Source organism: Babylonia areolata, chromosome 4 (genome assembly GCF_041734735.1).
Source record: "Babylonia areolata isolate BAREFJ2019XMU chromosome 4, ASM4173473v1, whole genome shotgun sequence".
NCBI lineage: Eukaryota > Metazoa > Mollusca > Gastropoda > Neogastropoda > Buccinidae > Babylonia > Babylonia areolata.
In genome coordinates this window covers 38,452,998-38,525,086 of record NC_134879.1, presented here as the reverse complement: position 1 = coordinate 38,525,086, position 72,089 = coordinate 38,452,998, and the positions used below count along the sequence as shown (strand labels likewise).

The 72,089-nt window shown below is 44.5% G+C and overlaps 4 protein-coding genes across 6 annotated transcripts in view; 1 reads left to right on the top strand and 3 right to left on the bottom strand.

Moving 5' to 3' along the window:
* The window catches only part of LOC143281160 (echinoderm microtubule-associated protein-like 2), a 128,086-nt gene extending 114,443 nt beyond the window's left edge, over positions 1-13,643 (bottom strand). The window contains exon 1 of one of the 3 annotated variants that reach the window (XM_076586180.1): positions 13,595-13,643. In XM_076586180.1, coding sequence (XP_076442295.1) covers positions 13,595-13,631 — 37 coding nt within the window. In that variant the 5' untranslated portion in view covers positions 13,632-13,643. Of the gene's footprint in view, positions 1-330; positions 982-5,003; positions 5,853-13,594 lie in introns of those variants that run through there. The other 2 variants (XM_076586179.1, XM_076586173.1) reach the window with 2 other exon arrangements.
* Positions 13,644-23,242: 9,599 nt separating this feature from the next.
* Positions 23,243-48,973, bottom strand: LOC143281159 (uncharacterized). The gene is made up of 4 exons (XM_076586166.1): positions 48,132-48,973; positions 46,138-47,234; positions 25,271-25,948; positions 23,243-23,645 (listed from the first exon to the last, which is right to left on the bottom strand). Exons 2-4 carry the CDS (start codon positions 46,981-46,983, stop codon positions 23,250-23,252), a joined length of 1,920 nt encoding a protein of 639 aa, XP_076442281.1. The 5' UTR covers positions 46,984-47,234; positions 48,132-48,973; the 3' UTR covers positions 23,243-23,249.
* Positions 48,974-54,895: 5,922 nt separating this feature from the next.
* Positions 54,896-60,670, bottom strand: LOC143281158 (tetratricopeptide repeat protein 9C-like). The gene is made up of 3 exons (XM_076586165.1): positions 60,217-60,670; positions 56,483-56,662; positions 54,896-55,337 (listed from the first exon to the last, which is right to left on the bottom strand). Exons 1-3 carry the CDS (start codon positions 60,482-60,484, stop codon positions 55,072-55,074), a joined length of 714 nt encoding a protein of 237 aa, XP_076442280.1. The 5' UTR covers positions 60,485-60,670; the 3' UTR covers positions 54,896-55,071.
* Positions 60,671-62,557: 1,887 nt separating this feature from the next.
* LOC143281679 (eukaryotic translation initiation factor 3 subunit K-like) lies at positions 62,558-69,117 on the top strand. The gene is made up of 8 exons (XM_076586925.1): positions 62,558-62,650; positions 63,614-63,712; positions 64,984-65,104; positions 65,610-65,684; positions 66,095-66,161; positions 66,589-66,666; positions 67,193-67,318; positions 68,929-69,117. The coding sequence occupies exons 1-8, from the start codon at positions 62,598-62,600 to the stop codon at positions 68,958-68,960; spliced, it is 651 nt and encodes a 216-aa protein (XP_076443040.1). The 5' UTR covers positions 62,558-62,597; the 3' UTR covers positions 68,961-69,117.
* Positions 69,118-72,089: the final 2,972 nt, after the last annotated feature.

Sequence of the window (72,089 nt, the reverse complement as noted above, 5' to 3'; positions counted from 1 at the left end):
GATAACTAAAAGCATAAGTTTGGGATTACTGACAACATAACTTTAGCAATGACTTGTTTCAAATATTACCCCAGTTTCTTTTCATACTCTGGCCCTGGGGCACTGAACTTGCCACTGCACTCCGGACCATCATCAGCCGTTTTCATTGTGTGTACACAGTCAAGTACATGAGTATGAATCAGAGAAGACACCAACAAGAGAACAGCGACACTGCCGGCGGAAATAAACACTCCAGCAGTAACCACACCAACTCTATACACGCTCTCTGACTACTATACATGTACTTTCAGCCATACCATGCAAACCAAGGTGTAAGAGGGAGGCACTCACTGGGCCACAGGGAAGCCCCAAGGGCGGTGTGTGTGAAGAGGGGCGGGATTGTCTCTTTCGGTGCTTCCTGCACCACCACTCTCCGTCCGACTCTCACCCGAGAAGTGGTTGCCATCACTATCTGTCGCCCGCCGGCTGCTGTTGAGAGAGGTTGCTGTTTTTGCTTTTGTTGTTGTTGTTGTTGTTTTCACATTAGTCTCTTACTCGTATTGACTGTGCACAGCCCACTATACAGAGCTCCTCGATGTTTATAATTCGGCGTGTTCTTAATAGCGAGAGCCTGCTCCCGCCTCTGAAGAGTTGACTGATTCAGACCGTAAAGCGTTCTTTGGGTGAGTTCAAACTGACGATCTACTCTCGATCCCTCTCAATTTATGAATGTTGCACACAACGTGGATTTGGGCTGAATGGATTCTTTTTTCTTTCCTGGTATGCCCATTCATCGGTTCTGCCTTCCTGTGTGGCAGTTCATTTCCTGTGCAGAATGGTATTAATCAGCGCTGAAATCATTGCGGCACGATTCACCGGTGGATACTTCAGACCTGACCAACACAAGACACCACACCAGATTCCCTTTTGTCTACAATCATCAGCATGAGTGACACGACAGAAAACAGAATTCCTCCAATACTCCATTCAGAGAATCACACCAGTTGCCGGTACTCATTGTCGTCTGCAAGTGCATCCAGTCAAGGGAGTCGACTCTTGTTAACAGCCGGTGACACGTCGCAGTTACCGACACTTCCCATGCTCAGGAAATGAGCTCCGCTTATTTTTAGCACACAGTATATATACACTTATAACTGTATGTCTGTGACTAATTTAATGACAGCTCGGCTCACTGGGGAGATGGTTCCCATTCTGTAGCTCCCAGAGGAAATGTAAAACTGGCTGATCATTAAACGTGCATGTGTAGCAATGTATTCTGACTTGAAGAGACTCCGATGCAATGATTCATAGCCACACAGCTTGATCCATCCTTTATAAAGCAGTGTACACTGGTCAGAACCTACGAGCCAAGCACACACACACACACACACACACACACACACACACACACACACAGAGGATGAAGAATAAAACAAGGTGGGTAAGAAGACCAACCCAAACGGCTGTGATTGATTTCAAACAGTGACCCAATCAGGCAGAAATTCACTAACCACTTAATAATCAACTAATACCTAAACAAGATGGTGGGTACTGGCTCAAACTCAGCAGAAAAAAACCCAACTCAATGTGATGGGTACTGGCTCAATTCATCAAACACAACTTTAAACCCTCCAACTTACTCAATGTGATGGGTACTGGCTCAAACACAGCGACAACAACAACAAAAAACAAAAACGACAAAAAATGAAGATGACGGCTAACTGGTTTGCTCACACAGGCCTGCCAAGAACGGACATCAGCTTTTTCCACTTGCTGCGTGCGTTTGTTGGTGAAGCAGGACACTGTGTGTGTGTATGTGTGTGTGTGTGTGTGTGTTTGTGACTGTGTGTGTGTGTGTGTGTGCGCGCGCGCGCGCGCGTGCGTGCGTGCTTGTTTCTGTCGATATGAAAGTGAAAAGACAGAGACAGACAGACAGACAGAAATGCATGTATACATACATGCATACATGCATATATATATGCATGCATGCATCCATCAATCCATCCCTCCATCCATACATGCAAACAAACAGAGTGAAGTACAGATACTGAGAGAGAAACACACATTGGGCGAGTGGAGTGCGAGTGCGAGCGACTGTGTAAGTTGACGTATTGCACGTGCCGGCGTGAAGGAGGTGGGGAGAGAAACAAGAAAGGCAGCCAACACACCGACAGAGAGAGAGAGAGAGAGAGAGAGAGAGAGAGAGGCGGGCAGAGAGACTTCAGACCTCCACAACAACAACAACTTGACAAAAAACAAAACACTCCACCGTCTTGCTTGAGTAGCCGGTGGAACAGCTGTGACGCCTGGCATTTTAATGGGTAAAATAAACATCTCATCCCTCAACTGCTGTGCTGCTTTGCAGTAATTACACGCTGTTTCTATGTTAACAGTATGCCGCGAAACACAGCCGGAGAGAGACACAGAGACAGAGAGAGAAAGAGAGAGAGAGTCTGAGAGGGGAAGAGGTTTAAGCAAGAGATAGAGGGAGACTGAAAGAGACAGACAAGTAGAGCATGAGAGAGAGAATGAGAGAGACAGAGAGACAGAGCATGAGAGAGAGAATGTGAGAGACTGGGAGACAGAGAGACAGATATACACAGAGAGAGAGAGACAAACAGACAGCCAGAAACAAGCAGATGCCTTCAGTCCGGAACACGGTCCAATGAAGAACAGTCCAGGGACAGATGTGAGCAACGTCTGTGACCATGAAGCACAGCACAGCACAGCACAGCTAGAGTTATTGGGGTAAGATATGATCTCTACCCCCTCCCCCTCCCTCCACATCATATGAGTCATAGTCACCACGTGTGACCACTCATAACCACTCAGCCCACAAACTGTGCGACACACATCACTGAACACCCAGCTCGCCGGTAAATTGCACGTGCGGCACCTGTTCAAACCAACACTCATAGTCATAAGTATGTGCATGGCACAATCTTCTTCTGCGTTCGTGGGCTGCAACTCCGAAGTTCACTCAAATGAAAGAGGTTTTTTTTACATGCATACCCTGCCATGTTGGCAGCCAAAACTCCGTTTTCGAGGGGGGGGGGGGGGTGCATGTTCTTGCTTCCATAACCCACCGAAAGCTGACGCGGATTACGGGATCTTTAACGTGCGCATTAACTTTGAAACTCTGCTTGAGTACGAACACGAAGGAGGTTCAGGCATGAGCAAGTCTGCACATCTTTTGACCTGGGAGATCGGAAAGATCTCCACTCTTTATCCACCAGGAGCCGTATCGGGGATTCAAACCTTCAGACAGCAGACCCAACGTTTTAACCACTCCGCTACTGAGCCTGTCGTGTAAGGAAGTAAGCTTACACATACACATGCGTATACTACGGCCTTAAACATCCATGTTTTCAACACAGAACGTTACAAAACAGCAATGTTTGGCAAGGATGAAAAGCCAACTCTCCTCACACACACACACACACACACACAAATTCTTTCATACACATTGACGTGTCATTTCTATGAGTCATATTTCCCACGCGTAAATACTTGGCGGTGTTTATAAATAGCTGCACACACTGAACTCAATACACTCCATTCTGTGTCACACAAAATACATCACGCCACTTCCATCAAACAGCATGGGCTCTCTCTCTGACGAAATATAGCACGCGCATACTAGAAGTCGCTTCGAGTGTGCGCGCGTGTGTGCGTGTTCTGTCTGTGTATGTGTGTTTGAGAGAACGAGAGAGAGAGAGAGAGTGTGTGTGTGTGTGCGTGTGTGTGTGCGTGTGTTTGTGCAAGTGCTTGAGTGTGTGTTTTTGTTTTGTTTGTTTTGTTGTTGTTTTTTCGTGTGTCTTATGTGTGTGTGCGAGTGTGTGTGCAGTGTGTGTGTGTGTGCATCGTGTGTGACAGAGATCGAGAGAGAAAGAGCTACTCGCGCACCTGACGAGACTGGCGCACGCCACCCCAAGTTCCTGATCCGATCTTTGCTGAGGCCAGTGTGGTGTTTGAGAGAGAATGGGGTGAAATCAATCAATAGCAAATCATACAGAGCCAGCAACACCCACCCCCCACCGCCCCCAGCCCCATGCATGTTCAAGTCAATTAAGTCAAGGGACTGCTGTTCATGGCAGGTCCCTTCAAACTAAGGCCGGGTCGCATAATAGACCTGTTCCTCTATTTGGAGAACTTCCCGAGACAGAAATTAGCACTTTGAGAAAAGGGAGGTACAAGGACGAGGGAAAGGGGGGATGGGGTGAAAGATATAATGTGGGATCTGAAAGAGCACAAAATGGGGGATCTGAAAGAGCACAGAGCTAATTATGGTTGGAGGGAGAAATGTTCTAACACGCTTCCGCATTCAGAGAGAGAGAGAGCTCAAGATTTTTTTTTTTTTTTTTTTTTTTACGTCTGCCATTCATAAGCCGTTGCAACTGATCACGTGGACAACTTTAAACTAACCAGTGAACTAAGAGACAGACACACAGAGACAGAGAGGCGGTGAAGACGTGGCAGTAAGGGGCAGACACCAGTCAGTGATTCACACAGACATCAAGAGACAGACGCACTTGCACACACAACGTGTGGTGGGTGTGCGTTTTGTGATAGGTGTGCGCAATGTGCAATTACTCGAGTGTGTGTGTGTGTGCGTGTGTGTTTGTGCTTTTCCAACCCGCTAAAATTAGCTCTCACATTGACCAAGACAACAAAGACAGGTGACACCACTTTCACAAAGATTGTTTACCTGTCTCTGTGTGCTCTGCACAAACACACAGAGAGAGAGAGAGAGAGAGAGAGAGAGAGAGAGAGTACACTTGTGAAAGCAGAGACAGAAACAGACAAAAACATTACGCAGATTGAGACATAACAACAATCGTATCTCTCGTCATTCACACACACACTCACACACACACACAGACCCCCCCAAAAAAAAAACGCGTGCGCGTTAATGTCTACGCACACATTCCTCCTCCACATACCACAGATCTCACTCCCCCACCCCCCACACTCCCCCTCCACACACATACACCCGTCTCCACTCCCCGTGACGTCATACTGACCCAGAACATCCATGCTGTGCGCCAGTTTCTCATCACAGTGACCCAGAAAGGAGTTCATGCTGACGGAGAGGCACCGCTACACCCACACACACTGAGACTGGAACTCCGGGGCCCTCAACACACACACTCCCACACACACACAGGTAGTGTGTCACCACCAGCACGCAGCGTTGCAACCACCTGTAGCCACCCACGTCAGCTTTTTGGTCATAGTATCGCCGACACCATCCACGAACACACACACTGTTTCCATCTTCAGTTTCGTTTCATGTTGTTTAAAGCCTCACCCTACACACACCACCGACTGCCCGCACCTCTGTGTTCCCCTCAGTTTCTGGGAAAGACTGGGGGGTCTCCCAGGAGTCTATTCTAGATCTGTCACAGCACGGCGTGTCGCTAACTCCGTGTCATCATCGTCATCGTTATCAGCACGCCGCTATCTTCATTTGCTCCTGTCTTAATCTTTTGACACAGTCGTCTTCCTCAGACGACGTTTGATACGCACGTCACAAGCCACATGGGCCCCACAGCTACGCCGCACTGTGCCAAACAGGTCTATTATTGGCAGCTTGAAGTGAACAACTGTACCCACAATGAGCGGTGTGTGTGTGTTGCTGTTCAGGGTACCCTCACAGCCCACATCGTGCTCAACGTGTTGAGCGGAGGATGTGATGCCGGCTGTGGGTGTTGGGAGCTACAAAGCTTTGAGCGGTCAGTCTCTGGAGGGGTAATCCAGGATCAAACCGTGTGGCCACAGCTGTCCCCTGGTCCTCCACACACCAACACACCGGCTCCCCGACACACACACACACATGGACACAAACCACCGACAAGGGACACACGTCAGGAGAGCATGGCAGAAGCCAGGTTGTTTCGGGGAGATGATTGTATTGAGCGTTACAGTGCACAGCGTGTGCTGTCGCGCGCTCTTGATCGATACAAGCCTCGTTATGTTAGCTGTTGCCTCTCTCTCCGCTCCCGGCTGCCTCCCCACTTCTTCCCTCCCCGCCCCCCCCCCCTCTCTCTCTCTCTCTCTCTGTATGTGTGTGTGCTGCGCCAGCCACTGTTCACGTTACATTTGGGTTGCCTGGCGAAGGGACGACACTCCCGTCAGTGAGACTGGAAATTGTCCAGCAACGTTCACTTCCCTTTACTGTAGCCGCGTGGACCCAGGAGTGGGTCAGTATTCGTCCTTTCACGTGCTTGCGCGCGAGTGCGCGTTTTTTAAATGCGCGCATGTGTGCAATGTGTTATGTGCGTGTGTGTGTGGGGGGGGGGGGGGGGGGGGCGTGGGGGGACGATGGATAAAGAGAGAGAGAGTGTGTGTGTATGTCTGTGTCTGTGTGTGTGTGTGTGTGTGTGTGTGTGTGTGTGTGTGTGCAGTGTGTATGCTCATACATTTTGTGTGTGCATTATTCTCTTGTCACAACAGATTTCCATTTGCAAAATTTGAGCTGTTAACACTGAGAACGCACATCACCACGACACAGTGCCAGCCTTTCATTTCCTTTGATTTGTCTATAAGTGCAAGTATATTTGACTCACTATCAAAGTAAATTTCTGGATATTTTTTTCAGGGACAACTTTCTTGTTCCATGGGTTCCTTTACATATATATGCTAATGCATTTTGCACACAGGACCTGTGCTTCTCATTTCTTTCAAAAGACTAGTACCCAAACCACTAGTGCAAGCAGGAATCCTAGTTGGGTGCCATAGCATTATGCCTCCACTGTGTGTGTGTGTGTGTGTGTGTCTGTCTGTCTTTGTCTGTCAAAAGCATGAGTGGATGAGAGACAGAGACACAGAGAAACAGGGAGAGACAGAAAGGAAAGAGAGGTGGGGAAAGAACATGCCAATTTCAAGCGAAGCAATTTTAAATTCCTCATCCACCCACAGCATGTGCACAGACACACATGGCACATATACACAAACACATTTACCATCACACACACACACACACACATACACACACACACAAATTGCTTCCTATATTGGTGTAATTTTCAAAGTCACAATCACACTGCCTGGTTGAGTCACACAACAAAACTAAGTTATGACTGATGACACTTTAATGACACAGCAGGGTGAGTGGTGGGCCACAACTTAATTAGTCCACAATAAGGTCACTGGGTCACTACAATAATGTCAGAAATCGGTCATATCATACACATAACTTCCAACCCAAAACACAAATAAGCAGACACACCACCAACCCCAATACAGTGCCTTTAAACTGACACTATGAAACAGACCACGTTTCCACCAAAAGAGATTGTTTCCTGATGCTACAAACATCAACACACATCAACAACAGTCTTCTCCATGCTGGTAATTTCACAGGATACAACATGAAGTCAGCACATGCTGAGTACCTATCCTTCTGACCCTGACCTTGACACAGAAAGATAAAAGCAAATTTATTTCTTGACATGTATACTGATAAGTTATATAATCACAGCACCTATCCTCGATCAGATACCAAGCTGTAAGCATAGACAAATATACTGATGTGTATTACAACATCAAGCATTATCACAATTCACTTATTATCATGTGTTGATGAGAAAGGTGGAAACTTGGAAAACCCAAATACCTTCTGTGATCAAACCTGTTGAGACCAGACTGTATATATATAAGCAGCTTTGAGGTGGACATGTTTTCAATGCTGTTCAACCTCCTTGCTCCATCACTGAATGAACCGGTATTACTGACAGAGAAATGTTGCAGTCTCTCTACTTGTCTTTCTTCATCTCTGTTCCCTGCTGATTTTCAGTCCTTTTGTGCCATTTGTTTAAACAAAACAAAAAAATTCAATGGTCAAAAGTCTATCATTTATATCATTGCAAAATTCTCCACTGCAAATTATTGCACATCTAAAATCATGTCAAATATGCAATGAACACAAGATGACCAAACATACTTTAAATCTGAATGTGTAAATTAACTCTTTGACAGCCGTGCACATAGATTTCTGGGTCACTGATGACATCAAAAGAAGGGAAATAAGTGTGGGAGGCTGAAATTTCACACAACTGATTTGGAGCGGTTCATCTTCAGTCCATGTACTCACTTTCTAGTTGATTGTTCTCGATGTTGATTTATGACTTGAAGCATTACTTTCTGCTTTTTTGTGCATGGCAGTCAAAGGGTTAAGTCTCTTTACTTCCTGAAACTGTCTAAAATGTGTTGCTAGTTCAAAATGTTGTATCATTTTCGAAACTATCCAAATTATCCATGAATTGCACAAGGAATATAAATATATCTTTCCCTTTTGTTCTTTCCCTATTTTGTTACCGTTAGTGTAAATAAACAAAAAAGTGAATTATCTTACTGATTCATTTCATGTTTTTGTGTGTGTGTGTGTACATGAAAAGAGTCCATTCAATTTCATACAATCAGTGAGTCACACACAAGGCAACATCCACATGGTGAGCTGTGATGTGTCCACCTCAGTCAGTCCATTCAAACAATGGGTCAATCACCAACATCCACATGGTGAGCTGTGATGTGTCCACCTCAGTCAGTCCATTCATACAATGGGTCAATCACCAACATCCACATGGTGAGCTGTGATGTGTCCACCTCAGTCAGTCCATTCATACAATGGGTCAATCACCAACATCCACATGGTGAGCTGTGATGTGTCCACCTCAGTCAGTCCATTCATACAATGGGTCAATCACCAACATCCACATGGTGAGCTGTGATGTGTCCACCTCAGTCAGTCCATTCACACAATGGGTCAATCGCCAACATCCACATGGTGAGCTGTGATGAGTCCACCTCAGTCAGTCCATTCATACAATGGGTCAATCACCAACATCCACATGGTGAGCTGTGATGTGTCCACCTCAGTCAGTCCATTCATACAATGGGTCAATCACCAACATCCACATGGTGAGCTGTGATGTGTCCACCTCAGTCAGTCCATTCAAACAATGGGTCAATCACCAACATCCACATGGTGAGCTGTGATGTGTCCACCTCAGTCAGTCCATTCATACAATGGGTCAATCACCAACATCCACATGGTGAGCTGTGATGTGTCCACCTCAGTCAGTCCATTCATACAATGGGTCAATCGCCAACATCCACATGGTGAGCTGTGATGTGTCCACCTCAGTCAGTCCATTCATACAATGGGTCAATCGCCAACATCCACATGGTGAGCTGTGATGTGTCCACTTCAGTCAGTCCATTCACACAATGGGTCAATCACCAACATCCACATGGTGAGCTGTGATGTGTCCACCTCAGTCAGTCCATTCATACAATGGGTCAATCACCAACATCCACATGGCGAGCTGTGATGTGTCCACCTCAGTCAGTCCAATTGGCACTCATCTCACTTCAGCACTTTGTCAAAAACACATTTACTGATGTCAAGGAATATATTATATGCATAAACACATGCATGCACACAGGTACACATACAAACACAATACACATGCGCACACATCCACAACACACTCATTCGCACACAGACTCACAAACACATATCCACACTTGGACACACACAAACATACACACAGAGGCACATACAGGCACATACAATGGTACACACACCATACATACACATAAGGCACATGTATACACACACCAAACTCATATATATATATATATATATATATATATATATATATATACATACACATATACCCACACACAGACATGGACAACGTATACACACACACACACACACACACACACAGTTGTGTGTACACAAACACAGACACATTTACTACTGATTTAACAGGAGAAAAAAAAAGAAAAAAAAAACACATTATATTCCTAAAGAATCATTGAAAAACAAATTACCGCACAGAGCAAATTGTGTCTTTGATCTGAAGATGGAAGTTTTTAAAGTGTTTTAAAATGAAATATCATTTAATATGTCAGAACTGTTACTTGTGTGTGTCACTGTGTGGCAATGATATAACAGCTGACCGCATTTTAAGTTTAACCTGAACATTGGTAAGTGCCACAATCCTGTCTTCAGATCCTGTATTCACTATTCAACACATTGTTTTTCATATACTGCAATCAATTTTTCAAGACAAGTCTTTGCTGATAACTGATAAGTCTAGTGGCTTCACTGTTACATTTTTTTTTTTCTAATTTCAAGAGTATTGTATAATAAATCACTGTGTCCACATTAAGAACATTTGTTATATTGGTCATTTAGTTAATCATGCACAGTTCATTTTTTGTTGGTGCTTTTTTCTGTCTTATATATTTTCTGATTAGACATTCAATTTAAATGAACACACAAACATAAATATTATGATACATACAAACGCAAACAAATATGTCACACACACACACACACACACACACACAAAGAAAATTTCAAAAACCCATGTCTCACGTCTTCCTTCTCTGAAACAGATTTTGTGCCCTAAACAATCACCAACACCAAACACAAACATCACACACACAGTGTGCGTGTGTGTGTGTGTGTGTATGAGAGAGAGAGAGAGAGAGAGAGAGAGAGAGAGAGAGAGAGAAAAGGAGAGAGATTACGTGAGAGAGTAAGGGATCTGTAAGCATGTGTATATATATATATATATATATATATATATATATATATATATATATATATATATATATATATACATTAATTGCCGAAAAGAGAATGTATTGTTTGTGTCCAGCGAATGTCCATGTAGCAAAGAGTGTACTGTTATACAAATAAAACTGATTTTTCTTACAGTGCATCTAACATAAATTTATAACATTTTGTGTGACCTGTGTGTTTGATTGTGAGTGTGGAGGTGGGTAGGTGTGCATGCACGTATGCATGCGTGCATGCGTGTATGTGTGTGTATGCTCGTGTGTGTGTGCATGTGTGCGTGTGTGCATGTTCATGTGCATGTGTATGCTTGTGTGAGTATGCTTGTGTGTGTGTGCATGTGTGTGTGTGTGCATGTGTGCTTGTGTGTGTGTGTGTGTGTGTGTGTGTGTGTGTGTGTGTGTGTGTGTGAGCATCATCATGTGCATGTCAGATGAATAACATAATAGTAAGTCTATAGATCATATATATTCAACTTTCAAGTTTTCATGTTTGTGTAACTGTTTCTACATTCTTACGCATAATCCCACAACCAAACAACCCATGGTCACACAGCATGCAGAAAGAAGAACAGATCGGTATACAATGCTGCCCAGCCTTCAGGTTAGGAACACGCAAATCCCACAAGTCAAAGGGAGTTTGCCATAATACAAAGGCATTCACAAGTATGATAATACATACTGCAAAGAATGAGACACCACCCAGCAGATAGCTGCCCCAGGCTCAATCACATACCTGCCCTGCCTCACAGGTAAACAGCACAGCAGTTCATACAATGTACACACGTGCGCCGCTCAAGCCACACATTGACCACTGACATGAACCCACAGCTGTATGAAAAAAGGAAGAAAGAAAAGAAAGAGGGGAACAATCCACCGTGTGTAACAGATGAAGGAAAGATCAGACAGGTAGAAAGGGCCCAGAAAACCTGTTCCTTTTTTTTTCTCTCTTTTTTCTCTTTTTTTTAACAACAAACAGCAAGTAACAGAGTGTGCTATATATAGGAATGAGAAAAAAAAAGCCGAAAGAGCAGAGCTAGGTTAATCTGTAGTATCATTAAATGTGGTCACAGTCAGCACTGGAGATACAGTATGTACATGATATTACATTGTCTTTGTACACTGTTAGTTTTGACAGCAAAGGAGTTGGTTGAAAGTGTTGTTTGTCTCCGTGTGTCTGTTTGCATGCATGTGTGTGTGTAGGTGTGTGTGTGTGTGAGTGTGTGTGTAGTGTGTGTGTGTGTGTGTGTGTGTGTGTGTGTGTGTGTGTGTGTGTGTGTGTGCGCACATGCACACGTGTGCTTGTGTATGCATGTGTCCAAACATGCATGCATGTATACATGTGTGTGTGTGTGTGTGTGTGTGTGTGTGTGTGTGTGTGTGTGTGTGTGTACATGTGTGTGTGTGTGTATTCAATCATGCATGCATATGCATACCTGTTTGTATGTGCGTGTGTTTTATGGTCTAAATAAGAAATGTCAAAATTGATTAAAAAGTGATTATAACTCATAACTGTTATGAAACTTAAACATACATATTTTGTTAATCAGTTAACCATACTGCATATATATATGTATATACATTATGTAATAAATCAAGATGTAAAGGGGTAATGTATGGAATACAGTGCATTTGTAAATACAATGATTACAGAAAAAAGGTTATACTTATAGTGTCCACTGGGGACAGCAGAAACGATTAAGAAAGATTTTTTTAAGACCACAGCTTCTCTCTCTCACTGATTTAAGACACAAGAGACATGAACACACACACACACACACACACACACACACACACACACTTACTAAATTTATCAGGTCTTGAAAGTCCTGCTGGTTAAGAAAAGTCAGAACCCATTACCACATAGATTTCATCAAAATATGGAAGTGTAGCAATACACTGGTCTGCTGGACAAAACGTTTCACTAGAAAAAAAAAAAAACAACTTGATCATCCCTCATACATAATTACAACCTCACATGAGGAGCAACATATTGTTACACTATGAGTATGACAATATGATGCTCCTCATACTATTTTTTATAGTCAAACACAGTCATAGAAAAAAAAGCACACCCTTTCAGACACATGTATACAATCTCTGTAGAAGGGAAAAAAATCTAGAATGCAGTGATTTGCATCACTGTATGTGAATGAAGGTGTGTGTGTGCATGACTTGTATGAGTATACCTTGTTTGTGTGTGTGTGAGCATGTCACTGTGTGTGCACGCGCATGTGTGTGTGTGTGTGTGTTTGTGTGTGTGTGAATGTGGTTGTGTGAGCACATGTTTAGGTGTTATGCTGCTTGCACATGTGTGTGTTCATTTGCTTGCTTTCCTTTTCGTGGTGTCTGTTGTGAAACTGGGAATTTTTTTGTGGGTCTCACTCTCTGTTGCATGCATTCACTACATTAGTGAATATGGTACTTTCACTGACAGCAGTTCTGACCTAGATCGGGGGCTGGGGAAGGGGGGGGGTGGCAGGGGAGGGGGGGGTGGCAGGGGAGGGGGGGGGGGTCACAAAACCTGACAAGTGGACTGTCAACTGAAAGTCAGGAATTCATTGTAATACAAACAACTTAAGTTTGAACACTGTGTCTGCCAACATCTCCTTCTAGTCCTCACCACCCCACCACCCCTCCCCGACCCCCCAACCTTCCACTAGTCACCCTCTTTCCCCTTCTCCATCACCCCATACCCTCCTACCATCTCTCTCTCTCTCTCTCTCTCTCTCTACCAATCTATATCTCTATCTGATCCATCAGTTTCACACGTCACTAACACTCCAAAATTACTCATATCCGCTCCAAGTTCAACTGTTGATACCCAACGATCAAGACGTTTAAAGAACCTCACATAACTGCTGATCAAGCTGAAGATGAGCAAATTACACGGCTGAAACTTGTGAAAGAATAATAAAATTTCAGCAACGCATGCAAAAAACAGACCAAAGGAGAGTACGGCGGCAAATCAACAGGCATGCAAAGAGGGCAGCAGAAGAAAGCGGAGAGCTCTACATACCAACACCGTTAGAAAGCGTAGGCCCTTCACCCTCCATTTTACAGCACCACTGTGTAAAACGTCATCAGGTTATGCGTAAATCAAAAACAACCCACGCAAAAGAAGGGAGACAAGTCTTTCAACTTTTCCTTTCGTTTTTTTTCTGAAGGGCATTCTCTCTCTCTCTCTCTCACTCTTTCTCTCTCTCTGTGTATCTCCCTGTGTGTGTGTGTGTGTGTGTGTGAATAAAAAGAAAACTGAAGACAGACTAATCAGAAAAAGGTATCATAACATATAAACACATATACAGTGCGCCGGCGCACACGCTACACACGCACAAACAAACACACACGCGCGCACGCACACACGCGCACGCACACACATGAACGTGCATGCTGACGCGCACACACACATACACACAGAAAGCCTGCATAACAAACGTGTCAGATCAAATCTGATTTTTTATTGATCAACTTGTGCGTTCCCAGCATTCTAGTCAACAAATGATCAAGTAAAATCAATCAATAAATAAATGGACAAACATTCCAATCAACAAAATTTCACAAGTAAATAAAGAAATGGATCCAATAAATCAGTAATTCAAAGATGGATCAAACTGACGTACACAGCAAAGAACAAACCCAAAACTGTTACCACGCAGGTCAAAGGTCAAAGATGAGATCAGTCCATACATTGTGCAGTGCAGTGTTGTCTTGGGATCACCCTCTCCACTGTTCATTACCAATGCCTCAGCCACCAACAACACCAACACAGTCATTTGTCAGCTTGAACAGTCTACAACTGACTGAATGACAAAGTGAATACTAACACTTTTCCTTTGAATGTGGAAACGTACTGATCTTTGAATGAGTGTGGTGTGTGTGTGTGTGTGTGTGTGTGTGTGTGTGTGTGTGTGTATGACTGGGAGTTGCACACCCAGGGATAGAGAAGAAAGTACTATAGGCTGAGCCCTGAAGCCTCGCTAAACGCTGCTGACAATACCACAGAAAACAGCAACAATATTTTTTTTTTTAATTCACTAATGTGATGACAAAACTACACCTGGCTTTACTGTCCTTGTCTTCTGTCTGCATTCTGACCGCTTCCTGCTTCCCATCTACCTCAGGGATCAGCGCTTATGGATACACCTGAGCTCAAATCATATCACATATGGCTCAAATCACATCACATATACTACATCTGACCAGTCATATTGGATTTGCATTTCTGACTTCTACCAATTTGCCAGAATTTCCAAAACAAACATTGGAGGGGGGTGAGGACATGGAGGTACACCATATTCAGATCATTCCTTCAATCAATCAGTCAACCAAGCAATCAGTCAATCAACACTTCACTCACTCCAGCATGCACTGATTAAATCATCTTTTTTTTTTCTTCTTTTTCTTTTTTCTATCTGTTTATTATTCCGAATATAAATGTTATTTTCATTTTCAATCATCTGTTCACATCACAAAATATAACAAATCAAAATATGTGGTTCACACATGTAGATAATGATAAGATCATTGTCACAGATCAAATACAGCGGGGGAGGTAAGAAACAGTTACAGACAATGTGTCCATAAAATGTGGTGACATGTCAAAGAAAAAGCTTCATGATCTTACGCCAGCAGAAACATGTGAAAAAATAACTCTGGCCACCATGCCTTAATACATGTACCCAGCAACTGCTCAGTATCAGACTTTTCTCAGATTCACCATTCACAATCTTATTTGCCAATAATTGTCTTCAGTTAAACACATCATGCTGAAACTAACCAATCACATTTCTCAAATTCCCTACTCACAATCTTATTTGCCAATATGTCTTCAGTTAAACAGATCATCCAGCCACTAACCAATCATCTTATTGTATCTTGTATAGGTCTTTGCCATTGGACGCACAAACACAATTAAAACATATCAAAGAAAATTCTTATTTCATTTCTGCTGGTTGACACAAGATGCACAAATACAGCTATGGAAAACAGTTACTCAAACCAGAACCCAGATGATCGGTACATAGGGGACTGTCCCACAGACCATAGCCATCAATGTTCAGTCCTCACAGGGGCCCTGTATCAGTGCATGTCACGGGTCATTTGGGACTGGTGTCACTGTGAACACTTGGAACAGCCACGTCAACGACATCATCTGCTGTCTTCGGCTACCCCGCCCCCCGCCTCAAACCCCTTCCACACACACACACACACACACACACACACACACACACAAAGATCGTTATAAAAAAATATATATATATTTATTGTTGTAAAGGGTCTTTGATCAAAGAAACCAAACGACAATCTGACCTTGAAGGTACAACTCAGTTATTTCCCTTGAACGAACAACAGTTACTTACTTGCTTCAGTTTTAGTGTGGACTAATCAATATACGCTACGTCTGCTTTAATAAATAAAATAATATGATATGAAACTGAAGCAGGCAGCTGATGCCTGACCAAAGCATGGAACCAAAGTGCTGGTCAGGCCGACACGCTTGCATGTGTGCTTTCTCCTTACAATGCAAAATTTTGACACTTCGAATGCCACAGCCAGACGTTCAATTTCTTCACGTCATGCAATTTCTGTTTCACATGAAGACAGACAGTTCCTTTGTTGTTCAAATGCAGGTTCGCTCCCATGATATTAGTGAATCACAACTGATTTACATAATGTGTTTAATTGCGCATGCTTCAGCAATGTGTATGCTCACTCGTAATCACACACATTGCATACCTAACAATTTTTTTTCAGAAACCGAAAGTGAACATTATCATACATAATGATGATAATGAGAGTAATGAACTATGAATGGTCGTCATCATCATCTTGGTCATCGTCGTCTTCGTCGTCTCTAACAGTGGTTATTTAAATTATTATTATTATGTACGTACAAATACTTCCAGCAGGACACACACACACACACACACACACACACACACACACACACACACACACACACACAGAGAGAGAGAAAGAGAGAGAGAGAGAGTAATAGGAAACTAAAGTGGAACAATCGCTCCAGTGCACACCGGTGTAGATCGATGAGCACACAGCCATTATCAGAACGTTCAGCCCGTGGCTGTGACACTGCACGTCAATAACATCACCTTCCACTGTCAGATGACTATATTACACTGTGCACGTCAATAATATCACCTTCCTCTAACAGCTGACTCTATCACACTGTGCATGTCAATAACATCACCTTCTTCCGTCAGCTGACTCTATCACAAGGTGCACGTCAATAACTTCACCTTCCTCTGTCAGCTTACTCTATCACACTGTGCACGTCAATAACATCACCTTCTTCCGTCAGCTTACTCTATCACACTGTGCACGTCAATAACATCACCTTCCTCTGTCAGCTTACTCTATCACACTGTGCACGTCAATAACATCACCTTCACTGTGCACGTCAATAACATCACCTTTGTGAGCTTACTCTATCACACTGTGCACGTCAATAACTTCACCTTCCTCAGTCAGCTGACTCTATGACACTGTGCACGTCAATAACATCATCTTGCTCTGTCAGCTTACTCTATCACACTGTGCACGTCAATAACATCACCTTCTTCTGTCAGCTGACTCTATCACACTGTGCACGTCAATAACATCACCTTTCTCTGTCAGCTGACTATCACACTGTGCAAGTCAATAATATCACCTTCACTGTGCACGTCAATAACATCACCTTCACTGTGCACGTCAATAACATCACCTTCCTCTGTCAGCTGACTCTATCACACTGTACACACACATACACACATCAACACACTCCTGAAAGACACTGATTGATTGATTGCCGACAGTGAGCAACATGGCGTGGACAACGACGGGGGCTACTCTGTGTGTGTGTGTGTGTGTGTGTGTGTGTGTGTGTGTGTGTGTGTGTGTGTGTGTGTGTGTGTGTGTGCGCGCGCGCGCGCGCGCGCGCGCACGCGCATGTATGTGCGGGTGTGTGCGTTCGCGCGCAGTACTATAACTTTACAAGCCCCACAGGGACACAGCGGCACACACATTGTATTGTTTGAAGTGAAGCCACACAAACAGCAGCGTCAGTTGCACAACAGCCGGACCAGCATCACAACACCGCTGACTGGATACACACAGTCACACAACTGAAACGCCAGCTTCCAGGAAACTACTGTCAGCGTTAACTACCCCCCGCCCCCCTCCCCACCGCCTTCAACACCCTGAGTGCATCAAACACTACCAGTGTACAGCAGGCCAGTGAAGAAGAAAAAAAAGATGCAAAAGATACAATATGTCACTGACACTGATGATACAAACATATCATCGCACAGAACGACAACACTGAGCACACCCTTGAGTAGATACCATATGTCACAGACACTGACGGTACAAGCATACCATCGCATACAGTGACAACACTGAGCACACACTTGAGTAGATAACTCAGCCCTGAAGTGGCCCCTGTGGTCATCTGGGCTGTAAACCCCAATGACTGAATAAATGACTGAGGAGGGAGGTGGTGGTCATAAAATTATGTACCGATGCTAATAAACAAAATACCATACCAGAAAGTTAAAACAAACTCGACTAGACTGCAAATATTGCAGAATTAAGGAGGGAGAGAAAGAAGAAAAAAAAAGATGCATGGCACTTTCACAACACATTTTCTTACAGAAATGCATGCAAAAAAGTTGGAAACAACACCAATTCTTACATTCATGTCAAAGCTTTTTTTTTCCAACCCCCCTCACAATGAACACTTGACGTGTATGGCCACTCACTCAGACAGCACATACTGTCGCACAAGGATTGTCACCACTCCCTGTCTTGTGCTCAGTGTAAGAGGTGACACTTTTCAATAACAGGTCATCAAACAACAGCATAATCATTGAAACAGCTTCAACTTCTTCTTTTTTTGTAAGTGCGCGCACGCTCTCTCTCTCTCTCTCTCTCTCTCTCTCTCACACACACACACACACACACACACACACACACACACTTTCGTTGATGAGAGACGACGCAGGAGATCTATCAACAACATAAAAGAGGACTCGAACCCGTGTCTGCAGATCTCTACGAAACGGACCATGTTGTGACCACCTCCGTGGTGAAGAAAAGATGATCGAGATCCTTGTCAAAGACTCCTCCGCACACCATGGAAAGACTTGAGGTCCACGGTAGACAGCGGCCTTTGAAAGACTGAGACCCAGCCGCGAAAATGATTCTGGTGAGATCTGCGACAATGGCACGTGGAACCGGTAAACACGAACTGTATGGCTTTCCTGAGCTCATGTGAGGACACCGGAAATGATTAACCCCCCCACACCCCCCACCCCTCCCCTTCCACACCCCTCCACTGCTGATCCCTGACACGACCTGTGGGCATGACGTCATCAGGATCTGAAAGCAGCACGTGACTTCTCTCTCACTGATTGGTTACCGGTGAGCAATGTCTCTCATATCGTGCACTTCGTCACACAATGAGGAGGAGGGGGGGCGACACACAAAACTGGGGGATGAGGGGGTCGGGGGGAGACACACAAAGAAGCGGGGGAAGTGAGAGAGAGAGAGAGAGAGAGAGAGAGCGTCACCCGTGCTGATAGTCTGACCACCCGATACATGAAAGGCCTGGACAAAATCTGCATGTTTCCACAGACCAACAGCAGCGAAAGCAGCAGAGTGAGTGGTGTTGCAGCAGTGAGCAGCATCAGTCACACTGCCATGTCCACCCTGCACCAGGTTGATGGAGGGGTGTGGGGAGCGGGGGGGAAAGGGGGGGGGGGGGTTGCACACATGTCGTCACCCTGACAAAACACACAGCACTGTTCCCACTGGCCGGCACTGGGGGTGGGGGTGGGGGGATCACCAGTAATGACAGTGGTTTCTCATTTCTACCTGACGAAACTGCCACCTCGCGTCTCACCTCGAAAAGAGCAATTCCCACTGTCCACAGTAACATGGCTTCTCACGGGGATAGCGCCGTGAGACGTGTGTGTGGACGAAACATGACGTCAACGTCTTGCTGTGTGGACGAGACATGACGTCTAGCTGTGTGGACGAGACATGACGTCTAGCTGTGGGTACGAGACATGACGTCTGTGTGGACGAGACATGACGTCTAGCTGTGGGTACGAGACATGATGTAGCTATAGGTACGAGACATGACGTCTGTGTGGACGAGACATGACGTCTAGCTGTGGGTACGAGACATGACGTTTAACCGTGTGGACGAGACATGACGTCTAACTGTGTGGACAAGACATGACGTCTAGCTGCGTGGACAAGTCATGACGTGTGGCTGTGGGGACGAGTTATGACGTGTGGCTATGGGGACGAGACATGACGTCTAGCTGCGTGGACGAGTCATGACGTCAGGCTGTGTGGACGAGTTATGACGTGTGGCTGTGGGGACGAGACATGACGTCAGGCCGTGAGGACGAGACATGACGTCTAGCTGCGTGGACAAGACATGACGTCTGGCTGTGTGGACGAGTCATGACGTCAGGCTATGGGGACGAGTCATGACGTGTGGTTGTGTGGACGAGTCATGACGTGTGGCTGTGGGGACGAGTCATGACGTGTGGCTGTGGGGACAAAACACCCGAGGGACAAGAAGACCAGGAGTACACCTTGCTTTCTCTGAAGTCATCTACAAAGTCAGCTATAACTGGCTGGTCCTCAGGCAACGTCGGCACGGCATGGGAGGACTGAGAACTTTCTCCAGGACAGACCTCCAGCTGGTGTGGTAGAGAGCAGGAACTCTGACCTGATCCCCGTTGAATCAGTAGCACTGTAGGCCTCCAGAGTCTTGGACTAAAACCTCTTCTCCACAGTGAGGCCTTCCCGCTGGATCAAGTCCGAGGCCGGGTTTTTGTAGACAACATCATGTGCAGCAAAACCAGTAGCGAACACAGAGATCAGGAAGTGCGGCAATTCGAAGACCTCAGCTGCCTTACCAGCTGGGAGACGTGGTTTATGGACATCTACCCACGGAATGCTCCTCACTAAGTACTGCTCACAAAGGGAACAAGGTAACTCCCGTGTGGGTAACTCCCACGGACACACCCACTGGAACATGTCGACACCACCAGTAACTGGGGGTCATCATCCATGTATGACATCACCAATGACTGCGGGTCATCATCCAGGATGACATCACCAGTAACTGGGGGTCATCATCCAGGATGACGTCACCAATAACTGGGGTGGTCATCATCCAGGATGACGTCACCAATAACTGGGTGGTCATCATCCAGAATGGCATGAAGCATGACTCACACACTGCCTCCCTCACAAACGAAGCCAGCAATACCTTTGTCCTTCTGCGGCGAAATCACAAGACAGGAAAAAAGAAGACCAAAGAAGCTGCCTTCAAAAGCTGTATGTCGCTCAGTTCAGGAGCATTCATGTCAGCCAGTCTGGTACCCATACACCACAGCCCAGATCCAGTCCACCCAGAAAGTTCAGCACAGAACAGCGAGATGGGTATAAAAAAAAAAATCTTCCGTTAAACATCCTGCGTCCCCGGACTCTCTGGGCTCGCTCACAGCACAATGAAAACGAAAGAGAGCCCGCCTGGAGAAACTCTACAGATCCCCCCCCCCCCCCCCATCATCTCCTCTCCTCTCTGTAGAACAAAGTACAGACACCAGGCACCATCCCGGATTTGAAGGGACTGTCCCAGGAACGCGAGGTCCCGTGCGCAGCACGTGTTTAAAACACGTGCACGTGACTCACGATAATTACACACTGCCCCCCTGCCCTCTCTTCTGGAGAACAGTCCGCTCTGACAGGTTTCTACACACGGGAAGGGAAAGGTGGCTGAGATAATATTAAAATATGCACCCTTCGTTTCACACGGTGATGTGACAAACAATACACTGCACCACACCGTTGCGGAAACACGGACTGGACACAGTAACTCAAGAGAAAGTCCACGAACCTTCACGCTGCACACACACACACACACACACACACACACACACACACACACACACACAAAGAAGCATTCAATCATCACCAGAGATCAAGGATAAATACCATACCTGACTAATGTTGCCACAATCACAGGATTATCAGTCAGTCATGTGGCATGAAGTACAATACTTCTGTTGCCCACACAGTGAAGGAGATAAAGTTGATTCCCTTATTGCTGATCAGAATACCCTTCGTGAAGGAACATCTAAACACACGAAAACATCTGAATTTCACATGACACACTCATCACCAAAGACCGATAAATATGTGCTAAATTACACTACAGAAAAGGTAGCAGAAAGGCGGTTCAGGAGATCGGAAGGAAAGAAGGGATGGAGGGGGGAAGGAATGCGAAGAGAGGAAGGAAAGAAAGAAAGAAAAAAAAGGAAGGAATGAAGGAAGGAATGGGGGAAGGAGGAAGCAAGGGAGGAAGGAAGGTAGGATGGAAGGAAGGCAGAACAGAAAGACGAACCCCCGACACACAGTTGCCAACACAGACAGAAGAGTCAGTGTCATCTCTCTAAACAGTCAACCACTACTGCTGTATACGTCCTGGATGTGAGAAATGGTTCACTGCGTCACTGTGGGTTCCATGGATCACCGCCCTATTAGTGCCAAACACTGCACGCCTCGGCACCTCTCCCACTTAGGGACAGCGTTTCTGTGAGTCAGTTAGGGACCGTTGTCATGGTGAATGTCATTTCTGGGTCATCCGTCACCCATGTTAGCACCAGCTTCACACAACACCCACGTGACTTGAAACAACCAATACGGCTTCACGGTACGTTTCCGGTATGTGTGTTGTTTAGTTTCACGGTGTTCAAGGAGAACTGTATGACTGTGAGGAGTAACCATGTAACACCAGTTGCTGAAGTCATCTGTCATTCCGTAGTTGGAAGTGGTCTGTGTTTACCTGTACACTCTCTCTCTCTCTCTCTCTCTCTCTCCTCTCTCTCTCTGGATCACGTTGTGAAGACAAAGGTCAGAGACAGGAGAAGTGACTGTGTTGTCCAGACCTGCACACAGGATGTGTAGTGCTGACTGAAGATGCTGTGATGACTGACAGGCCCCATGACCTGTGCCCAACACACTGTCCACAGACACCCCCCCTCTTCAAGTCACCATGGAAACGAACCTGTAACGACGCTTCCAGAGTTTTCACACACCCTCCGCTGTTACCAACGCTGCACACACAGCATGCTGTCAGTGATGAGTCTTGGGTTCAATCCGTAGGACCGCAGTCTGCTGACGACAGAGCCAAGCTGTATGAAGCGTGCAGTAACTTCACGGGCAGGACTCTCTCAGGCTGAAGAAGAGCTCCACGAGATAAACGAGATGGCTCCCTGGGGAGATCAGAAAAGGTGAAGGCCTGCACACCCGTGTTGTACCGTCTGCACCTTGCTGTCAACAGCAGAAAACGGACAGTGACGGATCCTGCGATACCATCCACGCATCACTGCTCATTGTTCACTCTCTTCAGCTCTGGAGGGACATTCCACGTTCCCGAGGGAGGAAACATGGATGAGGCCCAAGTTCCACCACAGCTCGTAATTCAGTCTCTTCAGATCTGGGACATGACACGTGTCCTGGGGAAGCAGCACGGATGAGCTCAATCCGCAGCTCAGTCTCTTCAGCTCTGGGGCGACATTCCACATGTCCAAGGGAACCAGCACGGACGAGGCCCAAGTTCCACGAACCCTGGAGACGAACGGCCATCAGCTGCAGACGTAGAGCTGCGGGGGGAAGTCGTGGGACCAGCGGATGGAGTCCCCGGGCAGCACGATCTGCATGCCGCGCCGACACAGGTCCAGCAGGTCCTGCTCCACGCCGCCCACGAAGAGCCGGACATCGGGGCACTGCCCAAGGTTGATGGCTAGCAGCTCTGGGCAGTCCAGCTCTACGCGCGCCACGTCCCGGCAGCCGAAGAGGTTGAGGAACTTAAGGGGCAGCGCCTCTACGCCCACCTGGGTTATGTTGCGGCACTTCTCCAGGTTGAGGTGCGCGATGTTGGGGCAGCCGTGCAGGGCCATCTGCAGCACGTAGTCCGTCATGTGACAGCGGTACAGCACCACCGTGCGGGCCAGGGGGGTGGACACTGACATCAGGTTCACCTGTCACACACACATACACATCAGCTTTGCCTGTCACACACATCAGCTTACCTGTCACACTCATCAGCTTTACCTGTCACACACACACACAGTACATCAGGTTCACTGGAAGACAAACCTGCAGGAATGTTTGGAAATTTTGTCAAAAACTGCTGCCAAAACCACCACAGCATTTGCAGAAGTAATCCAATCTCTTGTATATTTTATCTTATTATTTTATCATTAATTAGTTTTTGTGTGTGGTATATGTGAGTGAGCATGCATGCCTTATAAACCTTGTTAAGGTTCAATTGTTGATTCTGATTCTGATTCTGATCCACACACACACACACACACACACACACACACACACACACCAGGTTCACCTGTCACATAAAACACAACAGGTCAAATTGTCATGCACATCTGTTACAGATGCCAATTGACATCAAGTTCACCTGTCACACACACCACATCAAGTTCACCTGTCACACACATCACATCAAGTTCATCTGTCAAAAACACCACATCACCTGTCAAACACATCACATCAAGTTCATCTGTCACACACACCACATCAAGTTCATCTGTCACACACACCACATCAAGTTCATCTGTCACACACATCACATCAAGTTCATCTGTCATAAACACCACATCAAGTTCACCTGTCACCCACATCACATCAAGTTCACCTGTCATACACACCACATCATCTGTCACCCACATCACATCAAGTTCACCTGTCACCCACATCACATCAGGTTCACCTGTCATACACACATCATCTGTCACCCACATCACATCACGTTCACCTGTCATACACACCACATCAAGTTCACCTGTCATACACACCACATCGCCTGTCACCCACATCACATCAAGTTCACCTGTCATACACACCACATCAAGTTCACCTGTCATACATACATCAGGTTCACCTGTCATACACACCATATCATCTGTCACCCACATCACATCAAGTTCATCTGTCACCCACATCACATCATCTGTCACACACATCACATCAAGTTCACCTGCCATACACATCACATCAAGTTCATGTGTCACACACATCACATCAATTTCACCTGTCATACACATCACATCAAGTTCATTTGTCACTTAATCTTAGGAGAGGTCCAGCTTTCAGGGCGGGGAACATCAAGTTCATCGGTCACCCACATCATTTGGAGAACAGAAAAACTATCTGTTTAAGACTCTGTGTTTCAATTATCAGCCGTTGGGGGACAGGACAACAATAACAAAATAGTTCCAAAATAACTATCCCCAGATGGTCCACACCAGAGACTGAATCATGTGTTGATTCTAGTCAACTGTTGTTAGGTTAACGGTTCTTCACACTTGATACTCCTACTTGCCAAGTGTAGACAGAAATCAGTATACTGTACAGTACAAAGAAATATTCTCGATGTCCTTGCAGCCTCACTGATACTTTGGGGGAAATCTTGAACAAAACAATAATCTGCGGAGGCACTGACCCAAACAGCTCACTCACTACCTGACTTCAATTACCCGAACGGCACACTCACCTTGACTTCGCTAATTTAAACAGCCCATCCACCCCTCACTTCACTGACCCAAACAGCCCACTCGCCCCTGATCCAAACAGCCCCCTGACCCACCTTGCAGTCGAAGAGCCTGAGGAAGCCGATGGAGCCCAGGGCCTGAATGACGCACGAGTCCAGCACGAGCTGGTCGTCGCTGCACAGGTTGAGCTCCATGCTGTCTATGCTGACGCACTGCACCGTCAGCGTCTTGAGGGCCGGCATGCCCACCAGGGCCACCTTGCACAGGTGGTTGGCCGTGATGTAGATGTGGTTCAGCGTGATCAGGTCGTTGTCAGCCTCCGTGTGGAACAGCCGCAGGCTGGGCGACCGCACGTGCACGGCCTCGCAGGAGAAGTCGCCCAGGAGGCAGACCTCCTGCAGGCACGGCACGAGGTCCTCATCCAGAAGCAGGGAGTCCACGGAGAGGCAGCCCAGCCTCAGCACCACCATGCGCGGGTTCCGGGACAGCGTGTCCCTCAGGGTCCGCATGTCCACCTCTTCGCAGTTGCTCAGCTCCAGGAAGCTCAGCCTCCCGCCCTTCAGGTTCAGGGTGCGCAGGACGTTGCTTCCGTTAACGCACGCGCGGCGCAGCCTCGGGGAGTAGACCTGCACGTGCTCCAGGGACTCCAGGCCCTGGTCGATGGTCACGTGACGCAGGTCCTCCGCCTCCACGCTGACGAAGAGCACGTTCCACAGGTTGAAGAGGTAAAATTTCTGCAGGGACTCCGACACCAGGCGGATGCCGTGAAGGTGCTGGTGGCACAATGGAAAGACTCACGTGTCAGTTCTGGTGGTGGGCATCGTCTGCGACTCTTTATGTCTTTTTTTTTCTTCTTTTTTTTATACATTTTTTATTCATCTACAGATACAAATATTGTAACTAAAAAAACCAACAACAACAGATAACACAAAAAATAGGAGGAAAAACGACATCTGTCATACACACCACAAAAGGAAAGGGAAATGAAAGGCACTTGAAAATAAAAACCAGACCAACACGCTAAAAAAATCAATTTACAATGATTGCACATGAAATGCAGGAGGAATATCATTTCTCAAATCCCCACTCTTCACTATATATCCTGTTTCTGTCTCCCTTTCTCTGTGTGTGTGTGTGTGTGTGTGTGTGTGTGTGTGTGTGTGTGTGTACGTGCGCACGCGCGCGTGTATGTGTGTGTGTGTGAACAGAAACATATCAGGACATATCTGTCATAAGCAAACATCAGAAACAGAAGTAAAAAAAAAAAAAAAAAAAAAAATATATATATATATATATATATATATATATATATATATATATATATATATATACGAGGGTCATTCAATAAATAAGGTGAATTTTTCGGAATAAGGACTTCTAATACAGATAGAAGCTTACTTTTTTTCTTTCTTTTTTAACGTAGTCTCCCAGCACTGTCACACACTTTTCCCATCTGTGCACAAGCTTCCGTATTCCCTCAGCGTAAAAATCTTTGGACTGATGTCTCAGCCAGTCGCTCACAACACATTTGACTTCATCGTCACTTTCAAACTTCGTGCCTCTCGTGAACGCTTTCAAGGGACCAAACAGGTGAAAGTCTGAAGGGGCAAGGTCTGGGTTGTAAGGGGGATGAGGGAGCAGTTCCCAGCCCAGCTCGTTGATGGTCTGCACCGTTCGGGCTGCTGTGTGAGGCCTTGCATCTTTGGCACCCACCGGCAGCTGACCTTCGAGTAGCCAAGGTCATCATGGACAATTCTGTGTGCTGTCCCAACAGATAAGCTCAAAGTCCTTGCAATGTCATCCACTGTCACCCTTCTGTCAGACTGAATGAGGTCATTGACTGATTCGATCACCTCAGGAGACCTCACTTCTGTAGGCCTTCCAGGCCTGTCTTCATCCTCAACACTGCTCCGTCCTTCTTTAAACAATTTAGCCCACTTGTAGACATTTTTTCGGCTGAAACATGTGGCACCATACACAGTTGACATTCTCCTATGAATTTCAACTGGTTTGCACCCTTCAGCAACCAAAAACTTGATAACTGACCGCTGTTCAATCCTGGAGCATGCTTCTTGGTCGGCCATCTTTGTTAATCGCCAAAACTCTCAAAGTTTTTTTTAATCTGCAAAACAAATTAAATCCATGTGAAAAAGAAGTAAAACAAAAAAAAAAGAAAAAAAAGTAAGCTTCTATCTGTATTAGAAGTCCTTATACCGAAAAATTCACCTTATTTATTGAATGACCCTCGTGTATATATATATATATATATATATATATATATATATATATATATATATATATATATATATATATAAATGAACCAAGCAGACAAACGTCAAACACAAACATCAAGGGAGAATAATATACCACAGTAACTTCAGGCAAAATACAAAATGAACGCAAAACAAAGCAGTATAACTATAAAGCGATGCAAGCAAATATAAAACAATGTTGGCAAATCAATACAATGTGGTGACATAACAACGGCAAACAATGCCCCCAGCTGGCCAGACTGATGAAAACAACAGGCAAAGCCTTCATGGCTCACGAGTGATCCCTGCGGCAAAACAACTAGGAATAAAAACCAAGGGTGGAAGGGAGTGGGAGGAGATAGGGGGTGGGGGGAGGTGGAGGGGGTAGCAGTACATCACGATCCTTCTTCTTCTTCTTCTGCATTCTGCAACTCCCACGTTCACTCATATGTACACACAAGTGGGCTTTTACGTGCATGACCGTTTTTACCCCGCAATGTAGGCAGCCATACTCCGCTTTTGGGGGGTGTGCATGCTGGGTATGTTCTTGTTTCCGTAACCCAACAATCGCTGACATGGATTACAGGATCTTTAACGTGCGTATTTGATCTTCTGATTGCGTATACACACGAAGGGGGTTCAGGCACTAGCAGGTCTGCACATTGGTTGACATGGGAGATCGGAAAAATCTCTACCCTTTACCCACCAGGCGCCGTTACCGAGATTCGAACCAGGGACCCTCAGATTGAAAGTCCAACGCTGTAACCACTCGGCTATTGCGCCCGTCACATCACGATCCACATCATTTTTGCTCACCAACAGAAACGAGTGTTTCTCGAAATCAAACTTGTGTGTGCTGGATACAGAGCTTTTTTCTTTTTTTTCTTTTTTTTTAATCAACTTGGTCAAGGTGGACACATTTTCATCATGTTTAACAGTGCAGTTTTATAACATATAATAGACATTATACTTAGCATCAGCATAGAGTTATGGACACTGTGCTTAGCTTACGTAATGCGAAAAGAACACAATCCATACATTGCTTTCTAAAAAAAAAAAATATATATATATATAGATATATATGGAGTATCTATGTATGAACACATTTCCTCTAGTTTTCCAAAACTGACTATATAAAACACCCATTACATAGTCATTTTAAATATTATTACTGCAGACACATAAGTGCAAATAAGTATACATACATATACTTTTTTATATACTCGCATACTTACACATTCACATACATCTGCTCTTCAAGTATAAAAATATATCATTGAGCCTTCATCATTGTTGTGCATTTTGATATTTCATCATATTTTGTTATGGGTTATTGTTTTCAAGAAGTTTTATATATGGACACTGTTTTCTCGTAAATACAATTGAATGCATATATCTTTCTACTTTATAACTATTTTTAAATCATTCAGAAAGTGCTTTATACATGGTTTGATTTTATTTTTTCTGCATTCATAAAAAAATATTTTGCAAAAAGAATAATATAGTTGAAAGTTTCATCTGTTTTTGTAATTTCATCATTTCCAAAGAGAACTAATTCCATGTTTAACTTAACGTTTGAGCAAGTATCACATCTTTCCTTCAAAACGTTCTCTAATTTCTTCCAAAACAATTGAGAGAACTTGCAAACCCACAGATAATGTTGTACTGAATCTATTTCATTTTTACATACATTTTATAGAAATTGCACAAGTCACTGTTTGTCATGCCCATTTTCTTCAGAATTTTGTTTGTAACTAAAATGTATGACAAATTCTACTTTGAAACAATTTCAATTTTATCTCTTTTACTTTTTTATTTGCTTCATGGTGGTTTCCCAATCAACGATGACATCCAACCTCTGCTCCCACTTAATAAAGGAATTTATATTGTAAATAAAGAGTGGTTCAAGAAGTATGTCATAATATATTTGCGAGCCTTTCTTAGTACAGGATAGTAAATGTAGTGCTTTCGGTTGTTCATTACAGATTTTACCATTAAGATAAATATTGTGTGTGATTGAATAACTTTTTATCGAACGTATCAATCCCATATACACTAAATAGTTTACATTAATAGTATATTTTTCTGTAAAGCATCTGTAACTGAGGAAGCACCCATTCTCATCAACATCTATAACCAGAAATATATTCTTGTTTGTCCAGTATTTGTAGTGAATTGTGTTGTTACCAACTCTTAATTCGTTATAAAATAGGCGCTCTGCAAGTACCTCGTGTGGCTCTTTTAATTCTACTTGTTTCGGAAAATTCATGGATGCCTGCTATGCATCTTTCCAAAATTGGTTACATTCGGTATTTAGAAACTTTCTTGAACCATACAGAAGTAGTGAGTTAATTTCGTGACATTCATTTTATAAGTAAGATTTTCTTCCACTTTGGTATTCCTGTGTACAATTTCCTTATCCATGTTATCTTAAGAGCATGTATGAACTTTTATAAGTCTGGTATACCTATTCAATTTTGTATCGAGTATTTTCTTTTAACCTTATCTGGTTTCCTATCCCATACGAATTCACAGCATAGTCTCTGTAATTATTTCACTTCTTTGTCTGGAAGGTTCGGAAGAAGAATCCATATGTATAATTATAAGCTTTGAAAGTAAGAGCAATTCTGTCCTAAGCAGCCTAATCACGATAATCACTGTGGACTTCTTCGTTCGTGGACTGCAACTCCCACGATCACTCGTATGCATCTACACGTGTGGGTTTTTACGTGTATGACCGTTTTAACCCCGCCATGTAGGCAACCATACTCCGTTTTCGGGGGTGTGCATGCTGGGTATGTTTTTGCTTCCATGACCCACCGAACACTGATATGATTTACGGGATCTTTAACGTGCGTATTTGATCTTCTGCTTGCGTTTTCACACGAAAGAGGTTCAGGCACAAGCAGGTCTGCACATATGTTAACCTGGGAGATCGGGAAAATCTCTACCCTTTACACACCAGGCGCCGGTACCGAGATTCGAACCGGGGACTCTCAGATTGAAAGCACAACGCTTTTACCACTTGACTATTGCGCCCTGTGGACAAACCCAGCTCTTTGAGACGCGTTCTCGCGCTCCGAACAGTGCAGACTGAAGGTCGATCACAATTAAACCTGTCTGCTCAAGGATAACATCCACAAAATCCGAATGTTTTGTCCTAATAATGGTGGAAGTTGAAAGTCTTTGCATGCTTGAAACAAGATTAATACGCGCATGCGCAGTGCAACTTGAGACGAACTAACTAGTTAACCAGTGCCAGTCCAGGGAAATTGTTGATTTTTTATGATCGTTTGGGTACATCATGCAGTAAGTGATAAGGCCTATACACAACTTCTCTGAATAAAACTTAGCGGCCTCTTTCGCCTCCATTCAAAAATGGAATTATCGATTGAATGCATGTCAGTGCTCATAATGAATTCAAGTGAATGTCCGAAACGTTGTTTTCCGACTAAACGGCCCTCACTGTGTGTAAAACGCAGCAGCCTTTCTATGTCTTGACTCGTGTTTCAAAATGTAATGTTTTAGATGAGTGGTATTTCATTTTGATTCAAAACTGATTGACGTCCCGTTACTTGGCAGAATTGTTCTGCTCTCGACGGAGATATGAATTCATTAGTTTTTAACTTAAACACTAAGCACAAAGTGCCTACTTGAACTGAGAATAATAAAACGACTGCTGTAAGAGTGTCAGTATATCAGAGAATTGTGTAAAAATTTTGTGAATAAGAAATAATTACAGAGAACATTACCAAGAAATAATTACAGAGAACATTACCCAAAAAGAAAAGCACGGCAGTGAAAAGAGACACAGAAAATAAGATTCGTTTGACACGATCATAGCTTAGCTGAGATCACATCGGGTTGATATATAGAACTCGGACAAAAAAACACATGGGCAATATGACCATATTTGTTCGTGCCGTTTTGCGTCAGGCTCAGGACAAAGTACACACACGCGCACACACACACACACACACACACACACACACACACACACACGCACGCACGCACGCACGCACACACACACACACACACACCAGACAGTCACCAACATGAACATTAGGATAAGCATCACAACTTACCTTGGTTCAAAACATTATTTCTAGTTAGAAGGGATATTTAGCTTTAAATCCATCGCTGTGAACAAACGTTTCTTTGATTTCGTTTACGATAAGAATATGCGTCAAAGATTGTGTCGGAATTGATCTAACGGCACCGTTCTTTTTCACAGAGCGGAACCATAGTGATCACGTGTTCAGTCTGCACTGACTGCCCTCTACGTTCCTAAACACCCACACTGACTGCCCCCCACTCCTCCATGTTCCTAAACACCCACACTGACTGACCCCCATGTTCATCAACACCCACACTGACTGCCCCCCATGTTCCTAAACACCGACACTGACTGCCCTCTACGTTCATCAACATTCACAATGACTGCCCCCATGTTCATAAACACCCACACTGACTGCTCTCTACGTTCATCAACATCCACACTGACTGCCCCCATGTTCATCAACATCCACACTGACTGCCCCCATGTTCATCAACACCCACACTGACTGCCCCCCTCCCCCATGTTCATTAACACCCACACTGACTGCCCCCCTCCCCCATGTTCATTAACACCCACACTGACTGCCCTCTACGTTCATCAACACCCACACTGACTGCCCCCCCCCCCCCATGTTCATTAACACCCACACTGACTGCCCTCTACGTTCATCAACACCCACACTGACTGCCCCCCACCCCCACCCCCAGTTTCATCAACACTCACACTGACTGCCCCCAACCTCCAGGTTCATCAACACCCACACTGACTGCCCACTCCCCACCCCCCAGGTTCATCAACACCCATACTGACTGCCCGCCCGGCCCAGGTTCATCAACACCCACAAAGGAAGCTATGGGCATCAGAGAGCTGTTTGGCTGTGTGGAGAACTCATGCAGATGGGGTTTGTTACCAGCTTCTGGCTACCATCCTGTCAACAGCGCTCCTTATGGGTGCAATGCACCCCGCTCACCCTACACTCACGAACCGTCCACGAGAATCTACAACAAAGAAAACCAACTCCATCTGTGATGAGAGAACGTCGATGAAACTGAGCAGAGTGGAGCTTAAAGACCTGATGGCTGACACCTCTGTGACCAAGCTGTTCACATGATGTCTTGGAGTGTGACTGACATGTCTGTCTGCCTGGGCAGCGTGGTCAGCAAGGACAGTGGCTCTGATGTAGGCGTCAGAACCCGAATCCAGAAAGAAAGGCGAGGTGGTGGAGACTTCAGAACCCGAATCAAACTCGTCCTCAGAAAGAAAAGATCTGAGCACATCACTCCTCTTTTGCAACATCTCCACTGGCTCCCTGTCTCACACAGAATTAAATACAAGATCAGCACTCTATGATATAAATGTATTCACAAATCTGCCCCTTCGTATCTCTGTGGCTGCCTTCACCTCTACACTACATCTCGCTCTCTACGTTCGGCTTCGGTTACTCTGTTTACGCATACTCAAATTCAAAAACTCGACTGTTGGCCAGCCGTTCTTTCTCTGTCTCTGAACCTTGCAATATGAATGAACTTCCTCTTTCGCTTCGTCAAATCTCCGCACTCAGCTCTTTCAAGTCTGGCCTTAAAACCCACCTCATCCCAAAATAGCCTCCCTTCCCTGCCTCTTCCTTGTGTTCAGTTTCTCCAGTTTTAGAGTTATGCATGCGTGTGAATGGCTGGTGCGAAAGCGCTTTGAATTGTCTCTGCACAAGATTCAGCGCTATATAAATACCATTATTACTATTATCATTACTATCATTATTATTATTATTATTATTATTATCAAGAAAGAAAGGCGTTGTGACGGAGGCGTCAGAACCCGAATCAAGAAAGCCTGGCAAGCAGTCAACACCCTGCAGCCTCCATTGTGTGTATCACTGAACGCACGGCCATTCCCAACGACAAGCCGAGGACAGTCAACGTGACTGAGAAGTCCGTCCTCCTGGGTGGGTCTGAGACCTGAATGCTGACAAACTCCACACCATGTCGCACAGACTGAGATATTTACTTCCTCAACCCCCACCCACCCACCCCTTTCACTACACTTTAAGTGGTCTGAGTATTAGTATCTCTGGTGAAAAAATAAGCGAGCCCCCCCCCCCCCCTTCAGCCCCCCCCCCCCCCCCCCCCCCCCCCCCGCACCGTCCCCGTTTGTATCATACATTAGCGCAAGTAAAAGAATCCACGGCAACAAAAGAATAGCCCCTGATGAACCCTTGCAGTAAAGTCAACTCTCAAAACAAAAGGTAAAACAATCGATGGCGCCGCACTGTGGCGACGCGCTCTCCCCGCCATGGAGGACAGCCCGAATTTCACACAGACAGAATGGCGTTGTGGCGACAAGTCATGCAATGCAATACTATGCAGTGCAGTACGTTTACTTCTTTCTGCAACTCCAGTGACTGGTTTGTTGACTCACTTGTGTAAACAAAGTGAGTCTATGTTTTAACCCGGTGTTCGGTTGTCTGTGTGTGTGTGTGTGTGTGTGTGTGTGTGTCTGTGTGTCCGTGGTAAACTTTAACATTGACATTTTCTCTGCAAATACTTTGTCAGCTGACACCAAATTAGGCATAAAAACAGGAAAAATTCATTTCTTTCCAGTCATCTTGTTTAAAACAATATTGCACCTCTGGTTGTTGTTGTTTTCGCGTCTGACAGTTTTCACCCCGCCATTGACGCAGCTGCACACCTTTTTCAGACTTATATTACTATCGGATAATAATAGTTTGTGAGGAAATAAGGACTCGGTTTTCCACACACCCCATTGATTGAACAGCCTCCCCTCCCCCCACCCCCCCCCCCCCCACACCCCACCACCTCCCACCCCCTCACCTCCCCCGCCCTCTACACACACAAACATCCCCCCCCCCACCTCTCTCTCTCTCTCTGTTTCTTTCTGTTTCAAAAACGAGAGGCAAGGCCTTCAAGACTCACCTGTGATACACTTTTTAAAAAAATCTAATCGTTAAAATGTGTTCTGTATTTGTTATTATAAAGCTTCGCGTTTATAAGAATTGTTTTTTTTAAGTCCTAACCAGACTCGAACCCCGCGTGTTCGGGTGTTAAGAAACTGCCTTATCCATTACACTATCGTGGCCCCTTTACTGACGTTCTAAAATTTAACATTTGAACATACTTTTTTAAAGGGCGATAAATCAATTGCGGTATTCGCAGTGAGAACGCTGTTTAAATCATATAATTCTGGTGTATCTTGGGCATTCAAAAAATCTTTAAGGGCAATAAAAAAAAAAAAAATTTTAATGGCTATCGCCGCAATCACACTGCAACATTTAGCCGTTTTCACTAGATATAGATAGATGTACAAGCTTAGTTACACCCGCCGGGAATGTAGTACGACACGGTCGATTCAATTTCTCTTTTATGTTCATTCTAGTTTTATAGTTTTCAAGATGATATGAAAATTTAGTATTTTGTTAAACTAATAACATGTAGACCCAAGTACAAGTACTTCTAAACGTCGTAAGGACTTCATTTTGAGAAAAATCAAGACTGGAAATTTTTTCGTTTCATCATGTTCAGTTCAAGGGTATTAACTCGCATGGTTTACAATTTTTAACTGAATTCCGATTGATTCTGTGGATATTTTTATGGCAGTTTGGGGCATGATCCAGTAAGTGATGAGGCGTTCACAAATCTTTCTCTGAATAAATATTTAATGGTCTCCTTCTCCAACTTTCCATCACATGTTATCGTGTCTTGTCCATTGAATATAGGATTGAACGGGCAGGTCAACAACTTGAAACAAAATAGCGTCGTTCGCGTTCGCAAAGAATATGAGCACGCGCTTTGAATGTGTATAAATATGTGTACGCAACTGATTTTTGCCCATGACCTTGAGGGCTCAGCCAACAGATCTGTAAAGTCCACTCGTCATATTGATTTTAGTGTTTTCCGAAAAAGACCACTTGGGTGAATGAACATAGTGAAAGCCCTGTACACTGAGAGTAAAACACACAAGCTTTTTATGTATTGAGTATAATTTCAAAATGTAATGTTTAAGATGAGAAAGATCGGTTCAAAGTAAATTAAGTCCCCTAGCATTAATTACAGAGTAATTTCCCTTTTTCCTTTCTGCACCAAAACGTTTGCAAAATAAATAAAACTTCCATGCCTAGCAAAAGTTCCTGTTTGAACAAAAAATGATAACAATGACTGCTCTTCTTGTTGTGTCAGAATATCAGATCAAAGTGCCAAGTTTTGAGAATACAAAAATATAAATATAACAGTAAATGCAGTTTGCATATAATTAGGCTTCATTTTTTTATTTTTTTATTTTTTGTGCCCATCCCAGAGGTGCAATATTGTTTTAAACAAGATGACTGGAAAGAACTGAATTTTTCCCATTTTTAAGCCTAATTTGGTGTCAACTGACAAAGTATTTGCAGAGAAAATGTCAATGTTAAAGTTTACCACAGAGAGAGAGAGAGAGAGAACCGAACACCTGGTTAAAACATAGACTCACTTTGTTTACACAAATGAGTCAAAAATGAAAATCAAGACGCTGTACAGAGCAGTGCACAAAAGACACAACAAAGGTGTTGACATGTGGGGAGTGGGGGGTAGGGGGGAAGGTGAGAAGTCGGACAATGGCTTTCAGAAAAAAAAGACTGCTTCGTCAGGATGTCGGATGGGAGAAAGAGGGGGGAGGGGAGGGAGAGGAAGGAGGAGGAGCCCCATCAGCTGACCCGGTGACGTCACTGAAGGGCGTGGGAAGCGGAGGCTGACGCCTGAGCTCCTTTCCGCCCAACCCTCGCGCGCCCAGCTGCTGTCTCCTTTGACGTCACCCCGCCAGGAGATCGATAGAGAATGAGGAAGGGGAGAGGGGCTGAAGGGGAGGGGAGAGAGGGGTGGAGGGCGTGTGTTTTTTTTTGTTTTTTTGTTTTTTTTGTTTTGTTTTGTTTTGTTTTCAAGGGGGAGGGAAAGGTAACAGCAGCGGGGTCTGGGTGGAAGCACCTGTTAAGTGTCGTGGGGCACGGAACAGTCACAACTGTCCCGGGCCGCGTTCAGAAACCGCTGCCTGTTCATGCACTCTGCTCCTCGTCACTGTCAACCCTGTTTCCGTTTCTCTTTCAACAAGGTGTCGTCAAAGCGTGCGGGCCCGGTCCATATGCGCCAACACCACATCTGCTTTGAAAAACTGGACTATATCCCTGACCTTCGCAGTCTCCCAACACGCTGGTCAGGGCTTGAGAGCCTTTCGGTGGTCTTAGTTCCCACGGTCAGCGTTCAGCTGCTTAATACACTCTGCATGCATGTCAATACTTGCTTCAGTGTGCGTTTGCTGTCTACACCCATCCCCCCAAAAGAAAGACAACAACAACAAACAAAACTCAAAGTTGCCTATCATCGATGACCAAGAATGTCGCACAATCTGAATTTGTAAGTATCGTCTTGCTGAAGAAAACCCACAATGTGGACACTGAAAACTAAAGCAGTGATCTTTGGGTTTTTATCCTTCCGCAATTTTGTAGTTCAGTTTCCAGCTCTCATATCAACCCCTGGACACGGGACAGTGCAGTGCTTCTCAGTGTGTACAGGCTGAACGGCTGGGATGGGATAAAGTGCAGTGCTGCACAGTGTGTACAGGCTGAACGGCTGGGATGGGATACAGTGCAGTGCTGCACAGTGTGTACAGGCTGAACGGCTGGGATGGGATACAGTGCAGTGCTGCACAGTGTGTACAGGCTGAACGGCTGGGAATGGACACAGTGCAGTGCTTCTCAGTGTGTACAGGCTGAACGGCTGGGAAGGGACACAGTGGAGGTGGGTAACATCGCGTCACGCTGCCTGAACGTGCCGCCACTACCTCTGACTGTTCCGATTATTGAGAGAGAATGAATAATTTACATTTCATGAGGGCAACAGATTAAGCATACAAGCCATCTTTCATGAAACCCTCGGGAAAAGAAAGAAAAAACAAATTTTCAAGAGAGAAAAACGGAGAAGTTAAGAAACAGGAGAAATTCATTTCAAATGAAAGAAAAAAACACGAGGAAAAAAAACCTGAGAGAGACAGACAGACAGACACAGACAGAGGCAGAGACAGAGACAGAGAGACAGAGACAGAGAGAGCACTGAACACACTGAACACTGAAAACACTGTTTAATGTCATTAGCTGTAAAACTCTAGTGACATAGTAGGTACAAATCAGAACAAAAATGGTACAAACAAATGAAATGGAACAGAAAAAGAAAAACATATCAAAGCAAACTAAACTATTAAGGAATAAGCGGCACTTTGGTACTTTGTAATTTGCTTAAAAAGTCCATGTGGCAGGCAGGTACTGTGCCTTTCCCCCCAGTCGTTCATCTCCAAGGTTTGAACAGTACACACGAAACAAATTACATATAATCCTTACAATAATTATTTAAGGACGTGACATCGACACACATCATATCAATACGAACACATGACAAAGTACATATAAAACATATAATAATTATTTAAGCATGTAACACCGAAACACTTCATATCAATACGAACATATAATAATTATTTAAGCATGTAACACCGAAACACTTCAAATCAATACGAACACATCATAAAAATACATTGTCGAAATTGACCATCCAGAGAGAGAGAGAGAGAATCACGCCAATGTATGCGAATAAGTCAGCAGATTTTCCAGTTGTGTTTGGAGACAGATAGACTGTCAGACAGAGACACAGAGAGAGAAAGACAGACAGACAGACAGGCAGACAGACAGACAGAGGCAGAGAGAGGGGTAGACAGACAAACAGAGACACAATGACTGAACGGGACAGAGGGGAGTGGGGCCAATCGGAGTTTTCAATCAGTACTCAGAGTTTCCAGGTCCGTTTGTAAATAACTAACCCTTACTGTTCCAACACACATACACCTGTGTATGTACAGCGACTACAGTGCTCGGCCGTTAAAAGTGCTGACTGTCACCACACTACCATAAACAACCAGTGGAATAAAACGTCCAAAAACGAACTATTGTATGTAACCTGGTGACCCCATTTCAATGCGTAGTTTATTGCTGTGACTTTCGCTGGGTTGTGATACCGAGTTTTCAACTTTCGTTTGCGATTTTGCGCAAAACAGTTTAATATTTGGCAGCTGATCGAGTCCTGATGGAATCCTGTGGAGTTTCGAAATCCTTGTACAGCTCAGCTGTGATGTATGAAGGACGTGCGTTATTGTATTGATTGGGCCTGCAGTACACAGGTTTGTACGTTAGACAGTGCATTCCATGCTTTGTTCAATAATTATATTTGAATATCATCTATGAAGAGTTGTGCTTCAAACGAACACTCACATTGGTGTTGGAAAAGGAATGGAAATATCAGGGATGCCTAATATCAAAATGGCTGCTAAGTTGGCAATTCCGGAGCGCGCACTCACACACACAGAGAAAGAGAGAGAAACACACACACACACACACACACACACACACACACACACACACACACACACACACAGAGAGAGAGAGAGAGAGAGCACCCATACACTCTCTCTCTCTCTCTCTCTCACACACACACACACACACATGCACGCACGCACACACACACACACACACACACACACAGAACACACACACACGCGCACAGAGAGAGAGTGAGAGAGAGAGAGAGAGAGAGAGAGAGAGAGAGAGAGAGAACACACACACACACACACACACACACACACACACACACACGCACAAACAAACAAACAAACAAACAAACAAACAACACACACACACACACACACACACACACAGAGAACACACACACACACACCAACAGCTGTGTGGGAGGGTGGCGGTCAGACAGGGAGAAGGTGTGGATCGAACAGCGTGACGTCAATGCACGGGACTCCCGTCAGCACGCAGGAGCCCATCACGGGAGAGTGATCCACAGCTCGCGGACACGTCGTTACCTGGCTGTCCGCTGTACTGACGGTTCTCATGCCACGTGTCTTGATGACCGTACAATTTAAAGTGAAAACGCGGAACCTGTGTTCAGCGCTGAACAACAATATGACCAACGGAGAAGATTGGGCCTTCCTGTTCTGTGTTTCTCATCCTTGTAGAAGGTCGGCTGCCTTGGGGGCTAGTTGGCCTTTGGGAACCATCCTAACGCCGACTGTCCTAAAACCCTCTTGGCCGAGAGAGTGGGGATGTAACTTGGGCAAGACACTCTCCACTATAATCAAATTCTAGCCCAGACAGTCTGGACGAGTTACCTGCTGTTCTGATGGTCAGAGTCGAACTCGACTGACTATCCTACATACAGAGGGTCGGACAGTCGCCACTAGGGTGGTACCAGACCTCAAAAGAAGAGAGAAAGGCATCAGACTATCAACAAACATCAAGGTCCACAAAGCTGTCATCATTTCTGCACTGCTCTATGGGTGTTTAATGTGGACCCCATAATTATCGCCAGCACATCAAGCAGCTGGAACAGTTCCACAGGAAATCATGAACATCCACTGGCAGGACAAAGTCACAAACCATGAAGAGCTGGATAGAGCTGGCTCAACGAGCATTGTGTCAGTGTTGCTGAAGGCTCAGCTTCGCTGGGCTGGACATGTGAAATGTAAAGTGCTTTGAACAGTCTTTCTGGAGAAACCCGCCATATAAATGTCCATTATTATCATTATTATTATTATTATTATCACCACAATCATCATCATCATCATCATTATTATTAGCGCTTTGAGCAGTATTTCTGGAGAAACGCGCCATATAAATGTCCATTATGACGACAGTCGCATTCCCAGACGACTGGTGTACGGTGAACTCAAGGAAGGCTCACGCAGACAGGGAAGGCCCAAACTGAGGTATAAGGACACCCAGTACTACCTCAAGAGGAGCGGCAGTCAGCGTCGTGAACGTGAAGCCTCCGCATCCAACAGACCAGCATGCAGGTCCATCACTTCCAGACTCTGAAGAGGACCGGCAACAACGTCTCGATGCTGCAAGAGACAGACGTCACACAGCAAGGTCCGCCCCTCCCCAGACAACACACTACCGCTGACACCTGCGAGCACCTGTGTGCTTCCAGTCTTGGGCTTGGGCTAACTGAATGCTGCACAAGGGACCTCGCATTATCGTCACGTCATCCGAAAAGCTAGCACAGGGACCACTATCCAAAGGGAGTAAAAAAAATTTTTTTTTAAATATCAGTCCATATATAGCACTCAAACCCGCGAATACTCGCTACCTAGTCGGTCGCATTACCATCAGGCCACCCCTCCACACAAGAGTGTTGAACTTTTGAGACAGAGGGACTGTTGAGAGGGAAGGACTCTTGAGACAGTGAGACTGGTGAGACAGGGGGGCTGTAGAGACAGGGACTTTTGAGACTGTTGCCCCTGACAACTGCCCCGAAGGACTGCTAACAATACCCACGTGACGCCAAGAACGGCGGGACAGCCCTGAAGGAACCACTCAACAGCAGGACAACAGCATGCACCGGCCTGACCTCACTCTCCGTGTGATCAGCTCGGGAAAGTCGAGCAGCGATCAGCTGAAAGACCTCAGGCCAAGTACACGGCGTTGCGTGTCTGGGAGGTGAGTCAGAAGGTGGGGGCGGGGTGAGAGGGTGGGGTGGTGGTGGTGGGAGGGGCCAGGGGGGGATGCTGTGGTTGGCCCGTCTGACGCAACCAGTCATAAGGATGGACAAGCTGTCAACACTTCAAAGCTCGGCCCTTCTCAAAGGGACCATCACAAACAGATGGCGGGCCACGCCTGCCTTTTGTGTTCAGCTGTCATCTTGTTTTGTCTTGTTGGGGTTGTTGTTGTTTTAACTTACCTTCTTTCCCTTTTCTTCTTCTGTGTGCCGCAACTGTGTACTGAAATAAAGAGCAGACTTTTGGCCGCTTTTTTGGACCTTGAGAATAGAGGGAACGGGAGGACTGGGAAAGAACAAGGCACTTGGAGGTAACAACGATGTGGTCCGATCAGGTGGGCAGCTGATGCTCTTTCCGAACTAGGATCAAACAAGAACAGAACTGAAAAGAAGTAAACTTATTCCCTGCACAAAATTTGTTGCAGCCATTCTCGCTTCTTGCTTGTTGGTCTTTCTTGGCGGTTGACAAGTGGGGATCATAGGGCTTAGGTGTCCCCCCTGCCCCTACACCCCTCCACACCCCTTCCTCTCCATCCGGGACTGACTGAAAACGGGTTGACGTGGATGGGTGCAGGTAAACTCGGCACCTGTTTGGAGAGGGACCTGGGGCTGAGAGTGGAGGGGGTGGGGGGGGTGGGGGGTCAGATCTCCACTTCACGAGAAAGCGTGGTCGTTCCTCTGCAACACTTTCTCTCAGCTGCGAGAAACCGGTTTATTATTCATTCGTTTATTTATCTATCTACTTTTAGGTCACTGAAACTTTTAGGTCAGTGGGGCGGCCCCCATGCTTTCTCGCAACAGAGGGAGAGTGTGACAGGGGAACGACCACGCTTCATCACAATCCCACGCTTTCTCGTAAAGTGAGAGGAAGCGTGGAGTCAGTTCGAGAAAGCGTGGACTAACACGGGGTACGGAAACGAAACGAAACGAAACGAAAGAATTTTTATTTTACTAGGGAAATGAGATAAGCAAAACATATGCTTTTTTCCACCCAGCCCTGGGGTATAAAAGAAAGGGGAAAAAACGGGGGATGTGGGGGGTAGGGTTTCATCAAAGAAAACAAAACTATTAACAAGAAAGAAAGAAGGAGGGGAATGTAGAGGGGGTCAGATCAGATTCCTCCACCTGTAACTCCCCTCAATCCCCAGCCCATCCCTCTGTCTCCGATATCCACCACCAGCCACGCTGATGAGTTACGTTCCTCATGAATATGCAGTGCGCACCGCCTGCTCCAGAAATAGAACTGACCTTCAGCCAGCCCCATCAATACGGAGGTCTTACCCTTGACCTTGGGGCACGTCACGGCGGGTTGACCGATACGACCCTGCACTCACACACAGCCGCCTCCACATCGCTCACCCACGTCATTTGGAGGTCCATGTATTGATCCTGTGAGGGAAGGGTGTCAATGGCCTTGTATCGTTATATCCTGTGAATGCTATTGCTAGCAACATATTAAATTTACAGCCTTCATCCACTGCCTGCGGTTGTTGCTGAACATGAACGATGTATTTCGCCAGCTGAAGTGCACATTACCCTACATTAATTGAAGTCAAGGGGTACACGAAATAAACTCCTTGCCTTGCCTTGATATATTCTGGCTAACTGAACCCAAGAGGCAAGATAAAGTAGCGAAAGGCGGGATTATATCACATCAGATAAGATAACTTCAGATCAGAATATTTAACCAGATTCCCTCACAATACCAAGAAGTCGTAACGCGTGATCTAATCCTCTTTAGCCCCTACCCTTTCCCGTCAACTCTGTCACAATGTCCCATGACCCCGCGTATCTAAACGTTTTCGTCAATATGCAGCAAACTTCTATGGCTATGATTTTCACAAGAGAAGTCCAAATGACACATACATCATGCACATCTTTCGATTGATCTTTGTACGAACATGAACAGATCCACACAAAAACAAATATGAGCAGCTATATGTAATAACGTATAAGCAGTGACAAACGGAAACAGTTTGTTATTCGCCGACGGCAGTTCCCGCCACAGTGGGCATAGCGGTGAGCATCGATTTATTGACTGCACGGGGACTTGTCAATGGGGTTGTGTACTCGTGAGCCTTCAGTTGTGGGCCTTCGGTGACAGGTTCCGCGAGCTAACCCTGGCAGCTGCCTCAAAAGCTGTACTTTCATCTGTCAACTCTTTTTCTCGTCGGGTTGGCTTGGTAACAGAACTGCACAGCTATGATATGTTTCCTGAATAAACTAAACGTTAGTTCAGATAATCATAAGACAAGATAAAGGCCACTAGCAAAAACAACAAAACAGGTTATACCCGAAGGCAAGGTAAGATAACACAGACGAGAGGTGAGATCAAACAGGACACGACAAAACAAGCAAAAAGATAAGACAGGAATAGAGAAACCGAAAAAAATCGTTATATGTGATGATTTCTTTCCATCCATGTTTTTTTTTTACTGGTGCGCAGTTTTTAGATAAATAGATAACCAACTGACACAATAAACTTCTTGTCTTGCCTTGCTTTGCCTTGCCTGTTCACAACTGCCACCATCGTTTCACGTGAAAAAGACATTTCCAAGCGACTTTTAAAAATAAAAAGTAAAAAAAGCATTGATTTGTTCGAAAGCGGAAAAGCAAGGTGGGAAATATTATCCGTCAAACCGATGCACTGGCAAGGTTGGGATGGTTAAAATTACCGTTATGTATATTTCTGGCTGAACGCTCTCTCTCTCTCTCTCTCTCTCTCTCTCTCTCTCTCTCACGCACACACACACACACACACACACACACACACACACACACACGCACACACACGCACACACATTGGCGCGCACGTGTACGCCTCCTCCCATAACCTCTACCACCCATCCCACGCAGACAAACACGCCGTACACTATGAAACATCAAGAAATCAATCTCTCAAACAACCGCGAAACAAATACATTACAAACACGTCACACCTCATCGATCCATCCATCCATCCAACATCAATCCTCGTCCATCCATCCAGTCCAACGTCAAACATCATCCATCCATCCATCCAGTCCAACGTCAAACCTCATCCATCCATCCATCCAGTCCAAAGTCAAACCTCATCCATACATCCATCCAGTCCAACGTCAAACCTCATCCATACATCCAGTCCAACGTCAAACCTCATCCATCCATCCAGTCCAAAGTCAAACCTCATCCATCCATCCAGTCCAACGTCAAACCTCATCCATCCATCCAGTCCAAAGTCAAACCTCATCCATACATCCATCCAGTCCAAAGTCAAACCTCATCCATCCAGTCCAAAGTCAAACCTCATCCATACATCCATCCAGTCCAACGTCAAGCCTCATCCATCCATCCAGTCCAAAGTCAAACCTCATGCATCCAGTCCAAAGTCAAACCTCATCCATACATCCATCCAGTCCAACGTCAAACCTCATCCATCCATCCAGTCCAAAGTCAAACCTCATCCATACATCCATCCAGTCCAACGTCAAACCTCATCCATCCATCCATCCACCCAGTCCAAAGTTATACCTCATCCATCCATCCATCCAGTCCAACCTCAAACCTCACCATCCATCCATCCATCCACTCCAAGCTTACACCTCATCCATCCATCCAGTCTAACGTTATACCTCATCCATCCATTCATCCATCCATTCAGTCCAACGTCAAACCTCATCAAGTCAGTCCAACGTCAAACCTCATTAATCCAATCCAAAGTCAGACCTCATCAAGTCAGTCCCACGTCAGACGTCTCAGTCCAACGTCAGATGTCATCCATCCCGTCCAAGGTCACACATCCATCCATCTGTACAGTCGGTCGCCGGAAGTCATAGCTTATAATACTTCTCCTTCGTACCGAAGACTACGAGTACAACAATCAAGCTGTTATCCGATCCGAGAGATGAAGGGTAGAGAATGGTTTGCTTTGATGAGAACCGACACATCAGCACGTTTACCTCGCCGCCCCCTTCTCCCCTCCTCATAGTATGAAGCAGTTACACTGAGAGAGAACTCGGAACAGAGTGAAGGGCCAGCAGTGCAGTGATGACAAGGGCCGAGCCACCTGTCACCCCAACACGGTCCGCACTGTATTGATCGCTGATTTATGTCGTCTTCAGGCCATTGGGGGGCGGAGGGGGTGGGGGTAGGTGCACGCGATGTGGGGCGCGCGCCGTGCGTGCAATGTCTTTTTTTTAGAGCATTGTGCACTGCGCGGTCCGTTTGTCATTTCAATTTCTTGCTTCATGCATGTGTACGTGTGTGTGATGTGTTTTATAATGCGTTGTGTTATTGCACACTCCAGTTAGTTGTCAGATTTAAATGTAGCCCCCCCCCTCCCCGCCCCCCCTCCCGTTTTTTTGTTTGTTTTTTTGGTGTGTTTTTTAAGCAGTTGTAGTTTGCATTTGCAACAATACTCTTTTTTACCCGCGTGTGTGTGTGTGTGTGTGTGTGTGTGTGTGTGTGTGTGTGTGTGTGTGTGTGTGTGTGTGTCTTTCCGTCTGTCTGTATGTCTGTGTCTCTGTGTGTTTTTGTGTGTGACGTGTGTGTGTGTGTCTGAGTGCAGTGTGTGTGTGTGTGTGTGTGTGTGTGTGTATCTCTGTGTGTTTTTGTGTGTGACGTATGTCTCTGTGTATGTCTGAGTGCAGTGTGTGTGTGTGTGTGTGTGTGTGTGTGTGTGTGTGTGTGTGTCTGTCTGTCTGTCTGTCTGTCTCTGTGTGTTTTTGTGTGCGAATGTGTATGTGCGTGCGTCCGTGCGTGAGTCTGTGTGTGTGTGTGTGTGTGTGTGTGTGTGTGTGTGTGTGTGTGTGTGTGTGTGTGTGTCTACGCGCGCGCGTTCGCTCGCCAAAGACAAATGATATACAGATTTTCAAATAATCACGCACTGTTATAATGAGCATGCTGAACTGAATCAACGATGAAATGACTGACATACCCATGGGCAAACAAACGGAAGCAAACAAGCCAAACGCATAACTTTATAAGCACCACCAGTCACTATCAATCAAGGGCCACACCCAAGAAGAGCGAAAGAAAAAAAAAAAAGAGAAACCCAGACTGACACGGGCACTGACCTCACAGTTGCTGATGCTGAGCTTCTTGAGGCTGGTCATGCGCTTGACCACCGTCCACAGCTCGTCCATCTCGATGGGCACGAAGTGCAGACACAGCACGCTGACCGCGGGGGCCCAGGAACTGTCGGCCACCATCTGCACGATCCGGCCACCCTCACGCATCGCGTGCTCGCTCCGCACGTCGTTTAGCGGCAGTCCCGAGTTGATCTTCAGCTTCACGCTGTCCACCCCGCGCAGGGACCCCAGGAAGTGGCGCATGCCGTTGGCGGTGATCTTCCAGCAGGCGTTGATGGACACCACCTTGAGGTCCGGGAAGGACTGGCCCACGCGGAAGAGGTCCTCGTCAGTCAGGGAGAACCCGCCGTTGACTTGCACTTGCTCCAGACGGCCCAGCGGGCTGAGCGAGTCCACCACGGCCCGCGTCCACAGGATAGGCAGGCGAAGGTGGCGCAGGTTGCTCAGGCGGGGGATGAGCGAGAAGACGCTCTCGTACACCGGGGAGTGCTCGTACCACGTCAGCCTCTGCACGTGCTGCCCGTACAGGCGGAAGATGCAGCACAGCAGCGAGAAGTGCCAATAGCGGTAACCCCGGGGGTCCACGCGCAGGTCCCGCCACAGGCACCCCGACACGGAGAGCAGGCGGCGCCACTTGCAGCAGACGAGGGCGAGCACGGGCAGCTCGTGGCGGATTGGGTGCAGGTAGCTGAAGATCCGGACCAGCACCTCGTCCGGCAGGTCGTGGATGTGGTGTGGCACTGTGCCCCCCTTCCCATCACCCGGGTCCGGGTCCTGGGTGGGGTTACCGTTCTTGTCGCTCATGAACAACCCGTTTCCCTGAACCAACATGGCGTCTGGTAGGGGACAACACTTCCGCAGCTTCCTTCAATGCCAAGGACACACTGCAAGGTTTCGTCACCGGTTCAGCTTGACTCCATAGAATTCAGACCCTGCAATGGACGGGGATCTGTCTCACGTCACCTAAAAGCTGAAGATTTGAGAATGGTTCTTTCAGTGTCTGAATCGTTGCCCGAGGCCTGGTACTTATATCTTCCCTTCCCCTGACACCAAGTACAACGACGCCCCACTGGATGTACTGGCTGAAAACGAAAAGTCAGAAAATTAGTTTTCTACTGCGTTGTCTATTTATGACTTCGTCCAAAGTCATCTCTCTTATCTCTGCACTAACCTGTCGCATGTTGTTCAGCGTTCTGTGTCATGCTAAAATGAGAACCAAAGATAAGTGTGTGTGTGTGTGTGTGTTTGCGTGCGTGCGTGCGTGCGTGCATGCATGCATGCATGCATGTGTGTGTGTGTGTGTGTGTGTGTGTGTGTGTGTGTGTGTGTGTGCAGTGCCTACGTGTTCAGCGTGTTAGCGAGGACTCCGTGGAAAGCATCACAGCGATACAACACATATGAACTACACATCCTGTATGTAGGACCAGTACAGAGCCTGGGGCTGTGTATTTATAAAGCGCGCAGCTGATGACGGCTGTCTTGTGGCCGTTGATGATGAAACCGTCCCCGCCATCTGTCTCCCCTCTCCCCATCCCCCACCCCACCCCACAACCTGACACAGCAAAACCACACACCCTCCACTCCCACAGGTGTTTTGTACAACAGGTAAATTGACGGCGAATGTACGTCGAGAATAATGATGAAAACGTGAACTTGTCTTCCCTTGAGTCCAACGTTTATCATATGTCATTCCCGGATCCGTTCCTCCACACTACATGACATTATCGTCAAGAGTTTCTTACAAACAAACAAGCAAGGGTTCTTATTAAGGTAGAAGCGTGAACTTTTCTTTCGCTGACACGTGCACCTTGTCCAATGTTGTATCATGTGTCGTTCTCGAATCCGTTCCTCCACACTACACAACATCAACGTCAAGAGTTTGTTTCAAACAAAATGCAAGGGTTCTAATTAAGGCAGAAGCCACAGTTGTTACGCTGATTATGTCTATCAGTGACAAATGTGAACAGTGTCGGGCTTACCTGGTGTCACAGCGATGCTGCAGTTCAGTCAGGTGACGGCAGTGAAGGCACACTGTGTCAGAGAGAGGGTCTGGACTGGTGACGGACCTGTGCCACCATTTCGTTTTTATCATCAGCGTCACTGCTGCACTTTGCACGGCACAACACCCTCACAGAGACCAGGGAAAACACTGGGCCCCAGTGGCGACATCCGTGTGTGTGTGTGTGTGGAGCCAGCAGCACGTTGCCGCTCTCACTGCACCGCTACACGATCGATACCACGATTTCGCAATTGTCAAACATCTCCGTCACTCCACCCACACAGAGAAACATGAAGGAGCAATCTCATCACCGTCTCAAGGCTCAAAAGCGGTGTCTTCCCAATCTAGTCCCCGAACACCGATGACGAAATCGTTGAAAATGTCTTCCCCCCCAATCAGCAGAACTCATCCCCTGAGTGGTGTGTGACAGGTAAGGGTGCAGAGCGCGTAAAGACGTTTCCTCCGCCCTGTCCTACAACTTCTACTACAGCTCGTAGTGCGTGGGAGGGCGGCAGTCGGCAGCAGACGATCCTAATGGCCTTCGCTCCATTCACAACACGCCCACGCTCCTCAGTCCGCGTCAAGGGGATGGCGACATCACAGCAACGCTGCTGCAGCAACCATGGGAGACCACCCCATCCCCACCTGCCCTCCACACCCCTCCCCTGCCACCTCAGCCTGGCCACGCGGCGTGACGTCAGCAAAACGTCATGTTGTCACGAGGTGAAGTTCTCAGCGTGCACAACGTTACACATGTCGTCTGCCCGTTCAGGTCACGGCCAGGGGGCATTCCAAACACACGGACGTGCGCGGACGCATACATGTCAATAACTGTTGGTTTGTGTGCGCTGAAAAATACTGCGCTCTGATCTGCTTGGGAAACTGTACACACACACACTGCAGGGACGGTGACACACAGACGCGCGCGCATGCACGTAGACACAGAAGAAAAAGAATAAGCCACCTGGTGAATCCCGTGTGCCGACGGGAACGAGAGGGGAGCACTGACACGGACAGGCCACGGATTGGGATGGAGGGTGGGGTCACGGGGTGGTGAGGGGAGAGGGGATGTACAAATTTCCATATTAAGTCTATATATATATATTTAAACCTTTTTTGTTTCACCGAAGGAACCCGTGGAAAGAATAGTTTCTCTTTGTAGATGTGCATGCCTCTCTCTCTCTCTCTCTCTCTCTCTCTCTACATGCACGCTCATATACACCTATACACGCGAGCGTGCGCACACACACACACACACACACACACACTGACACACACACACGCATGTGCAAATTGATTTTTTTTTTCAAAATGTTCTTTCACTGTGATTGCCAAGAATAGCGTCATTCAACGATAACGGTTTACAGTTCACACACACACACACACACACACACACACACACGCACGTGCAAATTGATTTTTTTTTTTTTTTTTTCAAAATGTTCTTTCACTGTCATTGCCGAGAATAGCGTCATTCAACGATAACGCTTTACAGTTCATTAGTATACACCTTGTGTGACGCCCCAGAATGACCACTGACCCCACCTTCAAATTAACTGCATGGAGTTTTTGTGGAATAGACCTCAAATGACTCCAGCCTGGAGTTAGCCTGGGACGGCTCTAAACCCTGTCCTGAAATTATTCCCCTTCCTTCGGTAAAAATCAAAACAAAACAAAGCATAACTTAGAACACTTTGGGGGGAAAAACCAGGGTGGTTTAATTTGAGGCAGGCCCAAGCGCGCTCCTGTCTTCAGTTGTCCTGAAAACACCCCCACAGTGAGTTAGTTTGGACTGACTGGTATCTTTTCGACTCCAACAGCCAGTCTCAGTGGAACAGCACTGCCAGATTAACTGCACATAAACGTGGGTGGGGGTAATTTCAGGCGTAGTCCTTCACACCCTGCCCCAATTAAAAAATCACCATGCTATTTGATAGCATGGTATTATTTAGATCTGGGAGCGAAATATGTCGTTTTGATAAAATCGAGATAGACTTTTATCCGCAAAGCGCGCTCGTTTGTATTGTATTGTATTGTATTGTATTTCTCTTTTTGTCACAACAGATTTCTCTGTGTGAAATTAGGGCTGCTCTCTCCAGGGAGAGCGCGTCGCTACACTACAGCGCCACCCCCTTTTTTTTTCTTCTTCTTCTTCTTCCCAGTTTTTTTTTTTTTTTTCCTGCGTGCAGTTTTATTTGTTTTTCCTATCGAAGTGGATTTTTCTACAGAATTTTGCCAGGAACAACCCTTTTGTTGCCGTGGGTTCTTTTACTTGCGCTAAGTGCATGCTGCACACGGGACCTCGGTTTATCGGCTCATCCCAATGACTAGCGTCCAGACCACCACTCAAGGTCTAGTGGAGGGGGAGAAAATATCGGCGGCTAAGCTTTTATTCGTATATTTATTTTGAAATCAATGTCCGTAAGATCAAAACGACATAATTCGCTTCCAGATCTAAATATTGTACAACAGTGGGATTGGAAGCTCAGCCACAGTACGTCACATGCAGCACGGGCCTGATGACTGCATACATCAAACTGTTAGACCCGTCTTCACTTCAGGTAAAACATTCACCTTCACACACGTACACACCAATCCCACAAACCTGTCCCACCCCTTCTTACACACACATATATCCACATGACCCAGTTACACCTGTACACGTGATGATGACGATGATAAGAGTTTTAATTTCTTTAATAAACAAGTCTTCTGGAGCATCTTCCCCCACCCCCTCAGATCCCTGGAACTGCATGTTTGTGGATAGCCTCCCCTGACCGATCCCTGCATTGGCTGTCCATTCCGCGACGTCACTTTCCTAACGGTACGAGATACATGTATCTTTCCGTTGGCATCTCTGACTTTGGCCATGGGGGTCAATAATGTAAACGACTCTCGTGGTCTGACTCTTTGTTGAATACTGTGTGTTTAATGGTAAGGGGTGGACTGTGATTTTGGACTTTTGTTTTAGTCTGTGGTTTGTGTTTTTTGTTGTTGTTTTTCTCTTTTTAAATCAAAGCTATTTCTATGCCCGATATTGCTTCCGCCACCACTTTATTTCCATGACCACAGATACGGTGCACACTATTGGAAAACCTTTATAAGCTTTTCGCTGGGAAAACCCAATACATGGGACAGCTGCCCAAATTGAAGCGACGCACCTGCACCTGTTGCCATGGTGACCTCTTTGCCGCACCATCACTGCTTCATTCCTGCTTGTTCACGAGTTAAGTATGTGTTATGTGTGGAATGTTGTGAAATAATCTCTGTGTGTGCGTGTGTGTGTGTTCACACACATGATCACTTATAAATTTAAAAAATAAATAAACAAACAACAACTGTAGTTTCAAATAAAGTCTGTCATTTTTATTTTCAAAACTGATTGTGGCTTTCACACATTCTGCTAACAGGAAACAATATGGATTACAGTACATACAACAAAACAATCATACAACATATATATACACACACACATATACAGGTGACATAACATACAGTGTGGTGGATTTATTAGTCTCTAGGGTTGGAATCCAGGCAACAGTGCTTTGTGGGTAACTTTGAGGTGGGGACCAGTTTTACAGATGTTCACACGATGCATGCAAGTGTTGGCATCGTCATGTGTACACAGACACTGAAGACCAAACATGCGCATAAAAAATCCCCTGTCTGTGTGTGTTCAATGGGTTGTGGGAATACAAACCTTCCCCAAAACTATCATACACAGAAAAGCCCACTCTTACACCCAAATGTTAATTGTAGCCCACACACGCTAAAGATGACAAAGTGGTACTCTGAATGAGTTTAAAATAAACCAAAAAAAAAAAAAAAAATTTTTTTAACATCTTATATGCAACAATGCTTTCAATCTCAAGTACAATACTGTTTTCAATCTCAAATACAACATTGTTTTCAATCTCAAATACAACATTGTTCTCAATCTAAAAAAAAAAATAAGAAAAAAAAAAATAAAATTAAAAAATCAATGGAATTCTGCAGCAGACAAAAAAAAAAAAAAAGGGGGGGGGGGGGATCTAAATTGATTTACTTTTTATGCAGACATATACAAACAATTCACAGTGACACATTTTCCCTTTCTCACATTCACAAGAGTGCAATCTGAAATCAGATCCAAACTAGAAATAATATAAAAGAAAAAAAAAAGAAAAGAAAGAACAAACTTGCGGTTATTTAAACAACTTTTGGCTTTGCTCTGACCAGTAAGTCAATTAATTTTGCCTTTTGTTTTTCCCTCTTCATGTTGCTCATGAATGAGGAAACACCAATACAACAGTCAGTGAAAACAAGGCTCCCCCTTTCCCACGTTGTGTCTTCACCTCTCTCTGTGCCGTCACATTTCTAACGATGCACAAACTGAGACAGCATGTGAACATGCAAAAAACAGTGTGTGTGCATGTGTGTGAACGCACACAAGTATGTGTGAAAGAGATGATCCTGTACAAACACCAGTTTGATCAAACAGTGGTAGATAACCTTGTAGTAACACGCCAGATTGGTCAAACAGTGGTGGATCTTGATAGATCCAGGTAATATCATCCCATGGATGCGTCAGTGCTCATTTTTCCTGACAATGTTGTTAACAACATAGCCCAGCTGACCACTTATGCTGTACACACATTTTCACCTCCTTTGCATTCTTTGGGAACATGAAGCATAACATGGAAAAATATTTTATTTCTTACTAAGTAAATTATTATTTATTATATTTGTATGTATTTAATTTTCCATTATATTTTGTTTATCTATAAATTTCATCATCTTATTTTCTGCCTGTACTTCCTTGTTCTTCCTTCAGGGCAGCTTTGGAAGGTGATCTGGGTTGTGATTTTTCTGCTGTTGAGAGAAGCTCTAAGTGACTGTGAGAGTGGGAGGGGGGTGGAAGGGTTCACTGTTGTTTCTGACATGTCTGACAAGTCCTAAGTCATGTCAGACATACAGCTGACTCTCTCCCTCACAATTGCATACACTTAATTCATTGCAAATGGTGACTGCCTTGATGCATGTTCGAAGCAATATTTCAGCAAGTTTTGGCTTGATTTTGATGCAGTTTTGGTGGGGTTTTTTTTTTGCGTTTTGTAAAGCGAAAAGCTGTTGAGCGTGTCAACATGGCTGCCAGGACATACAGCACAGAAGAGGTGGCTAAAAAATTTTTTGGTTTTCCACACAAAGTTGACAACAGAAAGTGCAAAAACATGAGAAAAAAAACACAAAAAGTAATGTTGTTGTTGATTAACTGAAGTGAATCTGGTTATCCTGATGATGATTACATACTACAAGGTACATCAAAAGGACGGGGGCAGGGTGGTGTTAGTTAGAAGTGGGTACAGAAAAAAATCATTATTTCAGCTTGAAACCTTCTTTCTGGGGTTTTCATTTAATATGAAACCCTCCAGATGAAAGTTTCTAGCCGAAATATAGTTTACAGTGAGTTTTTGTGTTGTGATATTGTGTGATAGTGTTTGTGAGCATTTGTGTGTGTGTGTGTGTGGGTGGGTGTATGTGAGTGTTTGTGTACAGTGTTTATGTTTAAATCAACATAATTGTGGAGGAAACAACATAACTGCATTTGGTTGTTGTGTCTTAATATATTTGCTAATATTTTAGCACCATTTCTACCCATAAAATATAGACTTTAATTTTTTTTTTTTTTCAATTTTTTTTCTTCTAAAATCTGAGTTATCTGCCCCCAGATTGGGAGTTATCTCATCCTGTCAACACTGAGTTTATGATAATTATATTCTCCATTCATTTCCCTTCCAGGAAACATACATTTTTTACTTACTTCTGAGCATGATTTAAATTTCTGTGATTTGGTTTTAGAGGTTGATGATTATTTTGCAAAAATCACAAATGGTTCCGAAAGGGTTAAGACCCAGACACATCTCTACAGGCACACACAATCACAGAATAAGTTTGGCAAGGTGCAGGTAACAAATATGGCAGTCACATATCTGGAGATGTAGTTTCACAACAACAAAAGGAAAATGATGAATGTGAGATGCTGAATTTAGCTGCCTGTGCACTGGCAAAGCAGTTACCATTGAACTAAGTGTTATCCAATGGCCTGACCAGCATGTCAGTAAAACTATTATCAGTTAAACTGTAACTGAATGTTATTTCAAGGCCTGACCAATATGCTGCTGAAACAATTATCATCATATCATTGTAATTACAAGTGTTGTCTAATGGCCTGACTTGCACAGTGGTAAAACAGTTATAATCAGAACCAGAAGTGTTATTTCAAGGCCAACCAACATATTGGTAAAACAGCTATCATTGTGAATGTTATCTCACGTCCTGACTTGTATAATGGTAACACACTTATCATTAGAACTATAACTCATAAGTGTTATTGCAAGGCCAATAGCATGTTGACAAAATGGTTATTATAAAATTCTATGTGTTATCTCAGGCCTCAGCAGCATATTGGGTCAATATATAGGTCAGGCACCTGCTTCCTTACCCTCACCTTTTTTTTTCCTAAAGCAGATGAAGTAATATTGCATATATATATATATATATATATATATATATATATATATATATATATATATATATATATATGGATCAGTCTGCATGCTTTGAAACCTTGAAACTGAAACCAAATATAAACTCAGGTAACACATTACATGTTCAATATTACTGCACACAACTCAGCGTGGAATGATTTCTGAGATCATCTGCACACATCACCTGGCAGTGCAATAAACAGTCCATTCCGAAAACACACATACTAACCAAGAAAACATTTGAAGCATAAAAAAAATACAACATGATCAATATCAGTTTGACAAACAAAATTTATCACATCCAAAAACAAATACAAAACAATTCCAAAACTGTACAAAAGAGGAAAGAAAAAAAGGCACATGTTTATGAAAACTGAAAACACAGTCACTGAGTTAACAAGCTGCTTCCTTCTCTGCACTGGCAACATGAATCAGCTTGGCTCCATTGTGGTTGGTGGTGGCGCCATTCAGACTGTCCGACTCACTGGACACCTTGTTCTTGATCAGTATGGGCTCCACATGGCTCTGTGTCTTGTCCGCTTTCTTCACTGCTGACCCACTGTCTGACACGAACATTTTCTGATACGTCGTCTTCAGCTTCTCCTTCTCCACCTTCTTTTTCTCCTGGATGGACTTCAGCAAAGCCTGCATCATTTTGTCTGAAAATGGAGTAAAATAACAAAGGATAAGTAACAATAAAATAAGAACTATGCAATGCACAGCATGTAACCAGTAATGAGAAAAAAAAGAAGAGCCATAGATTCCTACAATGAGAAAACAAATTAATGTCACCAATCAGTGCATAAAACAAGCAACATCAGAGTAAATAAGCGGACTGCTTTGAGTATGAACTTCATCATGTTGCACATACTTCAGTTGAGTTACTCGTAACACAAGTATGCTATAAAATAAAAATAAAATAAACTGCTGCACTGATTAGCTGGCAGACAATATATAAAAAAGCACATACATTTTATGTGGTCTGTCCTACATGACTGAGGTCTGTCCAAACTCAGATCGGCCACCTGGCACCTCACCTGGTCCCCTTGCCCCACCACTGCACTAGTCTCCAACACAAAATCATATGGACAAGCAGCCCTTCCATTTGAGATTTGCTTTTCCTTGACGTAAATTTCAGTCATAATATCTTAGTGAATGCAGTGGAACTGTAGATCCCAGAGTGAATGCAGGGGGATTATGGATCCCTGAGTGAATACAGAGAAATCCCTGAGAGAATACAGAGGGATCCCTGTGTGGAACTGGATGCAGGGGGATTATGGATCCCGGAGTTAATGGAGGGTGATTGTGGATCCCTGAGAGGATGCATGTAGATTGTGGATCCCTGAGTGAATACAGAGGGATCCCTGAGTGAATGCAGGATTATGGATCCCTGTGTGGATGCTGGGGGATTATGGATCCTGGAGTGAATGCAGGGGGATTATGGATCCCGGAGTGGATACAGGGGATTGTCGCCTGGAGTGAATGCAGAGGGTCTGGATCCTGGAGTGAATGTAGGGGGATTGTGAATCCCTGAGTGGATGAAGTGGGACTGTTGATCCCTGAGTAAATGCAGGGGATCATGGATCCCTGAGTGAATGCAGTGGGACTGTGGATCCCTAGGGGACTGTTGATCCCTGAGTGAATGCAGGGGGCTATGGAGATGGATCCCCGAGTGAATACAGAGGGACTATGGATCCCTGGGTGAATGCAGAGGGATTGTGGATCCCTGAGTGGATGCAGGGGACAGTGGATCCCGGAGTGAACACAGGGGACTGTGGATCTCCAGGTGAGTGAAGCTGCTGACCTGACAGGAAGGTGTGCTGACTTGTGACAATGGCCTGAGCCTTCTCCAAGTTGCCCATGAGAGACAGAGCAGTGCCCATGCGGTAGGCGGCTTTGACATTGGTGGCATCGTATTCCAGAACTTTCTCACAGTGCTCCACAATGCGCTGGCAGTCTGGGTTTTGTCGGGTCAGCAGGCAGGCTGACAGACAGGCACAAAGGGGAGGGAATCAAGTGTTGCCTTTACCTGGATAGTACACTCATGCTCATGAAGCAAAACACTGATCATACACTCATATGCATTTAACACATACCAAGTCAAAATCTTTCCCACTCCCAAGGCATATATACATGAACTGTACACACACACACACACACACACACACACACACACATCATCATCATCATCATCATCATCATCCTGGAAATGCTATGTGAATGCACATACATGTACATATCTAAATGACCAAACTGTCCAAAGTGATGTACATTGACCTAAAATTCATCCACAGTGCACTGAAGTATATGTGCATGCACAGACAGACAGACACACACTCACACACACACACAGAATCACGTGCAAGTATTCAGGTGTGTATCTATAGGCATGCTCTTTGTGTGGATACACATTAATACATGTATGCAAGCATTGCAACACAAGCGCGCACGCACGCGTGCACACACACACACACACACACAGCAGGATGGACTATATACTAAAAGTAAAAATAAACTGTTGTCTTTAAATATATATAGAGAGAGAGAGACGTGAGGGTGATTGATAATATATATATATATATCACCCTCATGTCTCTCTTTTTTTTCTTTTTTTAAGTCATTTTATGACATTAGACTAGAAAGTTGATGCCTGTACCTGTTTTCCTCCACTATCATGTTGAAGATCAGAACTGGCAAACTGAACATGTGATACAAGGACACAACTAATGCCAAAAGTTCAGATGTATTATGAATGGAGACTGATGCACTCTCACAGGGAGTAACACAAATTAACTCCACCATTCAATTTCAAGTCCTTTGTCATACATATATATAGAGAGAGAGCGATATATATGTAGATATATATATATATGTGAAAAAAACGGGTCAGACTGACCTGTAGGTGGTAACTTGTCCTATAATGAAAGAGTTTCCCTATATATATGTACCAAGCATTTGCCTGTCTCTACCTTCTGTAAATAATAATATAACTGGACTTAAGTAATGTGAAAATACAAATAAATAAATCATATAATACTGTGACAGTAGTGCTCACTGGCAGCAGCAATAGTTTTTGTTGCTGTATTAGTAGTACTGGAAGTATCAGTGGTAGCACAAGGAGTGACAGAAGCTAAGTTACACAGCTTTTTTAATATTATTATCTTTTAAAAATAAATATTTAATTTGTCCCCTCTTATATTCTCTTTAGCATTTCTGAATAAAATCCAAATCTGATTTTCATAACTGTTCATATTTTTATCATCAAAATTAAAATATTTTCTATTTTTCTTTCTAATTAATGCAGTGTACATGTGTGTGTCACTGATCAAGTGTCAAGACATTCTTTTTGGCTGGTGCTGGGCATCGATCCTGGTTCAATGTGCAGCAAACAGCTCGACATCGGTCCCGGATAATTAAGAGATGTAAAGTTGAATTCTCGGTTAATGAAAGTCTATGTGGACCTTTCTTGATTCTAGAGTTTGTCCTCTATGAACTTTCCACCAATGTCAAACAGAACTGCGTACAGAAAAGTCCAAACAGAAATCAAACTCTTGACCCACAGATTGGTCATGTGACCCCCAGAACAAGTCATCTTACTGACACGCCATATCTCCCACCAAATATTTACATTGTTGTAGCTTAATACTTGTTGATATGCATATACATATTCTCCCTCCCATGACACCTCATTCAATACACATCACAATCTCTTTAGACATTTTCTTATAATAATATACCTTTCCTCTGATACATAACATGTACACTTTTTTACACTAATATTCACATGCATTCCCTTTCTTTTATCCACTACTTTACTCCTTTCCATCTAAAAACACTTATAGTGAATAGATGTTAAACTGAAGATAACCAAAATTACCAACGAACTCATACATTTTGTGTTTGTTTGTTCTTTTTTCTTTTTTTTTTTCTTTTTTTGTTCACCGATGAACTCCCACCAAAATCATCGTATGTAATAATTACCGATGCCATTCAATGATATTTTCTTCGGGAACTCCACAAAACACCGAGCTTCGTATCCATCGAGGATCGACGCCCAGCCACTTCAATTCTTTTTAGTGGCATACGAGTTACAACTGTATAGTATACAATCACACAATAGCAAGAGCACCATTCTTACAAAAAACAGTCTATATATATACCAGCCGCCATGGCGAAGTGGTTAGCATTGCGGACTGACTGGGAGGATGCGGGTTCGAATCCCAGCGGAGGTGGGTTTTTCAGCCCGCGGCCGGCTCCTACCTGGAGTTGAGTGTGCTGTGGGCTTAAATGGGGAGACTGAGACTACACAGTCGAATGTCATCTACTTCAAGGATGCGTCTTTGGGTGTACTGCTCTTATTACCTAACCAACACTGCAAGTGTCTGTATCTCTCGGGCCTGGTTAACACCAGGATATCATTATGACAGGAAGCGTAGAGTACAGCCTTGTCATGCAGTCCCAAGCCAAACTGGACCTCCATAGCAACATCGTAATTGTCTTCTTCCTCCTCTATCATCATCAATATAAACAACAGTCTCAAGGTCTGTGGCCTTTCATGCCCTACTCTCATGGTGACCTCAGTTTCAATACTTATACCCCTCCACTTCCATGCTTGGGATGAGTCCTGTCAATGTCTTCAGTGTCGGCAGATTCATGGGGGCTGTTGTTTGAGGGACGTGGTGGCGGTCTCCACTCAGGGAGGGACGCTCACTCAGTCTGGCAACGCAACTAAGCCATTACTGTCATTAGAAGATGGCTTAGTAGGTGGTGTCCAAAGTACATTAATTTAGAACAGGCACCACTGAACACCACCGAAGTGACTCAGCAGCAGTGCAGGGCAGTGTTCCCAAAAACGTACATATGTGCGTAAATGACGCACAGATTTACAACTTTGACGCACAAAATTTTTACCCTGTGCGTCAATGTGACGCACACTTTTTCCTGAAACTAACAAGCATCTTACGGCTTCCAGGAAAACCGCGAAGCACGCATCGTGGGCCTAAGCTTAGGCTAGTGCATAGCAGACGAAACTGAGAGTAGAGAGTGCTGTTGTGTGTTCATTAGTAGTGAGTATGGTTATGTGCTCATTATAAGTAGTTGACTGTGTTTTCATTGTATTCAAGCATTTCGAATGTCCTTGTTTGGAGAAGGTGTGGGTTTCTTTTCATTTTCATTGTACAATTGTCTTCATTGATTTTTTGTATGTTTTCCTGTTGACCCTCAGAAATGTGACAATGACCCTCAAAAATTCCAGTCAAAGGGTCACAGTGACCCTCAAAAAATCAGGCCCATTGGGAACACTGCAGGGTCTCCTCTGGTGTGTGGCCTACTAGCGACCTAAGATCGATGGTTCCCTGCGGACTGCTGACGCTGAATCTGTGACGGACGAACCCGGGAGTGGCCGTGTATAGGGGAATCTAAATGAGTGATGTGGGAGTAATGCCACTGAAACGGTGCAGATGATGGGGCAGCAAAAAACAACAACAAACAGCAACAACAACAACAACAAAATATATATATATACACACACACACATACCCGCAAGATTGTTGTAGCATTCACTTCGCAGCTGGTCTCTCTCTTTAATCATCTTGTTCGGAAAGCTGAAACTACTCTCACCCGTAAAATTAAATTCCGTCTCCACTGTCAAACCCACTGCTTTCAGTGTTATCAACGCACGGTGGTATTTGCCGATGGCTGTTTTGTAATCTTTGGCTTTATAGGCAGCATTACCCTCTGTTTTGAAAGCCAAAGCTTTCTTTAAATAATCTTGGTGACTCTTCACAAGATTTGGAGCAGCTTCCATGTTGAAAACACGCTTCTACAGAACACAACAGCGCCGTGACAACTGGGTGAAACGACCCAACCCTTTCGATTTAAAAAAAAAAACTTACCGCTCCCGGAAACACGACGTTTTCCGTAAGGCCTATGTCACCAACAATTATGGCGTAAAAGATAGTGTGTTGTTACTTTTTACGCGAATACATTCGTTTTATAAGGAACACTTTGCAAAAGCCTTAACATGCATATTAACCACTACCTAAGGAAGGTCGAAACTTATTTAACATATATACGACAAGACAAGGGATGAACGATGGTGATTATACATACAGTGTGTGTGTGTGTGTACGGGTTCTGCAGGTAGAAAGGTGACCACCAGCCAGGGCAAAGACCACAGCCACGAACAACTTGACCTAAAGGGCAGATCGCCAATAGGTCGTTAAACTCACCACTACAGGCCAATACAATGTCCGTGAGGGTCTGGGTTCGATCACCTTCTTTTTTTCGAATATCAATCTGTTGATTTTATTTATTTATTTATCTATATGTTTTAACTTGAAGTCAGTAGAATTTTATTCAGAATTGTGTGGGTTCAGTTCTCCAGGCCCAACCACAGCTCCATCTGGTCCTACTTTTTAAAGCAGATGCTGTGTATTATACATTGATCAATCAGCACGCTTTGTTGCCTCCTTGAAAGTAAGGGTCGGTTTTAGGCCCAGCGCTGTTTCTAGTATATATATATCAATGATCTCCCAGAGCAGCTCACCCCCTTGACACGTCTCTTTGCTGACGATACTGCTGTTTATCGCCTCTCTGCTAGTGACCATGACCAACGCCAGCTCCAAGAAGATCTCCACCGTCTTGAGCAGTGGGAGTAGAGCTGGGACATGGCCTTCCACCCAGGAAAGTGTACCACCATCCCTGCGGGCCATTACCCGCAAGAGAACCATCACCGAGAATCAATTTCAGCTCCATGGTCACACTTTGGCAACCTTCACCTCTGCCACATACCTTGGCGTCACTATCTGCCAAGATCTCAACTGAGACCAACATATCAACAACATCTGTGCCAAAGCTAACAAGACACTGGGCTTCTTGCGACGCAATTTGAAAGTGAGCGCCACCCATCTGAAGAAGACTGCCTACAAGACCTTTGTGCGGCCCATACTTGAGTACGCCTGCTCAGTATGGAACCCACATAGCCAACAGAACATTGACAAGATTGAGGCAGTCCAGAGGAGAGCAGCCCGGTTTGTCACGTGACCAACAGGTACTAAAACACATCCAATGTGTCTGCCATCATTGACAGACTCCAGTGGCCCTCCCTCCAGCACTGCAGAAAGGTCGTTAGGCTAGCTATGCCGTTGCGTAAAATCTTCAACAATAATAATAATGGATACAATGGATACTTATGTAGCACACTATCCAGAAATCTGCTCTAGGCAACGAGGCAATTGTGAATGGAAGCAAGCTGGCCCCTGCCCCTGCCAGACTGAGAAGAGGACACCTACCGGCAGCACTCGCTGAGTCGCATCCAGTGTAGGACCCAATACAGAAGATCCTCCTTTCTGCCTAGAACCATTGCAGAATGGGATGCGCTGCCCGAAACAGCAATGGCAGCCGACACCCTTGACACCTTCAAGTCAAGAGTGCCCCAAGAAAACTGAAAACCGCAAAAGTAGTAGTTAGATAGAGTAGGTAGGACTGATTAGGCATCCCCCTCCCAAATACCCCCCCCCACCCCCCAACCCCACCCCACCCCTCACTCTTTAGAACATTTTGATTTTTTAATTTATGTTTGGGCCCAGCCCTCCCTTCTGGAGGACTGGGTTCAGCTAGCCCCTGAGTGGGTGAAGAGCGAAAAGTAGTAGTCTGCTGATAAAACCCACATAGAGTAGGTGTAATGTTAACTTTTTTTTTTCCTCATCTGTCTAGGTCTTTATCTCTTCTATACGACAGCATCCCTATCTCCACGCAACCATCTAGTCGCGGCAGAGTAATCGACATGACGATTGTGGCCGTCAACTGGATGATGATGAAGTAAAACTGACCAACTCCGTTCTCCATGCTGTTCATGCACTCTGTTGTGCGCATCTGCTGTGAATATAAACTGACGCACCGGTACATGCTGACTCAAGATGGCGGAGGCAATGAGAGGCAATGTGGCTTCTCTTCTCAGAGGAATTGACAGGTAGAATCTAACGTTTATAGTCGATCGACAATCCATTCTAAATAATCTCGTTCACATTTGTTTGTACCTTGTTTGTCTTGCGTGGATGGTTGACGTCTTAGTGTATAAAACAGCAATTCTGTTCATGGCAGTGACTGTTCAGTGTTTTTGCAGTTTTATCGATATGTCTCAGTTTTAATTTTTATCACAGAACACGAGATCGGTGAATGATAATGCGTATTCAGTGGTTCTTGACAATGTCTCATTCGTGCTGCCGTATTGTTAGAGTTTCAGTACATTATCAGATTTAGTTCATCCTTTGGACTCGTGCATCTGATGATCATTTGCCGATAATGGCCACAACAGCACTCATCCAGCAACTCTGTTCAAGGCTATATTCTGTCGGGCCGATGACCATCCGGCTGCCACACCGTAGTCCGTGTTACTGTTATTGTAGTATTCTCCCATGCACTTTTACTGGCTTTTAAATTTCATGTATAAGTTTTGAATTAACAGTTGTACTTTTAGTTAAATAGGACTAAAGTCAACCACTGGTAGTATGCTTCATGTATACTGAAGACTATCTGTTTTGTGATTTTCACATGATGGTAGGATAATTCCTGAATTTGTGTGTAACTATAACTCAGTACAAGTATCCATAATTATAGGATCTCTTACTTGTACTATGTATCAAGCAATTTCAGCAACAGGTCTTTTGTATTTTGGAATGCTTATCTGTTATCATTACCTGGTAACATGATCATAACATGAAAAAAGAGGGCATTTGCAATGCTACTGTGGTTTTTAACTCCTTCATGGGGCTATTTCATTGCAATTTTGAATAAGATTTAGCCTGTATTATATATTAATGATTACTCTAGCCAAACAGGAAGTATGTTGAGGAACTCCTTTTTTACATTACAATTTTGTGTTTGGATGATGTGACTTGATAAGATATTTGTGTGTGTGTTTGTGTGTGTGCAGGTATAATCCAGAAAATCTGCCAACTCTAGAACACTATGTTCAGATGCAAGCACAGGAGAATACTTATGACCTGGAGGCGAACTTGGCTGTCCTAAAATTGTGAGTGGTTTGTGTGTGCATTGTGTTCTAGTATTTTCTGTGTATTTTGTCTGTGTACACATGGACATTGTGTGTGTGTGTATGTGTGTGTGTGTGTGTGTGTGTACATGAATGAGATGTGTAATATTAAGTTTAATATTTTCTTTTGTTTATTATAAACAATAAAGACACTAATGTGAATAATTCCTTTGTTTAAATTTTGATGGTATCTTTCCACTCTGATCATCAGAACTGTAATGCAAGTATGGGCAAATAACTTGTTAATGAAAAATCGCCTTGTCTTAGCTGTGATCATGGCTATGACTAAGTTTTACTGTAAGTATAAATAGAGACACATACATGTGTATGTCACCATGTGAAATATCAATATATATTACAGTTATACCACATGATGTACATGAGTCATGGTCATTTCCATTTGATATTTAAAGTTATTTAAATAGAGAGAATTGATGGGTGCAATAGCCGAGTGGTTAGTGTTGGACTTTTAGTCTGAGGGTCCCGGGTTCAAATCTCGGTGACAGTGCCTGGTGGGTAAAGGGCGGAGATTTTTCCGATCTCCTAGGTCAACATATGTGCAGACCTGCTAGTGCCTGAACCCCCTTCGTATACGCAAGCAGAAGATCAGATATGCACGTTAAAGATCCTGTAATGCATGTCGGCGTTCGGTGGGTTATGGAAACAAGAACATACCCAGCATGCACATCTCCAAAAATGGAGTATAGCTGCCTACATGGCGGGGTAAAAACGGTCATACACGTAAAAGCCTGCTCATGTACGTACGAGTGAACATAGGAGTTGCAGCCCACAAACGCAGAAGAATGGAGATAATTAAAATGATCCCAGACCCTGTTGCTGCCTTTGATTTTGAAGGGTTACATTTGGGATTCTCCTCACTAACCAACTCTCCTACTACCCATCTGTTATTTCATTTTGTTCATTTATTTTTAGAAACTGTTTGTAAAGGGAATGTATGACAGGTTTGTTTATCTGTACTTGATTTCCTCACTGTCCTGTTGTTCTGTCATCCTGGTACATTGGGTGAGTCAGTGGTCCTGGTACTGTGAGTGAACTAGTTAGTGTGTTGTGAATGGAAAAGATACACTGAGTGTGTCAGTCACTGTCAGTGATGTCTTGTGAATGGAGAAGGTACACTGAGTGTGTCAGTCAGTGATGTGTTGTGAATGGAACAAGTTCACTGGGTATGTTGTGAATGGAACAAGGACATTTGAGTCAGTCAGTGAGTGAATGTGTTGTTATGATTGGAACAGGTACCAGTTCAACCCAGGTTACTTCCAGACAGAGATCGCAACACTGATCTTGTTGAAGGCCCTGACCAACCTTCCCCACACAGACTTCCTGCTCTGCAAGTGTCTGATTGATTCCAGCCATGTATCCTTGCTGCTGAGCTGTGACTGACTCCTCAGATTAAATATTAATTACTAACATTTCATGTCACACGTCTTTGTTACATAGGGTCTTGTGTGCAGACAGACACATAATCACAAGTAAACAAACAACAACAAAAGATTGACATTTATGACTGTCACCATTAAACTAAAAAGTAGTTCTTTTAATCATTGATGGACTTTTAGTTTATGCCATGCCACTTATCTGCTGAAAGAAAGAAAAATACTGTAGAGCAAGAACGTCCAGTAACTAAGTCACTAGGTGTAAGGGTATATATGCTTGCAAACTAACAGCATAGCTGTCACAAACAGTGAAGTGAATGTCTGTGCCAGTGCTGGCAGTGTAGAGTATTTTGTTACTCACAGTTAGCAGTGTAGACTTAAGCATTTTGTTAGCAGTGTAGTGTATTTTGTAGTCAGCAAGGTGTGATGTGGAGCAGAGAGTCAGTGTGATGCCAGAAATGCTGTGATCCTTGACAGAGTGTCAGCTAAATGAAATGCCCATCTCCAAGATCCTGCTGTTGGCAGAAGACCTGGAGATCTGTGACTTTGAACACTTCTGGGTGAGCACTGGGCTATACGTGATCTGCTGGACACACTCTGTGTTTTATCTTGAGCCTTGTTTTGCTTGCCCGTCAGCTGGACAGTTTTCTGCCAGTGACTCTAGCTGTGCCACTGTCCACCGCTCCTCACTTTTGACACCATGCCCCTTCATTCTTTCTTCCTCCCCTTGCCTTACTCAGCTGTTTGGCTTTCAGTTTGCTTCCGTTTTCTACTTAATGAAGTTAATCGTTTTTTGTTCCGTTTCTGTTTTTTTGTTGTTTTTTTAATCTCATGTCTATTTTTTTCCATGATGATTGATATGAGGATCACCATAACTGATATACAAGAGAAAAATGAGTTATTTGCATACATATCATGTGGTTTATACAGTGATAGTGTGTACCTACTTGTGGTGTGTTGTGTGTGACAGATGGAGGTGAGGGACAACCCTGACCTGATTGCCAGCATCGTGGGCTTTGAGGACCACATCAGGAAATGTAAGCTTCCCTCCTGGTGTCAGGATTTCTCTGTGACATTCAGGCTGAACATTAACACCAGGAATTATGATCCCATGGAATGGGGGCTGTTGGGAGAGGGTTGGATTTGGTGGTGTCAGGATTTCTCTGTGGAGGAAAGTTAAGGTGGGCAGTGAAACTACTGATTTGTGTTGGGTGTCTGGCCCTTGAAATCACACTTCGAAAGTGAACTTCGTGCGTGCTCTACCAACTGAGCAAACCTGGAGTTACATATATTGCAAGGAAAAAATAGAGTTGGGGTGGTTGCTGGCATTTAGAAATTTTTGGGGGGTAGTTTTTGGCTTTAAAAAAAGGTTTCTATTATTCCTTGATTGAAGCACTGACACGATTTGCACTGATCCCATACTGTAGCAGTGTAACTGACATGGTGTTTATGGGTGTGTTCCAGTCGTGTGCCATGTGGTGGCCACCACCTTCCAGACCATTGACCAGGAGAAGCTGCAGCAGTTGTTGGGACACGTCACACGTGAGTGGTGTAGCTTTTGGCGACGTGTGTGTTAAGCGCTTAGTCATGTGTATGAGGATGTACAGCAGTACCAACAAGACAGATCACACTTATTACATCTTTATTGCCGTCATCAGAAGCTTTGTTTCTGTTTTTGTTTTTTTGGTCCTCTGTCAACGATAAAAGTGATCTACTCCAAAGTTATTTGATGCCAAGTTAAATGAACGTGGATGAAATCTACTTAATACTCTTTTCACATAGGTCACTGATGTATGTGTATGTGTGCGTGTGTGCACTTTCATTACATTATAATTTATACTTATGGCTATATGCTAACATGAAATCACCTCTGAGGTACTCCAGAATGCTCTCTGTACATGACTGTTTGTGTTATTTTTTTGTACACATACACACAAATTGAAAATATCACACTTGTGGTTGTATGGTTACATGAAACCACCAATACAGTTGAAGTCTGTATAAAACTTATATAAAGAAGTCCATTTGCTATGTGTATTTGAATGTGTGTGTGTGTGTGTGTGTGCAGCCATGGTTGCCATGCAGTGGGCCACCAAGTACGGCTGGACAACGGACAGCAATGGAATGATCTTCATCTCCAGTCAGGAGGAGAACATCAAGACCAAGAACATCACAGAGAAAATCACCTTTGACAGTGAGTCGCTCACACACTTCTGGCGTTGTTTTTGTTTTTTCTTTTCTTCCACATTTGAAGTGGAGGGTGAAGTGTGGAGTGGTGGATGTGAACACACAGGAAAGCCCTCTGTCTCTCCATGTTTCCATGCAGCATGGCCAAGTCTTCGGGGTCAGCACAAAGACCTAGTGACATGTAAATGTCTATAGCTTTGTGCTTTATCAGTTAAATGTCTGAAGTCCCAGGACATCCTTAAATTCTCCATGGGGCACTGTGAGAGTGTTTTGTCTTCAAAGATCTGCAAGAAATTATCCCTTATTTTTTGTACTTGAAGAAAGAGACCCATGTTCTGTACACACATCAAGTCTGACCCATGCTGCATGGAAAGGTGTATTGTGTCAGTGGAAAATGTTGGTCTGTTTTGACCCACAGAGCACAGAAGGGTCACTTTATACCCACAGAGCTGAAAGGTGTGTACACACAGTGTAAGTTAGGTCACTTTAGACCCACACAGCAGACAGGTGTGTACCCACAATGTAAGTTAGGTCACTTTATACCCACATAGCAGAAAGGTGTGTACCCACAGTGTAAGTTAGGTTGCTTTAGAACCACACGACAGAAAGGTATGTACCCACAGTGTAAGTTAGGTCACTTTATACCCACAGAGCAGAAAGGTGTGTACCCACAGTGTAAGTTAGGTCACTTTAGACCCACACAGCAGACAGGTGTGTACCCACAATGTAAGTTAGGTCACTTTATACTCACATAGCAGAAAGGTGTGTAGCCATAGTGTAAGTTAGGTCACTTCAGACCCACACAACAGACAGGTGTGTACCCACAATGTAAGGTCACTTTATACTCACATAGCAGAAAGGTGTGTAGCCATAGTGTAAGTTAGGTCACTTTAGAACCACACAACAGAAAGGTGTGTACCCACAATGTAAGTTAGGTCACTTTATACCCACACAACAGAAAAAAGTGTACCCACAGTGTAAATTAGGTCACTTTAGACCCACAGAATAGAAAGGTATGTACCCACAGTGAAAGTTAGGTCACTTTATACCCACATAAGGTGCAGAAGAACAGTGTCTATAAATGCACTTTACATGGCTGTCACAGACTTGTTTCATTAGATAAACTTGTGATCCCTGTGAATCTCTTGGCCACTGCCTGCCAATCCAGACAGCACCACTGCAGTTTGAGGGTGAAGTGCCCACCTCCTGTGGCTGATCACCTTGTACACTGTCAGGCCTGTTCTCAGATCCCCAGTCCCCAGATACTCTGAACCTGCTTTCACATCTTCACAACCCATCATTAGTCTCATGTTTTTGTTTTACAAGTCATCCATAAGATGCTTGATCATTTATGGCCATGCTTGGGGTTTTTTAAACTGCAAAAAGAGGAAAGTAAATCAGGCATGACCACCCCACCCCACCCCCTTTCCATCTCTCCTCTCTGTCAGTCTGCCATCTGGGTGTAAAAGTGGCCACACACTGTGTGCTGTTCTCCATTTCTAACCATCATGCTCTTCAATCCTATGAGGACCAGCTTAGAGGAGATCAGCTGATCATGCTGTTAATGTTATCCTGTATGACACAGGCTGTGTTCACATTGTGACGTGTGTGTTTCAGGTGTGGCAGGCATCATGGCATCATCACGCTGACTGGAACAGTGTGTCGTCTCTTCGTCCCATTGAAGTTCCTGTCAACTGTGAACTGTTGAGTCAGTGTTGAAAACTGCCAGGCTGACATGTGTTTGGAGTGTGTCAGTGACTGCTGTCACACAGAGACTGGAATAAATCATGTGTTTGTCATGGTCAATTCTTTCACTGTGTTCATGGAAAGTACTGATATGTATGTGTGTGCTGGTGTGTGTGTGTGTTTTTACTAGTACTTTGGATGCGTACAGCATCACACAAATGTGTTCATGAAGTGGATAGGTGGGGTTTCTACATGTCAAAAAGCAGTGTGTGTGTGTATATGTGTGTGCATGTGGGTCACTTCATGTCAAAAAGCAGCGTGTGTGTGTGTGTGTGTGCATGTGTGTGTCTAAGTGTGTGTGTGCATGTGTGTGTGTGCTTGTGAGTGGTCTCTATAGGAAAGATGACTTTCCAATCTTCTGCAGATTTGTCAGTCTAGCAGGAAACTGTTTCCTGTCTTACATGTCAAGATGTTTGCCACATTTCAGATAGCTAACAATACCTATAACTTGTCAGTGCATTAAAACAATTGCATATGGCAATACTTTCACCACATGCATCTGTATTTTCCACCTGGACAACACAGCTCTTGCACAGACCAATGATACATGTCTGTGTGTGTGGAAAGTTGCCGATCTTTGGAATTACCATCTTTATTCTCTTCAAGCAGTGAAAAGCAAGACATGCTCAGTTTGTGAATGCACTCACAACATGACCTGGGGTACACAAGAGAAAGCAAAATCCAGTCATTACAATGTTCTCATGTACAGTGATGATGATGAGAAGAATGTCATTCAGTTTATCACCAGCGCCATCTTACTGACCACACAATACTGTATACATCAGGCATTCAGCTTTATGCGTGTTCAACAACCTAAATTGGAAACTGGAATTTCAGCCCATGTAGAAATACCAGTGTCCTAAATCACTTCTCATCACATAACATTAACCTCCACTCCCACACCCACCCACCCCAAAAAGTACAATTACAAGTGGAAATGACAAAAGGAAACTATGCAAGGCAATTTCCAGATACTGACACTTCAAAATTTCTGGTAAATCTGAAACAGCAAAGATTGTCTGGAGTTGTGAGAGGAATTGTTTCTGAGTTGTTAATGATTTATCCTTCGCTGTTTGTCACCTAAATGGTGTACATTGTGGATGCACTCTCACCCATCGTTTTCAAACAAGGACTTGAAGCAAAATTCTCCCTGTTCATCTCTTTGATTCTATGATTGGAATTTCAGTGGATACCCTTAGTCATGCATCATGGATACAAAACCAATCATACTTCTTCAAAAGAGAACACATCTTTTTAATTCTGAATGTGCATCACAGCAGAATGTGCCATGCTTTAACATTATCTGTGGTGTGCACACATCAGTTTTGACATGTGAAATAAACCCAATGAACAGTAATTTACTTTATTTCAACCCAGGTGAAGTTGGCGGTTTTGCATCCATAGTTGCGTTAGCAGGCAGTCCAGTTGTGGGTTTTTTTCATACTTTGTCACCTGGTTTGGTAATTTTGGCCGTAACTTTGCGTTAAAACAAAATTTGAGTGTTTGTGCACCTACAATGTGCAGCATGCAAATTTCTGTCCATGGACGTACAGATAATTTTGCATCCAAGATGCAGCTAATTGTATATGATTTTGTTCACTAATTTATATCTGGAATTGCACCATTTTGGGCGAATATTATTCAGCTTGATGGAAGTGAAACAAATCAAGAGCTATGCGCAATTGGGGAGAATTATAAAACGTGATGGAGGTGAAGCAAATCAATACTTAGGATCATGAGAGTCTTGCATTGCACCCACTGACCTACAACATACTGCAATGGTCAGATGGCAGAGGAGTTGTATCATCACGTTTACATACATGCACACACACACATGCAGCGCGATTAGCAGTCTCAGAAGGGCTAAAGAATGAAAATGTGTGTGTATGTGTACATATCTGCGTTTGACATGCATTGGCACATATGTTCAGAAAACAAAACAAAAAAAAGAGATCCCTTTGGCACAACTGAAATAATCACATAACATGGGTACATCATCCATCATGAAAACATGGGTTGGAATCACACAGCAAATTGTCAGAGGCCAAGAAAATATAGAAAAGACATCGAAGAAATGCACAGACAACAGGAATAATGGCTTGAAAAGTCAGCACCGCTGTCAGCTACAGTCCTGTCTGTCCAGCTGACATTAAGGCATAGAATGATGCAGAGTAACCACCACCATGTGCACACACACCCATGTGCAGCAAAACAGGGTCAGGCAAAATCCCATCTAGAATAAATCCACCAGACTCTAAGATTCTGTCTTTTCAGGATCTGGGGAAAACCCAAATGGAATAAATCCACGACTAAGATTCTGTCTTTTCAGCATCATGGGAAAAACCCAAACAGAATAAATCTACCAGGCTCTAAGATTCTGTCTTTTCAGGATCTGGGGAAAACCCAAATGGAATAAATCCACCAGACTAAGATTCTGTCTTTTCAGCATCATGGGAAAAACCCAAACAGAATAAATCTACCAGGCTCTAAGATTCTGTCTTTTCAGGGTCAGGGCAAAACCCCAACTGGAATAAATCTACCAGGCTCTCAGATTCTGTCTTTTCAGAGTCAGGGGAAAACCCAAATGGAATAAATCCACCAGACTTAAGATTCTGTCTTTTCAGGTTCTGGGCAAAAACCCAACGAATTTATCCACCAGGCTCCCAGATTCTGTCTTCAGGGTCAGGGGAAAACCCAACTGGAATTATTCCACCAGGCTTTCAGATTCTGTCTTCACCCTGGACCCAGTGGGTGTGCCTGTGGTGGCTGACTTGTGACAAAGCCAGTGATAGTCCTCTCTTCCTCAACAGGCTGGCTGGTTGTTGCCCTGACAACAGTTGCCCCCCCCCCCCCCCCCCCCCCTCCAAACCCCCTCCGCCATTCCCTGATGACAGGCTGGCTGGTTGCCCGGACAATAGTTGCTCCCCACCCCTCCCCTACCCCCCATTCCCACCCCTACTCTAATCCCCTCAACCTTAAAAAAAATAACAAATATTGCCAGTTTGTTTATGGGAACAAGAGCGATCCTGAAA

Excerpts from the sequence above, each read along its gene's own strand:
- LOC143281679 (XM_076586925.1), top strand. The coding sequence starts at position 62,598 with ATGGCGGAGGCAATGAGAGGCAATGTGGCTTCTCTTCTCAGAGGAATT. Across the intron at positions 65,105-65,609 it reads GTCTGATTGATTCCAGCCAT|CTAAATGAAATGCCCATCTC; the intron begins GTATCCTTGCTG and ends ACAGAGTGTCAG. Across the intron at positions 67,319-68,928 it reads AGAGAAAATCACCTTTGACA|GTGTGGCAGGCATCATGGCA; the intron begins GTGAGTCGCTCA and ends TGTGTGTTTCAG.
- LOC143281159 (XM_076586166.1), bottom strand. The coding sequence starts at position 46,983 with ATGTTGGTTCAGGGAAACGGGTTGTTCATGAGCGACAAGAACGGTAAC. Across the intron at positions 25,949-46,137 it reads TCAGCATCAGCAACTGTGAG|CACCTTCACGGCATCCGCCT; the intron begins GTCAGTGCCCGT and ends TTGTGCCACCAG. Across the intron at positions 23,646-25,270 it reads TCAGGCTCTTCGACTGCAAG|GTGAACCTGATGTCAGTGTC; the intron begins GTGGGTCAGGGG and ends TGTGTGTGACAG.
- LOC143281158 (XM_076586165.1), bottom strand. The coding sequence starts at position 60,484 with ATGGAAGCTGCTCCAAATCTTGTGAAGAGTCACCAAGATTATTTAAAG. Across the intron at positions 56,663-60,216 it reads ATGCTACAACAATCTTGCGG|CCTGCCTGCTGACCCGACAA; the intron begins GTATGTGTGTGT and ends CCTGTCTGTCAG. Across the intron at positions 55,338-56,482 it reads TCAGCACACCTTCCTGTCAG|ACAAAATGATGCAGGCTTTG; the intron begins GTCAGCAGCTTC and ends CTCCATTTTCAG.